Source organism: Protopterus annectens, chromosome 3.part0 (assembly GCF_019279795.1).
Source record: "Protopterus annectens isolate FY-2018-M chromosome 3.part0, PAN1.0, whole genome shotgun sequence".
NCBI lineage: Eukaryota > Metazoa > Chordata > Ceratodontiformes > Protopteridae > Protopterus > Protopterus annectens.
The window spans coordinates 1,834,675,793-1,834,747,881 of NC_056731.1; positions in this window are offsets into that span (position 1 = coordinate 1,834,675,793).

Consider the following 72,089-nt stretch of genomic DNA (forward strand, 5'->3'; position numbering starts at 1 on the left):
AATTGAATACAGATAAGACTGTTGTCATGGCAGCAAATGAAGGAAATCAGAAGAAATTAAAAACTGAGATAGAAGAGAAAATAGTGGAACAGCTTAACAGCTTCAAGTAATCGGGAGGGGTTGATGAAGAGAAAGGAAGTCTGAATGACGGGATCAAAGCTAAAATCAGAGAGGCTCCAGACAAATGGCACAGAGTGCCAGGTATAGTATATTTCAGAAGAATGCCAAAGAAGCTGAAAAGTAAGGTGCACAAAACAGTATCACCAATGCTACTATATGGTACAGAAACCTGGGCAGTGAAGGCAGAGCAGTCGAGAAAGCTTAAGGTAATGTAGATTAAGTGCGTGAGATAGGTGGTAGGATGCACACTGTGGGACAGATGAATAAATGAGTACATCAGAGCAGAAGCCAATGTAGCTTCAGTTGCAGAGAAGGTCCAAGAGAACTAATTAAGGTGGTTTACACACATGTGCAGAAAAACAGAAGACAATCTGGTGAGGATTTGGGACAGACAGGAAGAAGGCAAGAGGAAACAAGGGCATCCAGCAAGGTGGATGGATTCTGTGAAAGAAGACCTGTGACAGTGAGGCATGAGTACCAAAGAAGGCAGGAAAGAGGCATTGAATAAAGAGAGATGGCAATAGTTGATATGACATCCCAAACCCATGTAGAAAATGGAAAAAAAGATTGATGATGTAGATGATTGCTTTAAACAAACAGGTATGCGAGAAAGTGCCAGTGTCTCATTTTTCACTATACTACCCTGCATTTTTATCTTAGTTATTATTGGTACATTATCTGAAATAGTTATTGGATGTGTATCAAAGCTCTCAAAAAAATACACTTGTTTCTGTGAAATATAATTTCTGTCTAGTCTTGCCAGGTATTGTACCTTAGTAAATAATATGTAAATTATTTCTGAATTCCAACTACTGAATTCATGTCTTCCATGCCAAATATTTTCATAAATGTCTTTTCCCTTCTAGGTACTTCCATATACATCCTTATTGCTGCAAATCAAATTCCAGCCCCACCTATAAATACTATTCCCTGCTGAAAGCTGATTATTTCTCCCAAAAATTTCTTAACCTCCATAATAACAGTTTTAGTTGGAATATAAATACATGCCAGCATAATCCTCCTCCCTTGGTAGTAGCCCCTTACTACCACCACCAATCTACCATTATTATCTTTTTTTCCCTCTTCTAACACTATTGGAGCTCATCTAGCAATTAATCTCAGTACTCCTCTTTTTCTTTCTCCCCAATGTTTTGCTGAATATCCATTTCAAAATCCTTTCTTTATCAAATTTACATTTTATTTTATTTTTTATTTATTTAACATTTGTTAACCAGGAAAGTCCGACTTGGAATGAAGCCAATTTTCAGCGGAGGCCCAGGGATAAATGCTCCAGACGTATGTCTTTGTAACATGGGAGGAAACCACGGCACCCTGAGGAAACCCACACAAACGCAGGGAGGACATGTAGACTCCACACAGAAGGCACTTCAGCCAAGAATCAAACCAGAGAATCTCTTGCTGTGAGATGGCAATGTTACCACTGCACCACTGCACATTCTCACATGCTCAGTTCTTTCCAGATGTGTATTCTGTAGCATTTCTATTTGAACTTTGCATGTTTTAATTTAATTAAATATTCTGTCCTTTTTTCTCTACCTGTGAAACCATTCACATTCCAAGATAATATGGAAAGTGTCAGCATTACGATAAGAAGACATTGTTTCCACCTATTGTGAATGATACATTTTGAAATGTCTATTTCCAACTTTTGTAATACATCCACCCACTAATGTTTGGCAGGTTGATCTTTTATACATTTGTTTCTTATCATCTTCCTTTGAACCTATGTTACATTTGAAAAAACTTTTTATTTTAATGAAAACCCTCAAAAAAAAAAAACACACACACACACACCACAGAACATCATCATAACCTGTTAACAAATGCACAAAACCATGTACATATTTGTTAACTTAATACAAACACACAAAGCTTTGTACATCTTCAAATAATGAAATTTAACTCTCCTCATAGGAACAATTGCCCTAAATAGACTGTTGCAAACACAGACCTGATCTAACCTAAAGTTGAGGTTGTCCATGCTAAGATGTATGTTGTTTCCTGTGCTTCTACTTAGACTAATTGGTATCTGTTTTTGATGAAGGTCTGTGGAATAAATAATGAAAGTGCTTTAACTATTATTTGTGCCTGAGTACCTTTTTAGTTTTTTTGGTCATTTTTAGACTAATTGGTATCTGTTCTTTTTATCTTTATTCCCCTCTCACAGATGTGAAAAACAACTTCCATGCTTCCAGAAAACATTAATGTTTAGCCTTGAAGAAACTAGTGATTTGGGTTTTTTATTACCCTATAATCACCTAGTCTTCATGGAAAGGTAAGCAAAAAAGAAAAATGTAGCCCACAGCTGCATGCTTCTAAAGACATGCTGAAACATGTATTCCTTTTCATTGCATTCAGTGTTATGTTATTTAGTTGTTTCCACTTAAAACATGTTATTAGATTAAGTCAAGGGTCTTAATTCAGACATTCACCTATGCAAAAGTAAGAGAAAACATAGCTGTACATATATTATGATTTGTGTACATTTATGCCCCATCTCCCACCTCAACAACCCAAGATTACAGCATATTAACTTAAACAGACTTTTGTATAACCTTTTTTTTACTCTTTTTGCATTGTAATACTTAACATTTTGTAATATTTAAAAGAAGAAAGGAAGGAAAAAGGCATGCTTACTTTAGTATTTTTATCACATACAACAATGATAAAATGCTTTACTATAAACACACAATTTATATCATGAAAAGTTTTATAGAAATACTGTTAAAACAGAAATTGTTTTGCTTACAGTCAAATGACATGAAGCGAGACACATGCATTTCAGTTCCCACAAGTTTATCAAAGTTCATACATTCATAGGTAGGTACTAGGGTATCGGCCCAAGGGCCTAAGTAAGCCTAACCAACAAGGTTCCCTGGCTTATGCCACCCAAGAAAGTTAATTTCCTGTGCCCCTGTCGAGCAGAGCCACAGAAGTGATCCCTGGGGTGTATTTCCTATTTCCCATCCACTCATCAAGATTTTTCTTGAAGAGTGCTAATGAGGAACTTTGCTTGACATAGATGGGTAGCTTGTTCCAGTAAAGGAAGTCTCAAGGGACAGGAATCTATCCCTCCAGCATGTCCTGTTTATTGTGGTGACAAGGTTTAGGTCCTTAGAGCGTGTAGCTCAGAGGGATTGGGATTTCTTTAGGTGTAGCATGTCCAACAGCTCTGAGTTTAACATAGCTTTATATGTTAGGCAGAGATCTCCTCAGAGTAGGCGATATTTTACAGAGTGAAGCTGGAGGTTTTTGAGATGGTCAGTGTAAGGCATCTGTTTGAGGCCAGTAATCCTCTTTGTGAGGTACTTCTGTGGCCTTTCCAGCTGCTGCAGATGTCTTGTGCGGTACATTCCAAAAGGGGCATTGTACTCTATAATGGGTCTAATGAGTGCCAAGTAGAGGGGAACAATTACCTCTTTTTTCCTGGATGAGAACCCTTTCATAATGAGGTGTGCTACATAGAAGGATTTCCTGACTGCTGTGGAGATGTGATTATCAAAGGAGAGACTACTGCCCACCTGGCTCCCAAGGTCTCTTATCACACATTCAGCCTTAAGTAGACTGCCGTTTATGTGGTAGTTCATGGGTACAGAGTTTTTACCAAAGGGGATGACAGTGCACCTTTTGGCACTGAGCTTGAGGCCATGCCTCTGACACCAGGTATCTGTCTCAGTGAGGCCTTTCTGTAGAATGTCCACATCATTTGTGGACTCGACTATGGCTCCTAGTTTGCAGTCATCTGCAAACTTCATTAGCCAGAGGCCTTCTGTGTTAGCCTGTACTTCAGAGAAGTAGATACCAAACAGGAGAGGTCCCAGGACTGAATCCTGTGGTACTCCACTTGTCACTGGTTTGAAGTCAGATTTGGAGTCTGCAACTTTTGGGTTCTGTCAGTGAGCCAGTTTGCAACCCATCTTGTGATGTAGGGATTTATACCTAGTTTAGTGAGTTTAGCTATAATTCCAGAATGGAGATGGTGTCGAAAGCCTTGTCAAGGTCAAGATAGGCTGTGTGAACCACCTTACCCTCATCTATGGCTTTAGAGGCTGCCTCAAAGAAGTCGATCAGGTTCAGAAGGCATGATCTGCCTTTCACAAACCCGAACTGGGTGGGGTCCAGAGTTTGGAGGTTACCAATGTCTTTGTTTATGAGTTTCATGATGATACGTTCCATGGCCTTGCGGTCCAGGCTCGTCAAGCTAATAGGGTGATAGTTCCCGGGATCAGTGGTGGTTCCCCTTTGTGGAGTGGGATAACTGTTGCTGTGCACCATTCAGTGGGCACAAAGCCTGACGTGAGACTATGATTGAACATGGTGCTTAGGTGGGGAACCAGTTCATTCTGAAGTTCGTGTAAAATGCAGCCTGGGATGTTGTCCAGTCCCATGGATGCTGTGTTTTTGGTTTTAGAGAGTGCAGTTTTACCTGCATAGATGTGATTACAGGGACTCTGCATTCTTCCTGTATAGATATGGGCCCTGTAGGGGTGAGTTAGCACTGAACCTATCTGCCAAGATGTTGGCAATATCAGTTGGTTCTGTAATTTTTGTGCTGTTGTGCTGTAATTCAGAGCAGATCTGGGTGTTGCCATTGAGATTCATGACATAGCTATAGAAAGCTTTGTGGTTGCCCTTAGAATCAGTGGCAATTTTGTTTTCATAGCTAGCTTTGGAGGATCTTATAAGGGATCTCAGCTTCTTATTGAGGCTGACCAGGGAGCTCCTCCACTCATGGGATTTTACTCTCTTTTTCAACAGTTTCTTCCTTCTGTTGTAGAGTTTATTTATGGCAGGTGACCACCAGATTGGCTTCCTTTTTTTGGAGGATAGCGTCTTGCCTCTGTTTGGGATAGCAAAATCCATGCACTCGTGTAAGTGCTTATAGAGTGCATTTGTGTAGGATTCAGCAGTCATAACTGTTTTGTCCATCTGCATGGGTATCATGAAGTTCGCCACTTCTGTCTTAAGAAGCATGAAGTTGGCTTTGGAGAAATTTTTTACCTTGGTTTCCTTAATGGTGGGTGGGGTGGGATGCAGATATCTAGGGTGATTAGCATATGGTCGGATCTGACCAGCGAAGAGTTGATTTCAGGTGCGGAACACCGGTCACTCATGCTGGTAATGACTAGGTCTAGGATATTGTTGCCCCTGGTGGGGGTGTGGATAAGTTGATCCAGGGCATTGGAATTTATGAATTCCAGAAAGCGTTGAGTGAAGGAGTTGGTACATGAGTAGTTTTCCCAGTTAATAGTGGGGTAGTTGAAATTGCCCATTATTAGGGTATTTGGTTGAACCCTAATATTTTCCAGTATATCAAGAAAAGAGGAGTGGGAATCCTGGGGCATGGTGGGGGATCTGTAGCAAGCTACAATTTGATTGCAGTTTTGCCCAGAGTTAGTTGCACTTGGATAACCTCAGATGCAGTATGCTGCGCAACTAGCCTGGAGGTGTGGATATCCTTAATGAATATGGACACACCTCCGCCTTTGGTGTTGTGGTCCAGGCTAGATGGCTGAAAAGTGTGGTATGAGTTATAGCCTGGTAATGCAGGGGTGCTGTCTAGATCCTTGAACCAGCTTTCAGTCACTGCACAGATATAGATATCAATGTTCTCCATTTTAAGGAGTGCCTCAAGTGAGTGCATTTTGAGATTTAGACTTCTAGCATTGAGTAGCATTACCCTCAGTTTTTGCTTGCCTGTTCCTGATATGGTGGTGAATTTGTCATTTGAAGCTTGCCTAAAAAAGGCACTATAGGGGCGGCAAGAGCCTTAGCCAGTATCTGGAATCCCAGGTCGACAGGTGCAGGCCATCTCTGGCAAAGCATCATGGTCTGTCGACCACGTCGTCCCAAGCAGACAGATACTGGATCCCCTTAGAATGACACCAGAAGCTTAGTAAATTGTTGAAATCAATCATTTTGTCCTTGTACTGTGGTATCATTCTGGGTGATGGCAGGATGCTACTCAGGGCTAGGGTCATACCTGCCTGGGCTACAAGATCGGAGAGCTCTTCCATGTCTCTTTTCATGTAGTCCAGCGAGGTACATCTCAGGTTGTTCACACCAACATGGACAATGACAGAGTCATATTTGTACTTGTTGTGGAGTGACCTGAGGGCATAGGTTATGTGGTGGATCCTGGCACCCGACAGGCAGCTGACAGTAACCTTCTCCTTGTTTAGCCTGGTGAGTGGGACATCAATGTGCCTGACTATAGAGTCACCTATGACTAGTGTGGTGGGTACATTAGTTTGTCTTATGGACTGTGGTTTATTGGCACACTGAGTCTGTGGGCTATATGTCATTTGGGTTATGCTGAGGGGTGGAGGTTGCTTGCGTTTCTGCTTTGGAGGTCTCTGTTGCTTGAGCAGATTATTAATGAGAGCCTCTGTGAATGCTTTTGTGTTTCTATGTGTGGATTTTGGTCGTGTAGGTTTACCGGGACTATGAGTGTGGTGTGGTGCAAGTGTCTACCTTCTCCTCTTGACTGTCAAGTTCAGTCTTGGTTGGAGAGAGCTTTACCTCCAGTTTAGCTAGATAAGTGCATCTCTCACAGGTTGTGGTGTTGCATGGTAGGAGGAGAGGGTTGTCTGTGTACATGAGGTAATTGCTACATTGCCTCAAGATGCCCAGATTCATCAGATAGATAGGAGAGAACACTGAGAGCTGACCCTTGGACATGCCTGAATAAAAAACTACCTTCCTCTAGACAAGTGAGGAAAGTGAGTATAAGAGCTGTTTTTCTCTAAGCAAGTGAGGAAAGTAAGTACACAAACTGTTTTCCTCTAGGTAAAGAGGAAGGTTGAGTGCTGTAGTATATATATAGTTTTTAAATAATTTTGGCATATTTGAGCTATGTGCTGCAGTGCAGAAACATGCTTACCAGAAATAAAATAAACAATTCTTATATGATTTGCACAAATATACTTTAGGACCCGTGTCAGCTCCATACAACTGTCCATACGTGCTGTCACCAAGTTCACACGGCTATGTAGATGCTAGGCTGTCAGCATGGATATCTATGTAAATGAGTTGTATGTCCAGAATCGATAAAAGGAGCAATCGTGTCCACATATCCATTTCATGTAGGCTCCTACATGATGTTGTTATTGAATGAAAAAAAGAAAAACCGCCACAAAGATGAAGAAAAATACTCTTTTAATGAGCGCTTTCGTCAGTAGATACACTTGACTACATCAGATTACATAAAACATTGACATCACTTCCTTTTAAAAGCCAGGCACCACCACATGACCACAATTAATTTCCTCTACAGGATTCAAATTGTATTGCAACACTGTTTCTTAAGCTTTATTGCCTCTACAGGATTCAGGTTGTATTGCAACACTATGTTTTAAAACTAAACATTGAAATATATGTGAAACTTGATTAAGAAATAATAATAAAAAAATTGCAAGACAAAACAAACTACAATAGCGTTTGTTCTTCACAGTAACCCATATGTATAAATAAATAACAAACATCAATCCAGCATACTGTTGATACACTAAGACAGTATAAAAAGATGTATTATAAACATGCATTGATCACATTTTCCCCTACTTTCCTTATTTGCTGTGCAAGTTAAAACATTACAAAACTATCAAATATAAAATTCAGCTTTTAGTTTTAAATAACTAGAGAGGGAAATAATATCATCATAAGTTTTTAACTTGCACAGCAAATAAGGAAAATAAGGGAAAATGTGTAGCTAAGTGTGTTCCCATGGACAGTGTACCCACATCACAGAATGATGTAGGCATTTATCTAGGAAAAACGGATATCTTCAATAAATGTATAAGCTAAGCTGCACGGCACACAGCACATGGCGTGCACTAAAGAAGGGCTTTTAAATAATGTTAATTACATCTTAGGCAGGTGAATTGCATCATAATTAGCCATTCCTACATGGTGAACCTAAAGCAGAACTGTATAAAGTATGCATACACCCTACATTCTGTTTTTACCACAGTACTCTGGACCATTGGAGTAGAGACTGGGAATTTTAACTGGGATAATGCTAGGGGCTGCTGCAGGTTTGCTACATCTGTATGTGCTAAATGCTGAAGTCAGTGCTGCTGGTGCTGCTGACAATAGCCCTAGGCTGAGAGGGAGAAGCGTGTTCAGGCCCAGGGTAACCTTCCAGGAGCTACATGAGCTGGAGATTGTAAAGTGCTAAATGGTGGACAGGGACATATTACAAGAAGTCACTGAGCTCTGCTGCCCTCAACTCAAAGCCAGAGCTAACAGAGGGGAACCCATTCTAGTGGAAACTAAGGTATGTGTAACCCTTAGGATACTAGCTACAGGTACTTTTCAAAAAACAACTGGGGACATGATGGTGGTGTCACAGGCATCTGCATCCAGCATCCTCCAACAGTTCCTGGATGCCATGCTCATACATGCCAGTGAGCACATATATTTCCCCATTACTGCTGAGGTGAGGGACAGCAATATGTAACACTTCTACCAAGTAGCACACTACCCTGAAGCATTGGATGACATAGATTGCACACATGTGTACATCAAGGCACCAGCTGGTGAGCAGGGTAGAATCTATGTTAACAGCAATGGGTACCACTCCATCAACTGCCAGGTCATGTGCAATGCCCAGGGGATTATCCTGAATGTATGTGCTGGCAACCCTGGCAGTTATACCGACTCCCATATCTGGCACACATTACAGCTGTACCAGATGTTTGCTAGGGGGGACATCCCACATGACCATTTACTAGGGAATGCTGGCTATGCCCTGGAACTGTGGATGATGACAAGCATCAGAAATGCGCACCCACCCACCGAAGAATGCCATAATGAGGCACATGCACAAACTAGGAACATCACAGACTGTGTATTTGGGCTTCTGAAGTCACAGTTCCAGTGCCTCAATATATCTGGTGGAACTCTGCAGTATATTCCAGCCACATGTGCACAGATATTCACAGTATGTGCTATGCTACACAATCTGATCCTGCAGAAACAGCTGCAGCAGGATCAGTAAAGGGAAGGGATACATGGCTCCCCATCAGTGCCTAGGTCACCACAGCCACAGTCACAGGAGGACTCAGTGGAGGAACCCCTTGCTGATGTCCCTGTAGGCAGACATAGGCACGCTCAGTGTGCCCTGGCTTTCACTAAGAGACAACATATAGCACATTTCCTGACACCCTAGGGATCTAGGACTGACACCTTACTCCTACTGACATACGCAACATAAAATTAATGCCAGGCAACTCACACATCCTGTACCTATCCATGTATTGGCTGTGTACTGCTTGCATCAGACAGAGTCAGCCCTGAACTACAGTTGTGTCAACTGCTGCATTTTCAAGGCAAGTCGGTAACCTACACAGTACTCAAAAGGATTATTATGATATGTCATTGTATGTATGGGCTTAGTACATTATACAAGTAACCATAGTGGGCTAGTTGGACAGAAATGACATCCACATCACTACAGATACCCATGCCACTAACATGTTTCCATTCCTTTTCAGTGAGCCTCATGCATGGAATATTTATGAGTCCTGCTGTAACAGATTACTGGTCCATCATTGAAGGGAGATGTTAGACAGTGGGGTTAAACTATTGTGCATCCCAGCTGAACATGTGTTGTTTCCCCTCCCCCAACACAGCAGTGTTCCTTTCTAACTGCTGTAACAGTATCTCATCAATGTTATATGAGCATTTCACTCAGTCTCAGGACAGTAATGTAGAAACTGATCTTACATTGTTTGTCTTAGGTAATAAAGGAAGAGTCATGTAGATATTTATGCAGTTGATTGTGTCATGAATAACCCTTTATCTATCAAGCAGCTTTTGTGGCCCAAAGGACTAAGGCGATTTCCTTTTTTGATGGTATATGTGATTCTAATCTATAAGTATCCACTCTTTTGTATGTGAGGTATTAATAAGTTTTGTTTTAAATTCTGTCATTCTGTGTGTACTGTACCTGTTTTCACATATTAATTGCATAAGACAACTGTAGAACATCTTAGCCAGTGTGAGGTTAGTGCAGCAGTGCTGAAACAGGGTCTGATGTCATGTTGTGTAACACACACAGAATCCCGGACTGCAGTACATCTAGGTGTGGGCTGGAGTCATTTATAAGTAGCCAAAACTCCCACTGGGCATGTTCATACACTTACTTAAGCATAGTGCATATCCGTTGCTCCTCATACAATGATGTTTCAAATATATATACATACATACGTATGTGTTTAGATAGATACATTAGACATTTTAACATTTTAACTATGATGTTATTGGTGATATTTTATATATATATTTTATTCAACCCCCTTTTCATACACATGATGCATACCAGATCTACGAGTCTTATGTATTCAGACACACTGTTTTTGCTTGCTTGATACGGTCTTTACACATTGTTTATATACATGGTTCAGATGTATTTCTTGGATCAGCTAGTTCCACTACTATAGACTTACCGCCCTCAATGTATATAAGGCACATATCATAGTTTGCAATATTCTTAACAAATTGTTTTAATATTTATTCCATTCATGGTTTTGGTTCACATTAGACTAGTACCAGGTTAGACTACCTTCATGGTTACAAAGTTCTTTATTGGGTCAAACTATTATTTGTTTAAATTAGTTGTTGCATTCGAATTGTGTTTTTTGCCCCCTTTTTTTCCCCTTCCCTTTTTCACATGGTATACATGCTAGATTCATGAGTTTTTCTATAGCAAGCTATTGTTTGACAACAGGATTTTGCTTACGGTAAATACCTGTATTTTATATTATATATTTCGTATGTATTTATTGGATTTATATCTCATTACTAAGGACCCAATATTGTTAAGTATATACATGTTTTAAAAAAGATTTTTAAAAGTTTTTAAAAAAGTTCTTAATATTTTACAATTTATAAACATTTAAATGTCTCCGACTTGTTCAGTTGTTGTCAGATATGCATGATATTCAATGTTTCACAGCAAACACAGTTTCTTTAATAATTTAAACTACTTAACACTTAATTAGTATTAAGTTCAGCTGTGGTGTTTGTAATTGTGGCACCACCCCACCAGGATATATATCTGTAGTTGTTGTATGGTTCTTTGTCTGAAGAAGTCCCACAACTAAGTTGAATGAAAAGCACTTTACTTTTATCTGTGTGTTTTTTTTCATTTCTATCATCCATTAAAGTGGTTTTTATGATACAGTTTCATCATTCTTCTGGTGCAGTGGCATTTGTGGTCTACAGCCTTTTGTGTTTAGCTGTTACATTGTTAGTGTTTTGCTATTTTGACTATCTCTCTCTCTCTCTCTCTCTCTATATATATATATATATATATATATATATATATATATATGTGTGTGTGTGTATATTGTTTTATATATATATATATATATATATATATATATATATATATATATATATATATATATATATATATATTAATACATATTTGTGTCTCCCCATATATCTAGACAACACTGATATATATCACACACACACGCATGCATACTTATACACACACACACCTATTTCTATATAAATATATATATGACCCTGTTATGTACATAAATATCTATTATGTATATATGTGTGTGTATGTCTGTATTGTCCGGCATACCCAAATTATGTAGTGTGGTAGCACTATGACACATATATCATGTTGATCAAAGGACCAAAAGTAAGGGCACAGCAGTAGGTTATGCACTGACATACAGCCCCCTGTACCTGCTGAATGTCACCACACATACAGCAAGAAGTGAATAAGTTGTGTAATGTAGAATGTTGTGTACTCACGCATTGACAGGGCAAATTGCTTTTGGCCACAGGCTTGCACAGGCAAATGCAAACAGACACACATGGCCAAAACAGCTAATGTTGTCACATAGCTAGAATAAAAAAATATATCTTCCTGCAAGGCTACTACATGCAGATAACAGTAAGAACAATGTCACTCTGCAGGCCACACATGCTGTTCAACACAGACCTTGTTTACCTCCTCTACAATTAGTTTGCATGTAGTTATTTATAAAGCAGATTTAAGCTGTGACACGTGTTAAGTACTGTGATCTGTTGTGTGTATGACTTGATATGTAGGGGTTCTAATCTCACTGCAGCCCACTTGCTGTGTGTGTATGTGCATCTCCCTACACAAGCAAATGTGGCTCTCCCACTAACTTTTAAATGGTTCTGCACTTTTTTGCCCCTACAGTTGAGGAAGGCCTCCAAACTCCTGTCTTCCACCAGGCCTGATGATGTCATCTACCATAAGACTGCCAACAGTTATGTTACAGTCAGACTTCAGCTGTGGCATGTGTGTTAAATACTGTAATCTGTAGTGTGTAAGTCTAGATAGGTAGGGGTTCAAATCTCACTACAGCCCACTCGGTGTGTTTGTGTATGTTAATCTTCCTACAAAATGCATAGGACCACCACAGTGACTTTGACAGAGGCAGGGTTTTGCAGCATTTAGGGCATAGCAGTTGATGCAGGCCTCCAAAGGCCTGTCCCTATAAGGCCTCCTGATGTCACCTGGCATAAGAGTACCTGAAGACATCTTAGTCTCAGACCTAAGCTGTGGTGTGGGCACTAAGTTTTGTGATCTGTAGTGTGTATGAGTAATTAGGTAGGGGTTCTAATATCATTGTAGCCCACTTGGGCTGTGTTTGTGCAGTGCAGTGTTCTGTAAACATGAATTGGTAGTGGTACTATACTCACTGTAGCCAAGTCAGTGTGTGTGGATGTTAGTCAAAGCATTTTTTATCAGCCTATGGGATAATAGCATTACTGGATTTTACTGTGCTAATGGCCCTAGGGCCCTTACCATCCTAGCCAAGTTCTTACTGTTATTTACACAATCAGCACCTATAGCCCCTGTCCAAGAGGGACACAGGTAGAATCCCTGGGGTGAACATATAGTCACCCATCCAATTGTACATAATGCATCTGAAGAGGGCCAACAAGGTGCTCTGTTTGACATTAATTGGTATTCTGTTCCAAAGGTTACTTACACTCTGGTGTACATATCTCTCCCTCCAGCATGTGTCATTGATGTCACATACCATGTTATGGTCTTTATAGTGAGTAATCTGTGTACTATTTGACTTACAGATATGCAGCAAGGTCAGAGATTTCCTCGTATGCAAGGCAGAGATCACCTGTGTGTGGTCTGTATGACACAGACCAAAGTGACATTGTATTACACTACCCCCATAGGAAAGATGCTGCAGACTTGAATTTCCTTTATGAGGGACCTTTGTGATCTCTGCAATTGCCACTGGAGATTGTACAGGTACATAGTTAACTGGCCATTGCACACAAATATTGGTCTGATGGGCAAGAGTACATGGAGGCTATACGTATGTCATATGTGGGTGACAGTGCTCTCTGTTATGACATGAGCAACATCTAATGACCTATTTACCACTGTGGAGACATGGTGATCTAAGGTAAGGGAGCTGTATACCTGTGTAGACAGGTGTCATACCGCTGATGTTCCTAAAGTGTCACTGTTGATGTACTGTGTAGCAGGAACATTGCTGGTCCCAAAAGGAATGATACTACATTTATTTGCATGTAGTTTATGATCATGCTTGTGGCAGCAAGCCTATGTTTATGTAACACCGTCATGTAGGATGTTGACATAATTTGGAGATTCTATGAACGCTACTGGTTTGCAGGCATCAAACCACCTTGTCAGCCCCAGACATTCACTTTGTGTTCGTAGTTTGGATAAATGGATTCCAAACATCAGAGTAACCTGGACTGAGCCCTGTGGAGAACGACTGGATACAGCTCTGATATTGCAGATGGACTCCTCTATTTTCAGTATATGTGTTCTATCAGTGATCCATTTAGTGATCCCTTTAATGATATAACTGTTGATGGCTAGCTGGGTGTTTTTGTCAATGATGCCTGAATGGCTGATCATGTCACATGGCTTGGGTAGGTCCAGGTGGTTATATGCACAGATGCCCCCAATCCAGGTCATTGGTCACTGACTCATAGATGTCCAACATGTTTAACATGCATGATCTCCACTTCACACATCCAAACAGTGCAGGGTCAAGTGTTTGTAGCTGACCAATGTCTTTGTTGATAAGGTCCATGAATATTTGCCCCATGGCTTCACAGATATGGCTAGTTGCCTACTAGGTCTATATGTCCCATGGTCAGTGAATGCACCATATCTGCGCAAGGGGATAACAGTAGTTGTTGTCCAGTCAGCTGTGATGCAGCCAGTGGTTACACTGTGATTGCAATAAGTTCTCAATGGCTGTAGTAAGCCATGGTTGATCCCATATAGGGCCGGCATGGAATGTTAGCAGGTTCAATACTTGCTGTGTTTGTCACATAAAAGAGAACCCATTTACTATCTGCTCTTTAGAGATACAAGGCATGGGAAAGGATGTAGGGATGTCATGGTGTATGTGTGGCGGGGACAAGGCAGTGCAGTGGTCATAGCACCTGTGGATGCCACAACACTCTGAGGCAGTTATTGAAGTCACTCATGTACCTTTTTTAATGAGCCATCATCCTAGGTGACAGAAAAATGCATCTGAAGGCCAATGGCATACCTGCCTGAGACACAGTCTGTAAGCTCAGTCATGTCTCTGCATACAGTCCTGAGAGTTATTCCTCAAGTCGTACACACCAACAGGAAATATGATGTACTCATAACACTACCTGATGTTAACATACTTGAGTGCATTTCTCATGTGGCGTATCCTGGCACCTCACTAAAAGATGACTGTGAACTTTCCCTCATGTAGCCTGGCGAGAGGCACATCAATGTGTCTCATGATGTAATCACCTGAGTCATATGTTTGATTTTATGTTTTGCCTTGGGTGTTTGACTAGTGAGACAGTGGTGCATGTGCTGTTATGTATACTATGTTCTGCAGAGGTATGACTATGTGTAGCGGGCTTGCATCTGGGTTTCTGAGGTGCTTGGTGTTTACTTATGTGTCTGTTAAGGACCTGCGCACATGTGGGTATGTGTGATGTGGGTTTGGGTGGAGTAGGAGGTGAAGTGTGCATGTTGGCAACTTGCTGATTGTAATATATACTGACTGGTGTATGAGAGAGCATGGATTCAAGATTTGTAATATCATCACATCTATCACACTTTGTGTTTGTGTGAAGTAGGAGTTGAGGATTGGTAAAGATTTCCACATCTAATCAGCAGTCAGTGATAATGCCATTACCAATAGAATGTGGCCTGTCTATACATCACAACAGGTCATGGTTAAGCAGTGGCCTGACAGATCTACAGTGCATTACATCCAAGTGACGCCTCCAGTGAATCTGTAGTTAACTCCTACTGACGTCTCTAGGTGTCAAATATTGCTTGTTCATATTTGCATCAATAATTCCAAAACCATGCTATGTACAAGGTTTTAAAAGACTTCATTTTACACCTTATACAATGGGAAACTCAACTGCATTACTAGTTGACCGCTGTCTAGTGCAGGTAGATAGATATTAATTTTGTATTTAATATATTAATTTATATGGATATACATTTTCACATTTTTCTAAATATCTCAACAACCAAGTAACACAGACAGAACTCCTTAGCCCCACATGAAAGCCCTCAGGTAAATTAATAAAATGCTGCTGGTGGTATGTATGTAACTTGAATGGTTGCTGAGATATTGTAAGTTGTTTACAAAATATTACAAATGTAATAGTTACTGTGTTTACTGTGACTTATAACATTCAGTTTAAAATCTATAACCTAAAGAATACTACCAATATAAAAATAGTTTGTGCAGAAGAGTTTGCCATTTATACTTATTTCATAACCCCTATTGTTCCAGAAAAATGAACATTTGTTTAACATTTAAGGACATAACTTGATTCTGTCAAAAGGCTTAGGCTTCGCCCATTGGGAGTTACATTGCAAACTTCCTGAGCTCCATTGGAGTGAATGAGTTAAATTTAACATGTTATCACCTGTATGTTGTCAACCTTAAGGTAAAACAGTACCAGCAATGTGACATAACATGCTATATTGAGTACAATGCTTTGCTAGGCATATGGCACTTGCATTAATCGTAATCCTCTTATAAGGCATGGTCGCAATACCATACCCAAACATGTGGCACTGTTCAACCCCAGCAAAATTAGGCTCATGCTGCAACACCCTTTTGGTTGACAGCCTCAAACACACTGTCTGTAGGCACTCTGTGCATTGAACATGTGGATATCCATGCATGCACAAAAAAAAAAACTTGCTTATCTTTGCATTTATTAATTCTGTTTTAAAAGTGTACGACATGCTTTGGAGGGAGGTGTAAGACTACACTATGTACCTCCTGCATATCCAAGTAAAGACTAGCATGAGCATTACCTGTCCTACACACCTACACCTTGACTGTGTTATAAACAGAACATGCCGGAGAGACAGGTATGTAGCCCAGATGTTACAGTCAATATGTAATAGGCTCCCCTTGCATGTGATGCACAGTTCTGCCCTAATACAAATCATGTGCAAATGACATGACAGGATGGGGAACATAACAATGCTAACTGCTTTAGGACAAATGTCTTTAATGAACACGGGTAAAGTTTAGATGGTTCACCTTACACGTCCCAGATTGTCCTTGAGTCACCTTCCAAAACCCTGCTTACAGTTATCAAGGGTGTCAGACCTTGCCAGAGTTTAGGAATGCATGGCTAGGATTAAAGACACACCTTTTTGTGTTAACCTATTATACACTTATGAAAATATGGAGCCATGCAACTACACTGTTTTACCTTTCTGATGACATTTTTCTTCTGTGCTGTCATTCCATCCTGTGCTCTGACATTGATGGGTGTATTGTAGATGTGAACCCATAGGTTCATAGGTGTTTACTAGGTTAATGACCACAAGGGCCTTTTTAAGCTAAGCCATGCACCCCAAATCAAAGTTCTGATACCCTTGATAAGTGTAAGCATGGGCCTGGGAGATGAACCATTACAGGTTACCTGTTTGCATTAGAGACATAGTTGCCAAACCAGGGATGAATTTCCGGTTTCCCAGCCAATTGTCCAAATTGCACTTGAACTGCGTTATGGAGGAACTGTGCTTCACATGGATGGGGAGCCTGTTCCATAGACGGGGTAGTCTCTGGGATACATACCTATCTCTCCAGCAGGTCCTGTTTATATCACAGGCAAGGTTTAAGTCTTTAGAATGGGTAATTCTGCTACTGTTTTTTTGTGGATATGCAGGAGGTCCATCAGAGTGGGGGGGGGGGTCTGACAATGCCCTGTATGCCAGGCATAGATCTCTCCTCAAAAGCCTGCAGGAGACAGAATACAGGGATAGGGCCTTGAGGTGGTTTGCATAGGACATATTACTTATGCCCTGTATTCTTTTAATAAGGAAACTCTGTGGATGTTCCAGTTGTTGGATATGCCTAGTTAGGTACACACCAAAGGGTGCATTGTACTCAATGATAGGTCTGATGAATGCCGAATACAGTGGAACAATGACTTCCTTGGACTTAGATGCCATACCTTTGTTTATAAGTTGTGCAACATAGAATGATTTCCTCACCACTCTAGACATGTGATGATCAAAGGCTAGATTACTATCTATGTGTGTCCCTAAGTCCCTGACTACTAGGTCAACTCTAAGGGGTGTGTTGTCAAGTTGATAGTTATCAGGGATGGATGACTTCCCAAAGGATACTATTATGTATTTCTTGGCATTTAGTTTTAGTCCATGGCTCTGACACCAGTTATTTGTCTGTGTCAGCCCCTCCTGGAGAACATTTGTGTCTGTGTGAGATTCAATGACAGCTCCTAATTTGCAATCATCTGCAAATTTAGTCAGCCACAGACCACTGACATTTGTCTTGACTTCTGAGAAGTAAATGCCAAAAAGGAGCGGTTCAAGGACTGATCCATGAGGGACTCCACTTGTGACTGGCCTCTTTGTAGAGGTAGACTCCCCAATTCTAACTTGCTGGGTCCTGTCTGTGAGCCAGTTGGCTATCCACTGGGTGAAATATGGGTTTGTACTTTATTCAGACCCCACCAAGTTTCAAACCTAGGACCCTTTCCACTACAGCACAGTGCATTAGCCCACTAAGCCACTCAGCTGTGTCCTACATAGTCCTGAAAGTGAAACATAAACAGTGCTATGAGACACCTTTCATTGTGTGACTACACAGCCATTACAACAGCATACAACCTACTGTACACACCATAATGTGATTTACTCATTACAAATGGCAGCGTATGATATGTGTGACTGACCAGTAAAAGTAGCCTGTCAATAGCAACAATGAATGCCACAAATACAAATATTTTTAGATAGCCACCCTGTGCATCAGACACATAGCTTCATTTTCCTGCATCACTAAGATTAATGACAGGGATGTGGCACAGGTATCATCACTTGCACAGAGTGTTGTATGGGGTGCAGGAGGCCTAGGTGGACAGAAGAGGTTGCCAAGCATGTGTGTGAGTCAGAAAGGGGAGCAGGCAAGACAGACCATGAAAATATGGTGTGTGTGTGTGTGTGTGTGTGTGTGTGTGTGTGTGTGTGTGTGTGTGTGTGTGTGTGTGTGTGTGTGTGTGTGTCTGTAGGTGACCTGAATGTGACTGTGGTGTGTGAGTGTCTGCGTGGACACAACCAAGCTCAGTGCTATCCCTACATGAATGTTTGTTGGACAGCTTTGATGTGTGCATGGTGGAATTGACAGATCATCATCTCTACATCTGAACATGCGGTCTGGCTCTGCCAGGAGTTGCACTGTCACCTCCATGTCCAAGGTGAGATACAGAGCTACTACCTGAGGGTGACCACTGTCTGCTGGGCCTGTGTCCTCCACTGGACTGCCCAGGACCATGAGCCCATGGCCTGCCACATCTTGGTGTGGACAGCACACTCCTCTCTGGAGTACTGGATGTGCTGCCACTATGGGAGCGTGATTGTGCACAGCCACGTGGACTCTCAGTAGATGTAGTTGCTGACCTACATCCATGAGTCTGACAATCAACTCCAGCCAGACAGATAGTGTGCCATCTGTCTCATACCAACATCTTTCCACTGCATCAGTCAACTGATCCAGGGTATCAGCAACACGGTGGAGGCAGTCACAGATGTCAGACTGTGCTGCATTCATTACCCTGAGAATTTGTCTGGAGTTCCTTTTGGTACGTGCCTGTGCTTCTATGATGGCCCTAAACATATGTCAAATAACGCGTAATGAGACACCTGGAACAGGTGGTGGCAGGGCAGGAGGCCTCCTATGTGCACCCCTGTTAATCTGCTGGTGTGGAACCTCGCATACTGTTTAGCTATGTCCAGTGTCCACACTCACTGCAGCTATAGCAGCCCCACTTCCCTGTTCCATGTCCCCACCCTCTGACTGTCCAATATCTGTGGCCTCAGGGGACTGGGTGTGTAGGCATGCTGACTGTGTACGGTGACAATGATGGCAGATGAGGGATGTCAACCTCTATAACAGATTCAGGCCCCTGCAACCCCCAGCTGTGCCTTACTTTGGCCACCATCATCATCTGAGTCTGAAGAGACACTGACTTTAGGTTGTAATGAAGACAGCAACTAACCTCCCATGTCACCTGTAATATAAAGGGGAAAGCATCACATTAATACCTGCACTACTATGCTCTGCAGTACAATGTTTGAATATATGTTAAGCTGTATACACTGCTATCACTGTTACAGACTTGTACAACCCACAGTCTGATATAGTAGGACCTGAGGTCATTAAATTCTAACCCATATGTGTAAATATTGCAGAATAACAGCTCTTTAAACCAGACTGTCAAATTATGCACACTGTTGACATTCTGCAGAACAATTTACAGGTATGGCCATCTGAAAATTCCTGTTAATATCCTGCAATTAATCACTGTTGCCACACCTGCAAGGCCTAGGTATGAGCACAGTGTGTACAGTCAGAACATATCTCCACATCTGACAATCATGTAGACAATACATGTATCGAACCAGCATGCCTAGGATGACACTTTAGCTAATACCTTGCAGTAAATCTACATCTGTGACAAAAATGTTTTGTGCTTATCAGTGGCAGGGGTATGGCCTCTTCCTATTCCTGATGGTCCTGAAAAACATTTGAGAGAGATGTACTGTAAACAGCACTACATGTTACAGTATAACACTGGTAGTATGTTCAAATATCCCGCAGTGAAGTAAACTGTCATGATAACAGGTATGTGGGTCGTAATCTCTGCATGAGCTTACAACTGCAGGTAACCTGCTTCCCCCCACTCCATAATACACCTGACACCCACATAAAACCATATACAGCCAGACAGGCTAAATGCTACGGTATTCTGATGCTGATTCAAATAAACATACCTGGACGCTCCTCTTGGGTGGAAATGGTGGCTCCCACATACACAGTGTATGGTGTGATTGAAGCCTGGGTGCTATCATGCATTGCAAGGTTCACCAGGAATTCCTCAGTGGCTGACCGAGGTTGTTCTGCTGCAGGCCCACCACCAGTGACCTGACAATGCCTGTCCATGTCCACTGCCCTTCTGCATGGCAAGTGGATCATGTCTGTGGCATGGTGTCGCACCTGATCGTATTTTCAATTATGATGCCTCACTGTGTTTATTTTACAGACCAGTTCATCCCACAAGGCTTGTCACTCCTGCCTATTTGCCCTTCCTTTGGACAGCAGCACTTAGTAGTGTTGACATAATGATTCAATAATGAGGTCATTTTCCACCTCACTGAAAGGCGGGTGACTTCTGGTGTGCATGTTAATGCCTGAAATACAAAATTATGAGAACTCATGTCAGGATCACATACGTGGGTGCACAGTCTGTACAGACACAGCAATTAAAGAAGGCTGTCAGTATTCCATGCTTGCTTACACATCTCATATGTAGCAGTGTGGCAATCATGCAAAGGGTGTGGAGGCAACTAGGATAGTGGCAATAGTGACCTACACCTGCCTGTGCCATGACAGATAGTCACATATGATCACACACCCAACAAAGGAGTCCACTTGTAGTGTGGCCCTTAGCAGGAAAGCACCCCATATGTCTATAGTTCAATGCCAAAACATAGCTGTGTAGTATTATAACTGCCAACAAAGGCAGTATCCAGGAGACCTGTGTCCTTAGTAAACAAACAACATTAAACCCTTGCTGTACTCTACATCCTCTGCAGGTGTTAGACAGCTACAGGTTAATGGCATGTCACAGGTGCAGTTTTAAGAAAGGCTTACTGATGTAATTCCCATTTCCCTTAAGTATAATAGCACATATGCATCATGTTGAAAAAAAACACCTGATAGTGTACAATACTCCTCTTTTGAGAGATGCAGATATATACGTGTTGTTCACATGAGTTCACCATAGAAAGTAACTGTCATACACAATGGTTTCTCTGTCTAGCAGTTTGCCTTTTTAAGATGGTTCTCATTAGCAGGTAATTGCCTCTGAACCAATCTGTGGTTGAATAATGCTGATTGCAGCATACACAGGTGATTTGCAGTGTAATCAGGCACTCCCATGTAACTATTGAATGTGATATAAGGCCTCAATATCGCATCCATCCCCTTTCTGATATGATGGGGTGGAAATGCTGGGGTAGAGATACAACATCAGCACAGAGAGGATGTTTGTACTAGATAATAATTACATGCACATGTGTGCTTCAGGCTGCAGCTGTTGCTGCTTTAGCAGGTGTATTTTTTAACTGTTGCAAATAGAAGAGCACAGTTACCTGCTGTTAAAGACCTCATTTACATCCATTATTATGTGTCTGGCTTTCTAGTGATGGATTCCTATACCATTACTCTTTAAGCAAATTTGCATGACTTGGCGAGATGTGCAGGCCTGCTTAAACAGGCTTAATGATGGTAACTTGGCAATTGGTATGTTTTGCTTCAACCACGTATGTTAATTAACAGCTTGTGGCTTGGTGGGTTGATGCACTAGTCTACTGGTGCAATGGTACTAGGTTCGAAATAGGACACAGGTGTACATTTTAAACATAATTATTGTTATTATTTCACACTCATATATCAATATAATGCCATTTAGTTGAGCTTAGCGATGTTACGTGTTCAGCAGATTCATGGAAAAAAATCTTTAAAGAAATGAAAAATGGGGAATAGGGACATTGGTGAAATGGGGTGCAAGCAGGGGGAAAAACATACTGAAAGGCAGGTAGGGATGTACAGAAAGGGTGTAGGAAAGAACCATAGCTATCCATTTCTTACACAGCAACAACAGTGCACTTTAACAGATTTTCTAACTCAATTTGGACTGTCACCCCCAGGGAGAGGGGTGAGGACAACAGAAGTGTGTTATCAAGCCAGTTGGACCAAATTAAGTGTGTCCAGTAGACACATGTGTAAAACTGAGAGCTATGTATGAGATGATTTTTTTTTGGGACAGGTGCCCATTTTTCTTTTTCTTTTTTTTTTAAATAAGGTGAGAGTAGAATGTTGGGGAAGGGACATAAGTACATCTGGGGGAGGTAAGTTGGCAGACAGACAACAGAAAGGGTTGGTGTGTGACACAAGAGGGGGGTGAACACCTTGGATGGGGAGGGTGTTGTGGAATCCCAGTCCCATGGGAGTCACACACAGTAGCAGTGTGACTCAAGTCCTCACCCATGGGACTGTCAGCACTGCTCTTTCACCATTCCTGTGGAGGCAGTGGTGGATGCCGGCATCCAGGGTGAGGCTGCTCCATAAGAATGGGTAGCATGCTCTCCATCCCTTGAGTGCACTGACAGTTTGATGCAGCAAACCTTGCACCATGCCTGGCAGCTCCTCATAGGTGACATAATCACCCCTCAACTTCCACTCCCAGAGTTGGCCCCAGCCCCAGCTTGTGGGGCAGAACTATCCAATGCCACAGGTTGTGCAGGGTCAGCTGAGGGGGCACCACCATGCTGTGGCCCAGATGTGCTGGGCCCTGGTGCCATGGCCAGGGGTGCCAAAGTAGGTGGATCACCAGGAACTGGCCTACCTTGTTGCCCCATAGTAAATTAGGTATAAACATAAGGTAAAAATAAACATAACAAAACAAATATTAGTATTAACGTAATGGAAGATAATATTGATTAATCAAAAGAAATATAAAGGACTATAATGAGGAACACAGAAATAAGTAACACAAAGGAAAGTATTTTAACAGCAAAACATTATGAAATAATACATAAGGCCAACATCAATATATTGATATCAAATCATAATAATAAATAACATTAATAAATTAAAGAAGATGAGGGGTGGGGAGAGAGAGAAAAAATACAATTAGTAACTTTGCAGATAATATTGCTGCACAGACTACTAATACATACTTCTACAAATGTGCAATTTCAGTTGTGAGTACATTGACTGGAAATATTGTGTAGATAATGTTGCATGTACATAGTTCTCAACATGCATGGGACAGTATGCGCTAAAAGCACTAACAAAAGCTGTACACAGCTACAACTACAGGGACTTTTTTACATAGTGTGCACATACATTAGTACCAAGGTGTTCTGAAAATGGATTTACCAATAAATTGCATTCCAAGTAATGTCATGTATCTGCTAATCAAGGGCCAGTCGTATGTGGCTCTAGTCATTACACTCTTCAAAAGCATGGCAGTTGAGTGGTATGTTCATGTGCACTAAGTACACTAGACAGCTGATAATTTCTCAGCTGGCTGCCATGGGATTAGAACCCACAAGCAGTGACTGCAGGAATAATGTGCACTTTATTTCAATGTAATGAATTCTCAAAACACCATCTCCTTTAAAAGTTTTATTGAAACATTTTGTGTGAAATGTTACATTTACACACATGCATAACTTTGTGTGTTATCACATTGGAAACCAAATGCAGTGAACACATGAACAATGAGCCCTTTAGTTGAAAACAGTAGTTATCAAAGCATCTCCTTTTACACTGTAATGATTAATATCACATAAAACCTGGCAGTTACACGGTTTACTATTGCAAGGTCGAACCGGACCCCATCGAATGATGGGATCATTGACCCAAGTCATCGAAAGCTACAGTGTCGAATCCCAACATTGTCAAAATATGACTCAACTTTGACCTCGGAATGGGCTTTAACATGGGTCGAGATAGGGGCAAGATTTGTACTTCCACAATGTCGGCCTCCAGACTTCAACCTTATGATAGTAAACCCAGTTACACACATGTATGGCTGTGTGGGTTGCCTGTTGACCTAACCATATACCCTGTTCATTTACTGAGTGCTATGTACAGCATATTTCATGGAAATGATCTGAACTGAGGCTTGATGCTTACTCTGGGTACTGCACCACATGGATTTCTGAAATTTGATGATGCATTATGTCTTAGTTAATATGTAACGGTTGGCTGGTGTCAGATTAGAACACACATGCAGTAAATGCAGGAATAATGAATACTTATTTGAAGAAATACTTATCAAAGCACACTCCTAATTTAAACTTTATTGATAATGTTCTAAACATCTGCCACTTAGACACATGGATAGCAGTCCAGGACTTTGGTTACCTTACCCATATACTATGTTCATTGACTGGGTGGAATATACAGCATTATTTCAGACAAGATTAGAAGAACACAGGCTTGAACCTTACTCTGGGCATTGCACTACATTCATTTCAGACATTTGTAGCTACATTTTTTATTCATTTACATTTAACAGTTGACTGGTGTCAGATTAGGACACACATGGAGTAAATAGAGGAATAGTGAACACTTTATTTGACAACATAACATATCATAGCACCATCAACCTTTACAATTTTTTGATTAATGTTGCTTCACCTCTGGTATGTAGATCATGGATGGCTGTGTAGGACTTTTGATAAGTAGCCTATATACCCTGTTCATTTATGAATGCAAACTACAGCATATTTCAGACAATGAGCAGACCAGAACAGTGACTCTTAATTTGGGTAGATCCCAACACTAACTGATGTTTGGAAGCTATACTACACACTACTGCATGCTTACTTGCTTTAACTTGCTTTACCATTTTAAGTAGGGAGTGGCACATTAATAAAGACCTAAGATGTCCCAGGTATGGCGGGTATGTCATACCTGACTGTTAAGACTGCAAACTCTGTAATTAATGTCTGGTATAATTATGTTATGCATTAAGTTATTTACTTTGATGTTTTCTGACTCACCACATGATTGCCTCATCCTGGCCAGGTGCCCTGCATGGGACTGGACATTGGGAACTCTGTCTTCTGCAGCTGTGGTAAGAGAAGCAAACTATTATGCATACCAGTTTTATACAGATTCAACTTGTGCATTTCTAAATTACTGGCAAAAATACTTACATATCTGTGGGATTTGCCTAGCCGTAGTCTCTTAGACCCAGGTGTCCACGATTCCCTCTTCCTACACCTCAGGTCATTGTAGTGGTGACGACATTGCTTACCAGTGCGGGATACCAGTAACATTGGGAAGTTTCCATGGCCAACCGATCCCAGGCCTCAGACTTACACTCTGAGCCCTGGTATTCACCCTGCAGAAGATGTGGTTCATAGTTCTTAACCAGGAGTTCAACAAAAACTTTGAGCTCCAGCACACCCCGCCTCTGCACCCAAAAGCACACTCCTTCTCCAACAGCACCAGCCATATCCACAGCCAAGTGAAGACTCCAAAGAATGATGTGACATTCTCATCTATTGGCCTTTATTAAGCTGCATTCCTGCCCTTGCACGTCATGCTGTAACTTTCAAAAAAAAAGTGCTGCACCGCTTAGCATCGTGCAAACTTGCACAAACTATATTTAAGCTAAGCTTAACAATGCACAAATGGGAATAGACTGTTGAGCATGTCTAAGCACCGATTAGCATTGCACAGCTTTTCTCAATCTAACAATTTTTTAATTTAAACTTAACCTGATCTTTTAGACACCTGACATATTTTCACGGCAAATAATGTAAAAAGTATGTCTGCTCAGGCCTCGAGGACCTACTACACTGGAGGTCATAACTCTACCTATCTAGCCACTTGCATAGTGAGAGTACTAGTATATCTGCACATATACTACAAAGGTGCCTGTTAGCTGTATGCAGCTTCACTGCATGGTTTGCATGTTGCTAAGCACATGAGAACTACAACAATTGAATACATCCAGTTTCTATTTTTAGAAATATACCAGATGGCTGCTGTATATGTATAAGTGCTGTTCGGCATCACTAAGCATCGTGCCGTGCAAACAAGCAGTAAAAAAAAAAAAGTTTAAATTGATTACATCTGGTTTCTGTTTTTAGATATATACCAGATATCTGCTGTATATGTATAAGCGCTGCTCAACGTCTCTAAGCACAGTGCTGCACTGTGCAAACAAACAGTAAAAAATAAATAAATAAATTCCAATTTCATGTAGTAAAATTCGTTGTTCACCTTTTTGGTCCAGGCTAACAAGCCAAAAGGTATTGTGCTGTGCTTAACAACTGTCCAGAAATTTTCTGGGAAGTCCATAGCTACGGAACAGCCTCTACACTACTGCTTGCATGGATTCAATATCCGTGTTACTGTGATCTCCCTCAGCAGCACATCATAATTAATATGTATAGCGTGCTGCTGAGGAGGAACCATGGCCATGTACATGGATACATTATGTGTAGGCTCTAAACAGAGCCTACACAGGTTTTGTTGAATTCTGGAGTTGAACTATTTTTTGCTGAACAGCTACAAGATTCTTCACAGTCATTGTTTTCTGTTCAACTTTTCCAGCTGATTTTCTTTCAGGCTCTCTTAGTTTATTTTTTCCTGGCATCCAGGCAGTGTACTTACTAGACAATAACTGAATTTACTAAAAGTGACAGTGTTCCTAGCCCTTGTCTTTCATTTTCATTTTTCACACTGGAAGAGCTGAAGTTAAGCTGTTGATCATTGTACAGCCATCTTGGAACCCCCGATAAGTCATTTTAAGGTATAGTACTTCTTGTTGCAGCTAGCTATGAAACTTAGATAGCTGGAGCTACATTTTTTTTCTGTATGCATTCTGTCTTTGTTTACTGCACTTTAAATTTCCTTGTGTACCATTCTACATATATATTATTCTGTATTTGTTCTACTTTCTTTATTATTTAAGTAAAATCTATTTTTATCATCTTTAAGCTATTGTGATTCGTATTTATTTATTACAAATGTATTTATACACTGTTGCTTAGCTGAAAAGAGAGTAACCACTTCCAGTGAGGAACAACAAGCTGTAGGGCTATGTCTTCAAGACTACTTTGTCCAACTAGCTGTGAAAGAGCTATCAACTGGGACAATAAAATCAGATGGGTGACTGGAAGTCTCTGACTTTCTTTATAGTGCTAGCAGTGCTATTAAAACCAGGAGAAAAGCTGTGTGGAATTGGAGGATTCAGCAGCCTTCCCCAGATAGTCTATGCATGTGTGTATATGTGAAAAATAATACTTTGTGTGAAAGAAAGTTACTGTGGATGGAGAGGTGCTGGGAGGCATTGGTTCAGAGGGAGAGTAGTGTGGCTGTGTATGTGAACAGTGTGCAGTCTAACTTGAGTGTGGAGGCTGGGGACTTACACCCAGGACAAAAGCTCATATTCTGCACTCTTTGTGAGAGGTTGTATTTTGTGAATTATTCAATGAAGCAGAATGGGTAACAGCATTAACATCACATCTTGTAGCAGGGTTATCACCAATTCGTGACAATTAGTGGCAGTGGTGACCACTAGTCACTGTGTGTGTGTGTGTGTGTGTGTGTGTGTGTTTTATATATATATATATATATATATATATATATATATATATATACATATATATATATATATATATGTATATATATATATCAGTAATAGGTTTCACACACAGTTTATTCACAGTGCAAAATATAATTAAATCTCATTTCCAACTTAAATAAAACATAAACAAAAATAGCCTCTTGCTTAGCACAATTGTAGTCACTTACAGTTCACATAATTGTGGGTGTATGTGTGTGTGCGTGCATGTGTGTGGGTCTGTCTGTCTTAGTCCACCTTTAAAGTTTCTCAAAGGAATACAATAACTCTTGCAGTTTACAAACTTGGCATTGCAGTTCATATTAAGCTGCCTTTCAGTCTCCAAGTGTAGATACAAGTGGGTTTTTAGTACTCCTTGAGTAAATCCACAGGACTTCTTACAATTATTCTGGTATTTCAACAACTTCCTTTCGTCATGCTCTAACAACAATCATAACTCTTTGTCTTAAAATCCCTCTCTGTGAGAAACAAATACCTCTGACATTGTGGGTTCGCAATACACTGTACTATTATAGTTAGTTTTTCACCACTGTAATATGCAGACCATACATACTCCACTCAACTTCTTACCATAATATATAATATAGAAAACAACGGTTTGGTGTAGGCAAGACAACTGAACCAAATGAAAGAAAGAGCTATACCAATACGCTATCCGGTCTTGAGACGCCTGTAGTCCTCACAACTGGTACCAAGAAGGATGAGAAACTTAAATTTCACGAAAGTTGCTGTATAAAACTTCTTTTAATAAAATAAAAAAAGCACATGAACAGCACGATTTAAACACATGAATCGCACAAATAGGATTCAGTTAAGCGCTTTCACCCGCTATATTACGGGCTTCCTCAGAACTGAATATAATCATAAAAACGATAACAATTTAAAAACTTTTTGGCGCCAATAACTGGGCTACAATTTAAAGTAACAGACACATACCTAATAATATAAAAGTAACCAATATCCTAATATATCGCACTCTACCTAAATAAATAAATTAAAAACATAATACTCTTTGCTAAATCAACGATAAATGTTAAGCAATGGTTTAATAGAAACAAAATCGTTTAATCCCGGAAACGTTGAAGCATCAGTTAACAACTGCCACCACATTTCTTTGTATAACAAAGTTGTTTTGAAATCTTCACCCCTGGGATTAGTCTTAACACTGTCGGTTATAGCAAATTTGAATGTGTGACTAACACCAAATCTTTGAATATGCCTATACAAGGCATTTTTCTCATCCTTCTTCTTTATGCAATATAAATGGTCATAGATCCGCTTATTGAACTGCCTTTCTGCTTTTCCTATGTAAAAGGCCATACATATACAGCAATTAGCGATGTATATTATGCCTTTGGATTTGCAGTTCCCTTGCTTAAATTTTATGTCAGTCTTATTAATATTATTTAATTTTAAACCTTCACCTTCATTAATGGTGTGGCATAAATTACACATGCCACACTTCTTGGTATGTCTACTGATGACATTTGGACCTAATGGACCTCTTTCCAAGTATTTTTTGATATTTGGCCCCATTTTGTTTACAAATAAAGGGTAACATCCCACAATCTTCCTAACCTCTTCATCAGCCAAAATTATTTTCCAATTCGATGTCATAATATCTTTAATTTTAAATGAATAAGGTCCATATTGTTTGACACAAGCGCTACTAAAATTTGCTGGTCTCACTACCTGTTTATTAGAACAATCACCTCCATATTCATTATTATTTACATTTAAACCTAATAATGGGACATGTTTACTTCCCCACTCCTTTTCCACCTGCTTTTTTGCTTTAAACATCATTCGAGCATCATAACCTCTTTCAAGAAATAGTGATGTGATAAATTCTGTTTCTTCCACCATATCACTATACAAAGAAGTCATCCTTATGGCTGTGATTAGTTGCCCCCTAAATATATTCATTAACAACGTTTTGGGGTGGTTGCTAGAATATTCAAGGTAGTAGTTTGAAAATGTTCTTTTCCTGTATATTCTTGACTGAAAGTTTTTCCCATCTTTGTAAATCCAGGTGTCTAAGTAAGCCAAACCATCCTTACTGTTTTTAGAAGTAAATTTTAAATAATTACTACTAGAATTTATATATGTTAAGAATTCCTGGAGATTTTCCAAGGTACCTTCCCATAAAATATAGATGTCATCCAAAAACCTTGAATAGTACTTGATGTATTTCATATATACACTCTGGAATATTGTAGATTCCTCCCATTCCAACATTACCAGGTTTGAAAAATGGGGGCACAAGCCACCCCCATTGCTACACCCCTGGTCTGTTTAAAGTACTCCCCTTCGTAAAAAATATAATTATGTTCAAGGACTATACTCATCATATCTATGAGAAGGCATGCTTTATCCCATTCAATTTCAGCATACTTATGAATGCTGTCAGCAAATGCATTTAAACCCTCAGTTTTCGGTATACAAGAAAATAAGTCGATAACATCAATGGTGACAAATGTGATGTCTTCCTTATATAAATTGATGGGAAAGTTTTTCAAAAATTCCCATGAATCTTTCACAAGGTGTGGAATTTTGTTATATATATGTTTCAAAGACACATCTACTGCAACTCCTAAGGGGAAGGTTTTGGACCAACTGCCAGATACTGTGGGACGAAATGGCGGGTCGATTATCTGTTTATGAATTTTTGGAATACCCACCAAAGAAGCAACTACTGGATGTTTAACTTTCAAATAATTGTAAGTATCAGTAGTTATCCGGTTGTCTATCCAAAATTCTTCAATGTGTAAATCAATTTTTCTATACGCTACATTTAACTCATTTAAAGAAACTGTTTCATAGTTTCCTGATGAATGTAGTATATCAAAAATTTTGGAAGCATATATGATATTGTCATAGATCACAACACCTCCCCCTTTATCAGGTTTCATTACTCGGATGGTTCTGTCATTCCTCATATCATTCAACAATTTTATTTCTTCTCCTGATAGGTTAGACTTCAATTTTCTGTCACCGATCTTATTCTGTAATTCATATATTTGTTTAGTAACCACTTTATCGTATATGGAGATTGTCAGATTCATTGGTGGCATGAAACTGCTTTTCTTTTTTAATACTTCAGTATTTTTGTCTAAATTAAAAGATTGTCTGTCTAAGGTGGTCCTATCAAAATTTCGGAACATCACTGCCAAATTTAATTTCCTGATATATAGTTTAATTTCACTAAGGCAATCAACTATTTTGAAAGTAGTAGTTGGTACATATTTCATACCTTTGGAAAAGAGCTGAAAATGAGTTGTGTTAAGAGGGAGCTCTGTATAGTTGTATATTTTGAAATTTTTGTAACAATTGATAACACCATCCCTAATAATAGTGGGCTCATCACTCCTAAATGACTTAAACACATCCTTATCAGCCTCTTTTATTGGAGTCACCAATTGTTGAATTTCATATTCCTCTGTGTATTGCCGTTTTGATGGTATTGATATTTCTTCCAATTCCCCCCCATTTCCAATCTCTCTGATAGTTTTGTTACCCTCTGTCCCGAAAATTTGAAAACCTCTTCCCTTGTTGAGAATAGTCGTTGTTGTGAACAACCTGAGTAGTGTTATAACTTGGATCAAAATATTTTTTGTCCCAGCTATACACTACACCTTTCTTATATTGTTCCTTATCCTTTTGTAATTTTTTGTTTTTCCTACTGTGTGCTTTTTTGCTGTTAGCCTCAGCTATATTAAATTGTTTAATATATAAATGTTCCCACTGCAGGAATAATACATCCTTTACAATCAAATCATTTAACTTTTCTACTTCGTGCATCATTTTCACCAACTTTTCATCATTGTATTTAATCAACTTCTCCATAAATTGAATACCTATCTGGTCAAAAAAAACATTAAAATCAGCTTTTATGTCATCATTCAAAACCAAACCCATTGGGTGTTTGAAAAATCTCAACCCCATGGGTACTATACCAGACTTGATACATTTCGATAAATACGCATTGTCCAGTTTCACACTATTGATATTGTTAAGTTTCTTGCCCAATTTATAGATAAAATCCTTCAAAGTTCCCTTCGGTAAAGTTTCTATATTAGTGGTGTCTAAATGATTCTCGGTTTCAAATCCACAGTTATTCTCCAAAAAATTCTTTAAATAAACAGTTTTGTCCTTTTTACTATTACAATAATTGGGAACTTCTTGTGCAAAAACAGTACCTTTATCACGGTGGAACTTAGCCTCTGTATGAACATAAGTCCTCTGCGGTAATGTCCGTTTAGGTTTTGCACCTGTCCTTTTTGCTTCTTCATCCGAATCCCCTAAAGAAAAGTCAAAGGTATAATCCATTACGCCCATCCTACTACTGTTGCGTTGTGTGTCATATGGAAAGTGTGTAGGTAGATCGATCAAATCTATACCTCCACATCTAATTCCATGTCCATTGGGTATTTCTAATGACCCTGATAATGGCAGGATAATAGCTTCATTGCTGTTATTAGTACTAATGCATTCTTCCCTGAATTTATGATCTTTCCCAGTTGTCACTGATTTGTCAAAATACGTTCCCTCTAGGGGTTTAGTGGATTTGACATTACCATCACTGCTTCTCCTAAGATTGATACCTTGTTGATGTGAACCAAGATTCGTCAACAGGCAAGTCAACTTATGAATTTCATCTTAAGTTCATTTAATTCAGCTTGTAACTGGTACATAGTCAGAGGCTCATTTATCGGCATGTTGGCCAGTTCGGTGTCCCGACCAGACTCCATAGCGAGTGACAATGTAGAAAACAATGGTTTGGTGTAGCCAAGACAACTGAACCAAATGAAAGAAAGAGCTATACTAATACACTATCCGGTCTTGAGACGCCTGTAGTCCTCACAACTGATACCAAGAAGGATGAGAAACTTAAATTTCACAAAAGTTGCTGTATAAAACTTCTTTTAATAAAATAACAAAAGCACATGAACAGCACAATTTAAACACATGAATCGCACAAATAGGATTCAGTTAAGCGCTTTCACCCGCTATATTATGGGCTTCCTCAGAACTGAATATAATCATAAAAACGATAACAATTTAAAAACTTTTTGGCGCCAATAACTGGGCTACAATTTAAAGTAACAGACACATACCTAATAATATAGCAATAACCAATATCCCAATATATCACACTCTACCTAAATAAATAAATTAAAAACATAATACTCTTTGCTAAATCAACGATAAATGTTAAGCAATGGTTTAATAGAAACAAAATCGTTTAATCCTGGAAACGTTGAAGCATCAGTTAACAACTGCCACCACATTTCTTTGTATAACAAAGTTGTTTTGAAATCTCCATCCCAGGGATTAGTCTTAACACTGTCGATTATAGCAAATTTGAATGTGTGACTAACACCAAATCTTTGAATATGCCTATACAAGGCATTTTTCTCATCCTTCTTCTTTATGCAATATAAATGGTCATAGATCCGCTTATTGAACTGCCTTTCTGTCTTTCCTATGTAAAAGGCCATACATATACAGCAATTAGCAATGTATATTATGCTTTTGGATTTCCAGTTCCCTTACTTAAATTTTATGTCAGTCTTATTAATATTATTTAATTTTAAACCTTCACCTTCATTAATGGTGTGGCATAAATTACACATGCCACACTTCTTGGTATGTCTACTGATGTGATTTGGACCTAATGGACCTCTTTCCAAGTATTTTTTGATATTTGGCCCCATTTTGTTTACAAATAAAGGGTAACATCTCACAATCTTCCTAACCTCTTCATCAGCCAAAATTATTTTCCAATTAGATGTCATAATATCTTTAATTTTAAATGAATAAGGTCCATATTGTATGACACAAGCTCTACTAAGATTTGTTGGTCTCACTACCTGTTTATTAGAACAATCACCTCCATATTCATTATTATTTACATTTAAACCTAATAATGGGACATATTTACTTCCCCACTCCTTTTCCACCTGCTTTTTTACTTTAAACATCATTCCAGCATCGTAACCTCTTTCAAGAAATAGTGATGTGATAAATTCTGTTTCTTCAACCATATCACTATACAAAGAAGTTATCCTTATGGCTCTGATTAGTTGCCCCCTAAATATATTCATTAGCAATTTTTTGGGGTGGTTGCTAGAATATTCAAGATAGTTGTTTGAAAATGTTCTTTTCCTGTATATTCTCGACTGAAAGTTTTTCCCATCTTTGTAAATCCAGGTGTCTAAGTAAGCCAAGCCATCCTTACTGTTTTTAGAAGTAAATTTTAAATAATTACTACTAGAATTTATATATGTTAAGAATTCCTGGAGATTTTCCAAGGTACCTTCCCATAAAATGTAGATGTCATCCAAAAACCTTGAATAGTACTTGATGTATTTCATATATACACTCTGGAATATTGTAGATTCCTCCCATTCCAACATTACCAGGTTTGCAAAAATGGGGGCACAAGCCGCCCCCACTGCTACACCCCTGGTCTGTTTAAAGTACTCCCCTTCGTAAAAAATATAATTATATTCAAGGACTATACTCATCATATCTATGAGAAGGCATGCTTTATCCCATTCAGTTTCAGCATACTTATGAATGCTGTCAGCAAATGCATTTAAACCCTCAGTTTTCGGTATACAAGAAAATAAGTCGATAACATCAATGGTGACAAATGTGATGTCTTCCTTATATAAATTGATGGGAAAGTTTTTCAAAAATTCCCGTGAATCTTTCACAAGGTGTGGAATTTTGTTATATATATGTTTCAAAGAGACATCTACTGCAACTCCCAAGGGGAAGGTTTTGGACCGACTGCCGGATACTATGGGACGAAATGGCGGGTCAACTAAGGATGGTTTGGCTTACTTAGACACCTGGATTTACAAAGATGGGAAAAACTTTCAGTCGAGAATATACAGGAAAAGAACATTTTCAAACAACTACCTTGAATATTCTAGCAACCACCCCAAAAAATTGCTAATGAATATATTTAGGGGGCAACTAATCAGAGCCATAAGGATGACTTCTTTGTATAGTGATATGGTGGAAGAAACAGAATTTATCACATCACTATTTCTTGAAAGAGGTTATGATGCTCGAATGATGTTTAAAGTAAAAAAGCAGGTGGAAAAGGAGTGGGGAAGTAAATATGTCCCATTATTAGGTTTAAATGTAAATAATAATGAATATGGAGGTGATTGTTCTAATAAACAGGTAGTGAGACCAACAAATTTTAGTAGAGCTTGTGTCATACAATATGGACCTTATTCATTTAAAATTAAAGATATTATGACATTGAATTGTAAAATAATTTTGGCTGATGAAGAGGTTAGGAAGATTGTGGGATGTTACCCTTTATTTGTAAACAAAATGGGGCCAAATATCAAAAAATACTTGGAAAGAGGTCCATTAGGTCCAAATCTCATCAGTAGACATACCAAGAAGTGTAGCATGTGTAATTTATGCCACACCATTAATGAAGGTGAAGGTTTAAAATTAAATAATATTAATAAGACTGACATAAAATTTAAGCAAGGGAACTGCAAATCCAAAGGCATAATATACATCGCTAATTGCTGTATATGTATGGTCTTTTACATAGGAAAGACAGAAAGGCAGTTCAATAAGCGGATCTATGACCATTTATATTGCATAAAGAAGAAGGATGAGAAAAATGGCTTGTATAGGCATATTCAAAGATTTGGAGATAGTCACACATTCAAATTTGCTATAATCGACAGTGTTAAGACTAATCCCAGGGGTGGAGATTTCAAAACAACTTTGGTATACAAAGAAATGTGGTGGCAGTTGTTAACTGATGCTTCAACGTGTCCGGGATTAAATGATTTTGTTTCTATTAAACCATTGCTTAACATTTATTGTTGATTTAGCAAAGAGTATTTAGGGTTACCACCTGTCCCACTTTGCGAGGGACAGTCCCTCTTTGGGCAGTTGTGTCCTGCATAAAAAATTGAAAAAATGGCAAATGTCCTGAGATATTAGGACATATTTCCTATATTTAATATAATAGTTGCATAAAACAGTTATTCTGTTTCTGAAACACCTAAATATTATAAGAAACAGAATAAACAACTAAAATGCTGCAAGAATATGCGTTTATTTAGGCAAAAAAGTGAAGTTCTGTCCTTTGTACTGGCCGTTGGTATGTTTTGCCTTGCAAAATCTAACATTTGTACAAAAGATGTCCCACTTTGGGCATTTGAAAAGGTGGTAACCCTAAGAGTATTATGTTTTTAATTTATTTATTTAGGTAGAGTGTGATATATTAGGATATTCGTTACTGTTATATTATTAGGTATGTGTCTGTTACTTTAAATTGTAGCCCAGTTATTGGCACCAAAAAGTTTTTAAATTGTTATAATTTTTGTGATTATATTCAGTTCTGAGGAAGCCCGTAATATAGCGGGTGAAAGCGCTTAACTGAATCCTATTTGTGCGATTCATGTGTTTAAATCGTGCAGTTCATGTGCTTTTGTTATTTTATTAAAATAAGTTTTATACAGCAACTTTCGTGAAATTTAAGTTTCTCATCCTTCTTGGTACCAGTTGTGAGGACTACAGGCGTCTGAAGACCGGATAGCATATTGGTATAATATATAATATGTCTACAGCACTTTTATGGATGAAGCAGACACTATATATGTGGTTGCATGTTAATTAATCAACCCTTTTTGCAAGTTAATATCAGTAAATCAAGCAAAACCGTTGACTTGTAATCTGGTTGATTTCTCTTTAAAATGAAACCACATTGTTGAACAGATTTATAAACTTGACAGTAAAGTCTGTCAACAGTTATGGAAACAGTTATTTTGTACACAAAATAATCAGCCACTTTACAGAGTGCCCTCCATCCCCTCATTTTGGGGGGTTTCATCCCTATACCACCTGTACTAAATATAGAAATTCTGAGGCTCCACCTCCTTGGAGATAAAGGGAGTGCTTTGCTTTGATGTAAAACAAAGTACTTCCTTTATGTCCCGGGTGGTGCAACCTTAGAGACAGTATAGTTAGTTTTAGGAGTATAGGGCTAGGCCCCCCCACATTATGGGGTAAACTTCGGAATCCCCCCCCAAAAAAAAAATATTTAGCCTGTGATTCCTCATAGTGTATCCAGGTTTACAGATATGTGTGTGTGTGTGTGTGTGTGTGTGTGTGTGTGTGTGTGTGTGTGTGTGTGTGTGTGTGTGTGTGTGTGTGTGTGTGTGTGTGTGTGTGTGTGTGTGTGTGTGTGTGTGTGTTTTCCTGTTTACTTTATCACTGTTTGCAGCAAAACAGTGATAAATAGCATATAAAATGTATGTGGTAAAGAATGAAATAATTCATCAGGAAGTACTAGTCTATCTGCCCTTGCAGGCCATTTTAAGCCTAGCCAATTCCCCTTTTTCTGCTCAAAATAACCTATTCCATTTGGTTATAGATTGGCTTTACCTATCCCATAGTTGATAATTATATATCATCCCTAGTGAGAATAACTGGGATCATAACATATTAAATTTATTTATAATGTTGACAACTGCACAAAAGTTTCTACATCTGTCTTGCCTGTATAATTAAACCCAACTGATAACAAAATTTGACTCACAAATATTCCATGTGGGAGTCATGAGTTGGCAGTCACTGTGCTGATTAACCAGCATGTGTACATTGTATATATAAAATGTATTTAAATGTGTTTTGTGTACATATGTAGATCTTGTATATGTGTGTCTGTGTATGCATGTGTCTCTGTGAATAAATTTTATTTACAAATATTGAATCAGTATAGCACTTTGCAGCTATGTTCAAGTCCTTTTCAGTCAACTTCATCAAGTTTACTGTACAATCTTTGACAAGGGCAGGTAACAGGGACACTGACCACCGTTCTCAGGATGTTGTGAATTTCCAGTGTTTATATAGTTATAGAAATAACCATAGTCTGCTTGTTTTCCCTTAGGAAAGCCCAAGAAGACAAAAGCAACATGCAAAACAAATAACTGGAAGAAAAGTACAATTCAAAACTGCAGGAAAATATCTTGGTTTTGGATGGTGCAGCTGTTCTGATTAATCTACGTTATAGCCTTTTGGTACACGATCTGCCTACTTATGGATTGTTAAAGAAACAGGATCTCAGCTTTTTTGTCAGTCACCCTTCAGAGCAGGAAAATTATATTTCAGGGTTAACAGGGGAATAGACAACCCTTTATATAGCTCCATATATATATATATATATATATATATATATATATATATATATATATATATATATATATATATATATATAAGTTGAAGCATCATGATACTCCATTTTAAAGAAGTTGATTTTTCATTTAAAACATAAATAGCTATGTTTGTTTTTAGTCAAGAAGTACACGAAAGCCCACTGCAAAATGTACTATTTTATTTGTTTGGTTGAATCATTTAATCACCTGGTTAGAGGGTTGCTCTGAAGCATCTTTTCAGCCATAGTGCATTCGGTTTGCTGGAGCATGAACCCTCTGGCTTCAAGGAGAGAGGGCTCAGTGACTCAGTGTAATGAAACCTGCAGCTCCAGCCATACCATTGCTTCAGGTGGTGCACATCATGATAGCACCCAGGTACATTTTACTGCCATGTCTCTCTTTCAAAGCATGAGTAAAAAGTCTCTTCCTTAAAATGTTTGCTACATTGTAAGGAACAGATAGTATATTGCATTTAAATTGAAATGGCTTTGTTTTGCTCAAGCCTGACAGATCAGGTTATGGTAACATCACAGGTACTTTTGGTAGGAGGCTGGGATCAGCTGTTTAATTGTCATAATAGGTGGCACATATTACTGCTACTAAAGTACCACATAATTATCATGAAATAGACTGTTAATCTCTGTTTATTTTATGGACATCAGTTTCACTTCCTGCTTGCATTCTGTACCATGTGTTTTCAAAGGTTCAGTTCGCAGTCTAAACTAATTGGTCTTCTGCATGGAAGACAATCACGGCTAGTTTGGATTCTCACGTTATTGAATGCCTCTAGGTCCCCTATTGCTGTTGTTGCTGTTTGTAATACATTCTGAATTACAGTTCACATGGAGTTTTGTTTCCTATATGTGATGTACTACAATTTTTGTATCCATTTGATGCTACCATATTTCAGACCCCTTTCCACCCTATGCTGCAAATTTACTTTACTGGCAGATTTTCAAACTTTTGTGTCTTCTGTACGGAAACAAAGTTTTTCTTCCCCTGCTCTATCATATATAAAACATATTAAAGAGGAGTGGTTCATTTATTGATTCCTGTAGAATGACAGCAACACCCCTATTTCTTTTTCTGAGAGTACTCAGTTTTTTATGGTTCACTTTATTGTGTCGGCTTCCCAGCAAGCCTCTTGTGAAGATTGTCATAGTAAATCACCTCTCTAGTCAAGTTAACATGCTTCTCTTTCAGAAAAGAGCTTCATTAAAGCAATTTTCATTCATTAACAGTTTGTTAAGAAAGGAAGACTGTTAAAGTGGAAAAGTAAATAAAAGTAAAGGTCCGGTCACCAATATTATATTCATTTCTTCTGTGCACAATATAATTACACTGTAAGATGCACTAATGATTATCAAAGTTTTTATTTCCAGTGAGATCAATATTACTATCAGAAAACAGGTTGCCTTTTATAGAGGTTTATTATGTAAGAATATTGTAATGATATTGCATAACCACTTCTAAAGTCTGTAATTTAAAGCTTGGAAATAAATATGATGGCTTTAGTACGTTTAAACTGTTAATATTTGCCTTTAATTACATTCCATCTAGTCTTAATAGGATCAGTAAGGTATGTGAATTAACACACTTCCTATTGCAGATAGCAGATTTATGCACATCTACACATGCCTGTAGAATGATATGCCAAATACACATTACTAAAATATTATAATAATAAGGGAATATTTATTGTTTAATAAACAGTCTGCAATAATTTCTAGTAAATTTAAATGTCATAAGTCTCTTTTCTTTAGGTTTGATTTAAATTTCATGAATAAGCCACCTTGTTGTGGAGACCAGATGGGTAAATAGTAAAAAGGGTTTCCGTACCTCTCAACTGTACAGATTTTTGCCTCATATTTTTATTCCATTTTTCATAAAATTGTGGTTTTCTGGCAAATTTGTGGCAAACCATTACAGATTGAAGTTAGAAAATAATGACAGACATTTGAGTTTCAGACTCCATACCATTCAGAAAATTTATGCAAATGCAAAACCTGTCATTCTGTCAACTTTCTAAGTTTGTAAGAGCAATATTTAAAATTTGTGCCTATTTTTGGGCCTTTGTCCCACTTTTATTGATGGCATTGTCCATATTCTTGCTTTAACAGGTTGAGAGGTATGGGTTTCACTGATATGGTTATAAATATTAAAAAATCCTAAAGAACTGAAGGTTCTGGGAACATTCATTGTGTTTCATTACTATTGCTGTGTTTTTTTCTTTTCAAAGAAGGTTGCATAGGATACAGTGAGTTAAAATGAATTTGCAGATCCATAACTCAATTAAACATGCCTAATTTTCCTTGCTGCTTGATGACAAAGGTAATCTTCATTGAGCGACAATGCATAGTACATCTGTACTTTAGGAACATATATAATATTTTCCTCCAGTGATAATTAGACCCCCAGAAAGGTAACTGAAAATAAAAACATAAATGCAATTCTACTTGGCAGCAGGCAATAAGCTTGTTCTGAAGTGAAATTATGTGTAGTTCGAATAGTTGTTACTAACACTCTGTAAGAAAAAAATGTAATATAATGTTAAACATGATTATGTCAGTTCAATGTTCATTTGTAATATGATGATATGATACTTTTTGACTTGAAAATTTAGAACTTGCAGACTGTCTGCTTCCCCTCCCCACACACATTTAGTTTCTCAGTATGTGTTCATAATAGTGTGTCCGTGTTACCATCTGTAACAGTGCGGGATTTAGAATTGCACCCTTTTGAATTATCAGTTCTTCTGTGGCACTCAGATGGTGTTCTCGCAGTTTCTCCAGTCAACATGCCGGAGTACTTTTGAATATTCTAGCTGGTCCTCCACAGCAGGACTGCAGTGATCCTGTAGCAAAGTGATTGACAGTGCACAGTGCCACTACACCTCTTTTCTTTCCTGGTTGGACCCTCGGCTTGGTGTGCCCTAGTTTCAATCTTCCATTTTTCTGAGTGGACTGACCTGGGTTAGTATTTGTCTCATTGTGCAGTCTGAGACTTTCATCCATCTTTAATGATTAACTAGGGCTTTCATCATGGATTGGCCATTGTTAGGACATCAGTCTGTTTCTGGTCATGGTGTAGAGCATGAGTCTTTTTCTGGTCATGGTGTAGAACATCAGTCTGTTTCTGACTATGGTTAGAATATCAGTCTGTTTCTAGCCATGGTTAGAATATCACTTGTAATAAAAGAGGAAATACAGTGACTCGCACAGCAGAAATCATATAAAACACCAAATACCAATAAGTAGTAATAAGCAGACAACAGTTGAATGAAGGTAAGTGCTTTCACATTAAAAACAACAACAAAAAAACACTGTTGTTTTTAATGCAAAAGCACTTACCTTCATTAAACTGTCTACTTATTACTACCCGTTGGTATTTGGTGCTTTATACAACTTCTGCTGTGTGAGTCACTGTATTTCTTCTTTTATTACAAGTATATTCTGGTTTGTGGATTCCAGCGACATTACCTGACACTTTGCTTTGGTTTTGTATTTGTGATGGTTAGAACATCAGTCTGTTTTTGGTCATGGTGTAGAACATCAGTCTGTTTCTGGTCATTTTGTAGAAAATCAATCTGTTTCTGATTCTGTGTGGTGCAGAATACCTATCCTTCTGTGGTCATGGTTTAGAACATCAATTTGGTTTTGGTTATGGCACAAAACATCAGTCTATTTCTATGTGTGGTACAGAACATCAATCTGTTTCTGGTTATAGTACAGAACATATGTCAAACATCAGTCTTTATCTGGTTATGGTGCAAAATGTTCCAAACTTCTCTGGTTATGGTATGACTTGTTTTGGTACTCCTGAGTAAGTTGGTGGTCTTCAAATTTCATCTGCTAGGCTGAAGATTCCAGAGTATGAATTTTTGCTATTATGCTGGATATAGTTCACATACATTCTCCAGATGTCCTGCCCCTTGCTTGCTGAGTACTTCAAAGGCCCGGTTCTTGCAGTTATCACCCTTGCTGCTGATAATCTACCAGTCAAATACCTTAAGTTAGCAGCTGACACCATTGTCTATCCAATCTCAGTACTAATTAATTGCTCCATAAATGAACTCCTATGTACCCAAAATCTGGCAAACTTCTTACATAATACCACTACACAAAGGGGGAACCAGTACTAGCCTTTCTAATTATAGATGTATCACAAACCCCTATCTAAAATCTTGTGAAAATGCATTCACTCAAAACACATGAAACACCTACTCTCAAACAATTTCCTAACTAACATCCAACATGGCTTTTGACCCAACCATAGCACCACCACAGCACTATTAAGCTTTACAGACACCATTAACCATCTTCGAAACAATGGTCAGTTAGTCTCCTAAATATTCCTAGACATGTCCAAAGCCTTTAATACAGTCTCCCACCAAAAACGTCTACAAGAACTCCTGGCTCTTAAACTAAGCCACTCTAACCTTCAACTGTTCCATGACTATTTATCAGATCAACATCAAGCAGTAACATGGCACAATGAATTATCTCCTACATTGCCAGTTACATTAGGTGTACCACAGGGATCAATCTTAGGCCCACTCCTGTTTAACATTTATACTAAAAAGCTCCATTCTGCTACTAACCTGGCTAGAATCATACAATATGCTGATGACTCTACACTCATATATGCAGCTCCCTCCTTCTCTGAACGTCATGAAAAAAAAAAAAAACAATTCTGTTTCACTGCTTTAGAATCCTGGCTTGCTAGCTCACAATTAATCCTGAACCCCAATAAGACAAACCAATGATCTTCTCAAACAATAAAGCCTTGGACCAAAACTAACCTTTTCAAATCTACTCATCAAATAACACCAAGATCAAACCAGTATCACACAGTAAACTACTTGGTATCAAAACTGATAGCAATTTGAAATTTGATAAGCATCTGGCAACTATTATTAAAAAAAGTCCACATAAAACTAGGATCTGTCTGTGGAGCTAGACTATATCTTACTGATTTCACCGGATAATCTATTGCCAGGACTCATTTACTGTCTCCCCTCTTATATGCCTCTGCTGTCTTCGCTAGCCCGAAGAAAACCAATCTAACTAAACTAGAACTATGCTATAATAAAGCTGCCTGATTTGCTAACAACTCCCCACATAGAGCACACCACTGTAATGCATTACAACAACTTAACTGGCTGGAAACCTAACTGGCTGGAACTACCCAAGCTCCTTACATTTACCCAACTTACAATAGCCTAAAATTTATTCTCATACACAACGGATTGTAGATATATTTATAAAATCTTATGCAAAACAGTTTGGTTCCACAAAAGGGGTGGTAAGTTGTCCTAGTAAAATCCAGGTAACCCCAGATACTGGAATCAAATTAGAGTATACTGAAAAAGAATTGCAAAAACTGGATCCAAACAAAGCACAGGTAGGAGATGTAATTAGTAACAATGACCTGAGAACACTTCAGCAAGAACTTACAGTACCATTATATCTATTATTCACTAAGTCGTATAAATATGGGGAGATTCCTCAAGATTGGAGACATGCGCTTATTAAACCTGTTTTTAAGGGAAAGAGGAGTAGGACAAATCCAGAGTCATACAGACCCTTAAGCCTACTTAAATGTTGTGGAAAAATAATGGAGTAGGTAATGTTGAATAAGTTATTGTCAGACCTGGATAGATTGGGACTTGAAACCATATATCAGCATGCATATGTTGAAAACAGATCTATTACCACCTTTAACATGATGTTCTATAACAATATAATAACAGCTATGAATGAAAAATTGTGCTGTGATGTAATTTATATAGATTTAACTTCAGCATTTGACAATGTCATACACATAACACTGCTCAATAATTTAGTACAACTAGGTATTGATGTACTCTTTTGATAAGATGGATAGCTGCATGGCTTACAAATAGGACATGGCAAGTATCATACAGCAACTGGACAGGCAAAATCCTTGGTTACAGTTAGGGTGTCCCACAGGGCTCTGTCCTAGGCCCTTACTTGTTAAGATTGTATCTTTCAGGCCTAACTTTTTCATCTGAGGTGTTCTACAGTCTATATGCAAATTACCTGAAATTGGGTAAAATGATTACACGTGTTACAGATAAGTCATGTCTGCAAAATAACTTGACTAAATCAACCATTTCTACAAAGGAGAATGATATACAGATAAATACATCAAAAACTAAGCATATGAGATTTGGTAGGCATAAATTGAAAGGTGAATATTTAATACAGCACACAGTAATAGAAACTGTAGACTCATTTAAGGACCTGGGTATATGGGTAGATTCAGCTATGAATTTTTCTAATCATATCAACCAATTGGTTAATGATAGTTATAGAACTATAAGTTGTATAAAAAGATTTATAGAGTCTAGGAAATCAAAAATAATGAAGTAATTGTTTGTTAGTTACATTAGACCCAAACATGAGTATGGAATAACAATATGGAAACCCTATAAGAAAACAAGCATGAGTAAACTGGAAAGAGTACAACAGAAATATATCAAGGGTATCCATGGATGTGAAAATTTAAGTTATTATGAAAGATTAAAATATCTGAACTTGTACAGTGTCTCTTACAGATATCTAAGAGGAGATCATATTCAGGTATATAGGGCATTTAGTGACAACTACCTCTGGGAATGTTTGGGGTTAACCAAATGTACTAGACAATCCTCAGACAACCTGTGTAGGAGATTCTATGGGAATGAGAAGTGTACTAATTGGTTCTCTGACACAGTAGTTGATGCATGGAACAGACTACCAAATTACATTTAATCAAGTACTATTTAGATATTTTTAAGAACAGCCTGGATACTTATTATGGAGACAAGTGTTTTGGTATATTGGCAAACTAGAAGGGCATTAATGCCCATGCTTGAAATATTTGTATGTATGTATATATAGCTCAAAGGACAGTATATCAACCTGAAAAAAATGTCCAGCTCTACAAAACCTACTTAAAACTCAGTCCAATACAAGACAGCTCAGGTCTTCCGATAAGCTCCTGCTACAAGTAATTAAGAGTGATAACATCCATGGAGACTCTCTGTACTCCAACCACATCTTCAGGATATGGAACTTGAACCACAATCTATACTAATAATGCTAACCCCCCCATCATCACTTATCTAAATCATGGCTCTGCTCTTGTCTACATCCCAGCTGGATAATGTTTGTACTCAAAATTTCTTCTAAATTCTACCTGATTAAGCCCCAAAACAGATACTGAACTACTAAGCTACCTTCCACCTGTTACTCCTACTTACTCCCGTTTTTTTTCTTTTATACATTAACACAGATTTATAGCTATGCTCTCTAAATACTAACATATTTTACTCACAATTGTTTCTCCATAATAAAATACTATCTTTTTAACACAGCTTTGGTTATTTTAACCATATGAACTAACCCTGATTGTCTTAGCATATATCTATATAATTTTATATGACTGAAACCAGATGGTATTTTTGGATGAATCTACCTGTATATACTGATGCTGCATTTCCTATTGTATGGTATCTGACAAATGTAAGTAAACTCTTCAGTTTGGATGTGCTAAGCTACCACATGTAACTCCTTGTAAAGATTTAATTTTCAGCTTTCCATGGTGTACCTCACAGGTTATCATCAGTGCTGGACCCCATACCTCTCAAGTGTACCTCATTTGGGGTCTTAAAAATTTCATGTTCCTCAAAGTTCCACATTGAAAGGGTCTGTCACACGTTCAGTGTTAGGAATTTTTTAACTGATATCCATGGTATATAGAAAAAGAATCACATTAATTCATTAAAAAGATCTGTTTTATAAGTAAAACCAGCATATTTTAGCCATCCTATGACCTTCCTAGGTGAAGTTGTTAGTAAGCTGTAAGTATGTGTTCCACATTTTGCCCATTTGTTACACATTATGAGGGCTAGTGTTCCTCATTTTGGAGTTGGAAGGTTGAGAGCTATGCTGGACCCAGATAGAAGAATTCATTGGCACACAGAAAACTCCTCCTTTCATTCTGCAAAAGCTTAGAAGAGCTAATATGACTCATGTACTAGTGTTCCTCCATACAGTGCAGTTGCACAGGCACCTACAAATGTGCACACCCACCCTCAAATCCACCCACACATACACACACAGCACTAACAGGTTTCCTGCTTCCATAGGGATGAATGAGTATATGCTGTCAAAAGACAACAAACACATCTTTCACTTTGCTCCCCAAGAGAGTAGTAAAGATATTCTCAATCTCTCTACCACATTTTTACAATCAAAACAAAATGTTCTGGGGAAGCATACATGCTAAAAACATGATTGCACAGTGTGTTATGTGTTTCTGAATCCTATCGACTGTCTGTACTAGTGATGTCTTACTTTACTTACTTGTATTATTTTATTTATTAGGGATATGATACCATGCTTTTTCCCCTAATCCTTGTTGCTATTATGTAAAAACTCATAGAAAAAAACACTTTGAAATGGCCGTGGCTTTTTACTTTCTTTACTAATACATTTAAGCCAAAAAAGTCAGGCCCCATTAGCTGAAGACAATTTGTGTCTCATCCCTTTTCTGAGCCTGTCAGTACAGCATAAGTGGATTGTCAATAACAATCCAGTTATATGTTATGTTTTTTTTTTTTTTTGTAACATACTTCTTTGCTAATGATTATGATTAGTTTAGCACAGATGTTTCTCTGGAAAAAAATTCCTGTAATAATGTTTATAGAATTTCACCTTCTACTCACAAACACTATTTATTTGGTCTATTTTCATAGCTGCTGAATGCCCACCTGAATGAAAAGAATATTTGCCTTGTGCTGAAGCTCTGCCAACATCATTTAGCATTAATGTGCCAGTCGTATTTCTCATTGTTTTGAAGTCATTGATTACTGGATTGGGTTCTTTGGATTCCTTATGAATAGATTTTTTGTAGTTTTGTTCAATGTTTTTCTGCCAATAAGCAATTAAAATATTTATATTTTACTTTCCAAAGGAAATAACCTATTATTTAGATGTAAGAATATGAGCTGCCGGCAAGTTTTATCTTATAGTCCTAAGTCTGAGTCCCTCATTATTTAGTTTTATACTGTGCAGCTCTGAGCAATTCACTTAACCAGACATTGCTTGTAGGTTGCTTAGTGGACCTACTGAGTTAATTTATGAGAAGAAAAAGACACCGACAGCATGCCAGTTTTTGCCTTTGTTCAAATGGATCTTGAGGAAGTGGCTTGCCACTATACAGCACTTTTGTTATGGCCAATGCACAAGACTGTGGGGGGCACTGTGAGACCCTCTTCTACCTCACCGCTCCCACTTATGCTGCATATTTCAAAAATACACCATCTGAGGATATGTGTTCAGCTGCTGCTTCGACAAATGTACGTACATTTATTAATTATGCCCTGTCCAGAAGCATAGCAGATTTTGAGGGAGTAGTGTTAGAAAAATCACGTTCTAGTTTTCTGACGCAATTGATTAGTTTAATATTTGCTTAGAGGGCTTCCTAGATGTTATAAACATTGCTACAGCAGTCAGTCTTTGTGAATGATATTCCTGTAACAAGTAAATTACAGTAACTTAGTTGTATCTGGTAATGATGTGTTTAGACTATTACAGTTATTTTCTACCCAGCTTTTATTGCAAGAAGCAAATATTTTACATTTTAACAAACAAATTTTAAGAAAAAGAGAGAGAGAGAGAGAGAGAGAGAGAAAGAGGGGAAAAAATACAAAAAAAGCCTCTACACTATAAGTCTTTACACGCTTTTAGAACTATATACAATAAACATAGCATGCATAACAGTTTACTATTAAACTTTCCCCACTCCAAAGGTCGAGCATACACATCACCACAACCTTTCCTCGAAAGTTGGCATGACAAATACTAACATGCATAAACATAATACCAAATGTCAAAACTCCCTACCACTACAGGCCCAGGAACAAGAACTAACATGGATCCAAAAGGTGGGCAAGTTCAGACAGTCAGTAATGCCAGTACTTAATATTCTGACTATCGACATGTAGGATTCACACAGCTGGACTCGACCTTCATTGTGGCATGTTTTTCATGGTAAACCATTTATTTTCCTTTCCTCTTGATATTAATATTCATGGAATGTTCATGGCCTGCGGGGGTGGGGTGGGGGGGAAGTTAGGCTGGATACTATGAAAGGTAATCAATCTACCCATCATAGACCACTTCCCCTTAATTCCACAAATTATAATGAGAATTCAGATCCCAAAACACGGCCAAGTTTGACATTTCTTGTCATATCTATTATTTCCTGTGTTGATCTCACCCCATTTCTCTGTTCTTGCAATCTCTTGGAGTGTCTTTAACACCCTTCTAACAGCAGGGGCAATTCGTTTGCTTCCATTTATGAATAATTGCCATTTTGGCTGCTAACATAATCAATGCAAAAAGGTCCCTTTCACCTTATGACCATCTACTCCCCTTTGGACACAAAATGTTTCAAATGTGCAATCTGCTCTCTCTGGCCCCAACTTTACCATCATACCACTAAACTGTTCTTAGAATTCAGACAGAACAAGATAATCCCCGAATATATGCCCTCAGTTTGCCACTTCATCAGAATCATACTTCCAAAATGTATTTGTTACATCTGGATACATTAAACTTAACCTCCAAGGTATATATAAATCCTTATGTAAACAATTCCACCCAAAGATTCTAAATTTACTCCTATTTGTGGCTTTTCTGACCCCTCTCTATGCTCTTTTCCAATGTTCCAGAGGGACTGAAGTTCCAAAAATTCCATCCTTCCATTACAGTCTAAATTTGGCGTCCACTTCCTTACCAGTTTCCCCAAGGCAATATAATACTTACTTACTTAATTTTTTTCAGACCAGACTTCTGATTTCATGTCTCCTGTATTAGGGCACCACATTCTGGTATCTTCCGATCTCTAGGTAGGGAATACAAGACATTATCCCCAGAGTTTTAATTGCATTGAACAGTAACTGATCCCCCTCCTAAGCCATGTTTTAATTTTTGTGCATCTTGCCAATTCATCATTGGCCACCCCCACAACTATCTGCTGTCAGTAAACATACCCATGTTTAAATGGATCATTCCACATAAAGCCTCCTGAGAAGCCAGGCTTCACCAAAACTAATCATAATAGGTTACAATTCCTTTTTCTATGCTTTGAGGCCCTGCACCTTCAACAATCTCTCTTGGCTTTTTGCATGGTCCACAAGAAATGCATTTCCTCTGATCCATTGTCTGTCTCAAAGTAAACTATGGGATAACATTCTTCTGTGTTCACACATTTGAATTAATAACTGTCCTCAACTCAAATTTTCTTGTCCCCTTCCTATCTCAGGTATATCCTAATCTGAGCTGCTGCCCAGTATGATTCCAAGTGTGGAGCTCTCGAGCCTCCACAACTAGTTGGCTTGACTAGTTTGTGCAACACTGGTCTTGTCTTCTCAGATTTCCATATAAATCTAGACATCATCCCTTTAAGCTTTACAAAGAAGTTTTTGTCTGCAGTCATGGGGATAGCTTAGACAATAATCTATGTCTGATGTAATAACCTCATTTGCAATGCTCTAATCCTTTGAGAAAAATCTAAACCTAGATGAAGCCATATCTACAGGATCTCTTTGTATGAAAATTATTATAAGTGTTAGACATTGTTTCTTCTAAGAAAAGGTGTCAGTTGAATACACAAGTACCTAAAACATTTCCCTTGACTTAAAAAGGGGAATTTAGCCAACAGTCATATTAAGGCATCAAAGTTTATCAGGAAAGATTTAATCTTGGAAATATTTACCTTATATTCCAATACAGTACCAAAAGTCTCCAACATGGGAACATGGTCTTTAAATCCTCTTCTGGTTTGGCAAGGTAAACTAACAAACCATCATTATATAGGTAAACTTTATATTTTCCATTGCTACTCCAAACACCTTAATTCCTAATAATCTAATTGCTTTTATAAATGGGTCTAAATATGAAACAAAGAGGAGGTGAGAGTAGGCATCCATATCTTGTTCCACTCTTCAGAATGAAACAGTTCAGATATCTCGGCATTCATCTTCACTTTAGCTGCTGCACCCTCAAACATTGCCAAAATTCATTTGCAGAAAATTTTCAGCAAGCCAAACTTTGACAAAGCCATCAGTTAGTGATCCCACTAAATCCTGTTACAGACTTTTTCTCCATCCAACTGTCATTTAATAATGGAATTCACATTCATATTGCCTCCTCTAGCAATAGTAACATATTTATGCAGTTGATAGGCATCTGCTAGAGATAAATCTGCACTGACCCGTATGGATCAGGAATGACATATAGCCTGCAAGTCTGTTTGCCAAAATAGTCATCAGAAATTTAGACTCTTGATTTAAAAATTCAGATTGGCCTATATGAACTTGGGAGACATAGATCCCCACCTTTTTCTGGTAACACAGTGAGAAAAGCCTCATCCTGTTTTAGGAACCCACTTCTCCATTAGGATCAAATGTAATACTTGAGACTGGGTAATCTGCATCAGATCTTCACCCAAGAAATAGAGCTCACCTGGAATCCCATCTGGTCCTGAGACTTTCCCTTTTGGGTTACTTCTTATAATTCTCCTCAAGTTATTTGATTTTATCCCTGTTAATAATAATATTACTTCCTTTGCCTGGATTTTATCCAACAGCATGAGCTATAGACATTCCAAAACCTCTACTGCCACCATCAGATCCAATGCACTTATCCCCTCACAGCAGTAGAGTTTTTGATAAAAGTTCCAGAAGATCTCCAAAATATCCTCCAGTGCTCACTTCAAACCCTGTATCTCAGAAGGTGTTATTTCTGTCACTAAATGCTGTGCTTTATCTTGCTGTAACCTTAGAGCCAACTGTTTCATGGCTTTTCTAGAAGGGCTTACCTCCTTTTACTTAAAGTACGAGCCTTGAAATCTGGCTCTGCCCTCCATTTTTCTTGGAGTCCAGCCCTTTCTTCTTCCATCTCTCCAGACACAGACTCATTACCTTGTTCCTGCCTGCCCTGTAGTTGTCCTATCCATGCTTGCTAATGCTCCCATGCTGCTCACCTACCCCTGTGAACCTGGCTAGTAAAACCTATTAACCTAAACTTCCAGGATTCCTTGAATCCTTTACATATCAAAAAAGATGCATTAAACCTCAGATGCCAGAGTGTCTTCCAGCTATCCAAACTAATCATTAGTTTAAGGGGGGTGAGTATGATCAGAAAGAACTACAGGCATTACCTCAAGGCACTCAGTTCTATTTATACATTCAGTGGATACCAATATTTTATTCAACCTGGAGTATCTAATGATAACTCACTGAACAGCACGTACACTAATTTCTTTTCCTGTTCCCTGTGAATGTTGTATTGAACAAGTCCATATATTCAAAACAGGCCAACACATGTTTAACCTGCCTTGGGACATTTCTAGCCATTATCAACATACATTCTGAGAATGTTAAAATTTCTTTCAGTATTTTACTTATTCCCTGCCATGAAGCCAATGGCAGGACATCGACTGAATAATTATCAGCTTTTGTCCTCAACCACCATTTTACTGTAGTGATCCTGATTTCCTCCTCCTCCTCTTGCAGTTTTGAGTCGACTTTGAACATTGTTCCCCTTTTTTGCAAAATAGCCACCCGATTCTTCCTAGCATCCTGATATGTTACATACATGCATATATTTCAAGCATGGGCATTAAATGCCTTTCTAGCCTGCCAAAATATCAGTAACAGTTATTCCCATAATAAGAGTCCAGGCTGTTTTTAAGATATCTGAACTAGTTCTTGCTTAATGTAATTTGGTAGTCTATTCCATGCATCAGCTGCTCTCTCAGAGAACCAGTTAGTACACTTCTCATTCCTATAGAATCTTCTACTTAGGTTGTTTGATGATTTTCTTCTACTTTATGATAACCCCAAATATTCCCAGAGGTAGGTGTCTCTAAATGCCCTATATACCTAAATAAGATCTCCTCCTAAATATCTGTAAGAGACAATGTACATGTTTAGATATTTTAGTCTTTCATAATAACTTAAATCTTCACATCCATGGATGCCTTTGGTATAGTTCCTCTGTACTTTTACCAGTTTATGCATGCTTGTTTTATTATAAGGTTTCCATGTTGTTATTCCATTCTCAAGTTTGGGTCTAGTATAATTAACAAACAATGGTTTCATCATTTCTGATTTCCTCGACTTTATAAATCTTTTTTATACAACCTATGGTTCTATAACTATCATTAACCAATTGGTTGATATGATTAGAAAAACTCTAAGCTGGATTTATCTATATACCAGGTCCTTAAATGAATCTACAGGTTCGATCACTGTGTGCTGTTATTAAACATTCACCTTTCAATATATCCCAAATCTCATATGCTTAGTTTTTGATGGATTTATCAGCATATTATTCTCCTATGCCCAAATGGTCAATTTAGTCAAGCTCTTTTGCAAACATGTCCTATCTGTAGCACATGTGATCAGTTTACCCAATTTCAGGTCATCTGCATACAGACTGTAGAACACCTCAGAAGAAAAAGATAGTTCTGAAAGATACAATATGTGGGACACCATGACTGTAACCAAGAATTTCACATGTCCAATTGCTGTATGAAACATTTTATTTCCTATTTATAAGCCATGCAGCAATCCATCTTATCAAGAGTAGATCAATATATAGTTGTAATTTATTGATCATTTTTTTGTGTATGACCTTGTCAAACACTGAAGATAAATCTATATAAAATGACATCACATCACAATTTTTCATTCATAGCTGTTATTATATTGTTAGAGAACATCATGTTACAGGTGGTAATAGATCTATTTTCAACATATACATACTGGTCTATGGTTTCAAGTCCCAACCTATCCAGTTCTGACAATAACATATCCAGTATTACCTTCTCCTTTATTTTTCCACAACATGAAAGTAGACTTAAGGGTCTATATGACTCTGGGTTTGCCCTGCTCCCCTTTCCCTTAAAGACAGGTTTAATAAGTGTACATCTCCAATCTTGACAAATCTCACCATATTTATATTACCTAGTAAATAATAGATATAATGATGCTATAAGTTCTTGCTGAAGTGTTCTCAGGTCAGTATTACTTATTCCATCTCCTCCCAGTGCTTTCTTTGGATCCAGTTTGCATAGTTCTCTTTTAATACAATGTATTGTAATTCTAGTATCTGAGGTCACCTGGATATCACTAGAACAACTTATCACCCACTTTGTAGAGTCAAACTGTTTTGTAAAAGATTTTGTAAATATATCTATAAACTGTTGTGTCTGAAAATAAATTTTATAATCTACACACAGTTTATCAATTTGAATGTCATTATTATTTCCACATCTTATGCACCTATACAATGGTTTCCCATTATGCTCAATGTCTTTATATACATTTTCTTCAAAGTTTTCTTGATTTTGTCTCACACTCTGCTTAATTTGTTTGTCCAGCTTGTTTATTTCAGTTTTCAAAGTTGGAGTCCAACCTCTTTTCCATTTCTTCTATTTTTTGGCTTTCACCTTAGTCAGGTATCTTATGGAAATATATCCCCCTGATATTGTATGCCTAGATCCTGATGTTAAACATTTTTGTTTATTTTTTGCACTCAAACAGTTTATCTTTCAAAACTTTCCACATTCCTTCTGCAGTTTTTTTCACTGAATGTATCACTCCAATTAGTTTTACATACTTAATAAAACATGAACAAATGTCCACCTACAAGTGGCAAACCAAGTCCAGAAAGAGTGAAAGCGGTGGTATCCAAAATAAACGAGGAGCAAAAATGAAATTAAGCTTTTACTAACCAGCAGTTTTTCATCTACAATACCATAGACTTCTTCAGATTAAATAAATTCCTTGAAAACACATTCTTTTATAGTCAAAGGTTGAATTGATTAATTATTTTATTTTACATTTGTTGACCAGGATAGTCCAACTGGATATATGTCCATTTTCAGCGGAGGCCCGGGGAGAAAATCTCCAAACTTACATACAGAAAATTATTTCATTTATACATGATAAGCACAGTTTACAAATTCATCTCAGTAATACAGTACAATGAAAGGATAAAATACATATACTCTCTCATGTTATAGCCTAACCAGTTCATAGACTAACAGTAACATGCAGTCTAAGTGAAGTAAAAGTCTTCTAATAACATATGGTTATAGGATATGAGTTAGTCAGGGTTAGGGCAAGGACATAACCAATGTGTTTTAAAGCACTGTTTAAGGCTATTTTTGAATTGGGTTATAGAGGGAATCAAAGTAAGATCAGAAGGAAAAGAGTTCCAAGCTTTGCCAATGGAGCTGGTGAACAAAGAGTTACCTGCTGAGTTGTTGGTTTTGACTGTTTGAACTAGTAGCCTGTTGGATGAGTGTAGAATCTTGAGGTTACTGTAGGGGGTGATAAGGTTTTTAAGTATTGACGTGTTTTCAGGTTGGTAAAGAATCTTATGTGCAATTATTATTTGGTTGTATTGAAGTAGGCTAGGTAATTCAAGTCACCCTAGTTGATATAAGTTATGACAGTGGTGTGTTCTATATGCTGCTCCAGTGGCAAATCTAGAAATATTATTATCACAGCTTGATAGTTTGTTGAGATCAGTTTTACTCAGGTTTGTAAACAAAGGGGAGGCATAAAGGAGGGTGGAGAGTAGGTGTGTACGGGCAATAACAGTCCTGGCTAGTGGAGTTAGGAAGGGTTTAATCCTGTATAGTGAGCCAAGTTTTTTATTGACTGTTTTAATAGTTTTGATTAATGTGTATATCAAACTTGAGGTTATTGTCTACTATTACACCTAAAGGTTTAGTAGAGGGATCAGGTGAAATAATGGTGCCATCGTTAGACTTTATAGTAAAGGTTGGTAAGGGGGACCTGCGGGTGGGAGAGAACAGCAGCAGCTTCGATTGTTAGTATTTAATATGAGTCGATGATTAAGGAGCCAGTTTTCAACTGTATTAAAAGCATTTTGGGTTTAAAGTCAGCAGATCAGAGGGAGAGATGGCTGAGCAAATTAAAGTGGAATTGTCTGCATATTGGATGCAGGTTGCATTCAGGATGACCGCACACAGGTCATTAATAAAAATAGAAAAAAGAAGTGGTCCTAATATGGAGCCCTGGTGGACTCCAAGGGTGATAGGTAGAAGGGTGGACAATTTGTTCTGCCATAGGATAGCCTGTTTTCTACCACTCAGGTAAGATTGGAACCATTGGATAGCCGGCAATGTCTAGGGAAAAGGTTGTCAGTGTGTTTATGAGTAGTTGGTGGTTTCCAGAACAAAAGAACCTCCTGCACGGTAGCAACTGCACGGCTCAGAAAACTTGACTATCAGGAACAAAAAGATGCAGAGCCAGCAAAACGGTGACAGAAAAATTGTATTGAATAAAAATCACAGCATATTACAAACCGGTTTCGGCTGGCGTAGCACAGCCTTCTTCAGTGTACAAAAAGTGAATACAAAAGACAATAGCTGAATATATAGTGATAGCCACAATCCCATTGGTGCATTACGGGCTTTGCGGGTTTTATTGCTTGCAAGGATACTTGTTTTTGTTACATCGAGTTTATCGGGACAGTGCTTTTGGTACAATAACAGGTCTTCATATTTTATGTTCTTTCCTATGTAGCAGGGATGACCAAATTATCGTTTATTGAGCAAATTTTGTTTGTGTGCTTGTTGGTACACTATTTTCGACATTTCGGTTACCGTTTTGGTCAGGAGAGTTCTATACTGCCTTTTTGAAGCTGTGGGGGTCAATTGAAACTATTTTTTCTTTAGTCTGACAACATATCGGGCATTTGGATAACGCACCACATTACTGCATTTCATCTACAAACTTTGATCGTGCTTTTGGTACGAACTGTTTATGGCATTGCATTTGGGAATGAAACGGAACAGTTTGGAAAAACCATTGGACAATCAAGAAGGACTTTAATTGTTCTTTTTTTCACATTAGTTGTTTTCAAATCAGATGCATGGTGTACATTGTTTTGCACATCAAGCTTAGATTGCATGTAATGGACTTTGATATTTTTTCATATGAGTGCTCACTTTCCAGATTTGATTAATATATATTGGTCGGTCTATTGTTGGTTGTGGCCCATATATATTATATTTACAGATGGGTCAATGGGCAACATTGCAATTATGATCATTTCTTATACAAACTTGTTAGTTATTATTGTTTCTATTAGCCTGTCACTAAGTTGACATACAGTTTGGACATTCTAATGTGTTCAAGTACCATTTATGTTTATGGTTACTCATATTTTGGTTAACATATCATTCACACTTATATGTTTTCAACCATACACAACAATTCTATGACTTATTTATCATAGGGCATGGATGCTATATATGTGTGTTTTCTAAAAAACATCAAGATTATGTATTGGTGATTGTACAAATATAACTCTTCATTTATTATGAGGTGTTTACTTCCTTTTGGACCAGTGGTAGTACAAGGATATTCTATGTAGGTACCCTAGGATATTCATATTTTGTTATGGAATATGCACCAACTATTTTGGTAGCTGAATATGAAAGTTGTCATTTTTGATCCAGTAAGGGTTGGTTGCATGTTCATTTAATTACAGTATATTTACACTGGTACACATACATACAGCATTTTACTTGGTGCATTGTATATTTGTATGGATACTATATCATTATCTTGTTGAGGTTATTGAATCAGCTACTTAGTGCAAGGGCAATGTCTTTTGGGCCTGACATATTGAGTTATCATTATTAACTCCATATTTGGACCACAATATAACATAATATCTGATTTATGTTATATTTTGGATTTTTTCTTCTGGCTATATACACCCATCTATAATTCTCAGTCCTATACTCTTTTATGGGTCCCCATCTTTTGAACAAGTTTTTATAATATACAATTTGGTCACAATTTTGGATCAGTCCAGTGTCACTCATTATTGAGTTCCTTTGTTTTCGGTCTGTTGACTAGTTTTTGATTAGTGGCAGTATATTTGGATATATTTTTTACAAATCAACCAGGATTTCTCTTAGTGTTCCGTCTTTGAATATATTGGACGCAGGTGGTTTTTCGAATACCTTTTCCTGTTATGGTCCACTTATACTTGTATACTCATCAACGTGGTTGTTAGTGAGCCATTATTGTTGGTGAAATGGATTTTTCCAGTTTTATTCGTGGGTTGGTCTCTGATAGAGAGGACCTTGAGGTCTTTGGACTTGGGCCATCCACTGGGAACACTAGGGGGTCTGATTTGGTTGATCCTGAATCCAATTGTGGATCACTTTTTGGAAATTTGAATAAACATCTTAGATCTTTAAGATCCAACATCTGGCACAGTAAATTATTTAAGGCTTACGAAACTGCTGGAATTACCCCAAGGGGTTTACGTGTTCGTACTGTTCCTCATGTCAACAATGCAGATGAGGAACTCAATTCCAGTTGGAATAAAATACAGCAGGAAGCAACAATGGCTTTTGTTGTGGAACTACTTAAGTTCCACAACAGGGCCATTGATAAAGAATTAGAAGATATCAATATTCTAGTCAACAAATTGGTAACTTATGAGAAAGAACCTTTCTTTAAGGGTTCATTAAATAAAGTAGCTTCCGATTTACGGAAGTTTGACACTGAACTTAAATCCAGAAAAACCAAAAAATTTGCCAGGGACCAGGAAGATTATAGGAGGGGGAATCCTTTTATGTCCAATACCAAACATGTCAGGTTTTCACCCATTCCTTTTAAAGCTAGCAATAAAAGGAAACGACCAAAATCTATATTAAAAAGGCAGGAGAGTGAGACAATATCCTCTTTGGAGGATACCTCATCTGGCACAGAAAATGAAGCTACATCAGTCTCAGAGTCACCGACCCCAAAAAGGACACCAAGGTCCGCCCCTTTAGGCCCAAAACCAGGCGGGGAGGACGGAAACACCGTAGAAATAGAGAACATTCAGGGTCTTCTGAATTTTGCTCTGGCGAAATAATTAATCCATGTCACAATGTTCTCAATTTATCATGTTTCGAACTATCTGCTACCCAGTTAAGAATATTGAATAAAGGTCTTTCTTTTATTCCAGGTTTTACTGTGTCAGAGGAATCTTTTGCATTGGATGTTGTGAATTTTTGTCGTTTGTTAAACTTGAAGTTATTTTTTGGTGACAGTGATGTCAATTATGATCATGATAGGTTTATATATCATAGATCAAATTTCTGTCCACCCATGCATCAGATGGTGCTGCAATTTCAGAACAGTGTACTTAAGGATTTGCATTTTTTGAGTTCGGATATTTCATTACAACATAATAACCTTTCTTTGGATGAAAGACAAGCTATTTTCGAACTTCAAAACAATAGAGAAATTGTGATAATTTCAGCTGACAAAGGTGGGGCTGTGGTGGTACTAAACTGGATTGATTATGACAGGGAAGCATTACGACAACTAAATGATGTTAGATATTATTCACATATGGTGATTGATCCAACTCAGATGTTTAAGAAACAAATTGAGACATTTCTTAGACAGGCTAAGGATGAGGCTATTATTTCTGATGATATCATGAATCAACTTTTGGTTCATGATCCCATTAACCAATACATATATTTTCTGCCTAAAGTCCACAAGGATCTTTTACATTCACCTGGCAGACCCATTGTATCGGGTAAGGGTTATATTACGGAACCCCTCTCCTTATTCTTGACTAAATACTTAAAGCCTTTGCTCACCAATATCCGATCATGGCTACAAGATACAACAAACTTTTTGCAGATTATTTCCAACACACAACTTGATCCAGATTGGTTTCTATGTTCCCTAGACGTAAGTGCCTTGTATACCAACATTTCACACAAGGATGGGCTGTTTGCCTTGGCTTATTGGCTTGAAGTCTCTAACTTATATGGTTCTGACTTCAATAAATTTTTGGTGGAATTGGCACGTTATGTCCTCACCAGCAATGTCTTTTATTACAAAGAACAATGCTTTTGGCAAACCAAAGGGACAGCGATGGGGGCATCTTTTGCCCCAATATATGCTGATCTCTTTATGGGATTTGTTGAGAAACATCTAATTTATGATGATAAGAGGAACATATTTCTGGAAGGGATTGATATATGGAGAAGGTATCTTGATGATGTGTGGTTGGTGTGGAGAGGGGATGAAGGCTCATTATTAGACTTTGTGACATATCTCAACAATAATGAATGGGGCTTACATTTCACTATCAACTATGATAAGGAAACCATTACATTTCTGGACGTCCTCATTCAGAGGGCACCTGATCATACATTATCAACTGAGATATACAGGAAGTTTCCAGAATACAATACAATCTTACATGCTTCTAGTTATCATCCACCCCACATTGCACGTAATATACCTAAGTCACAATTCATACGTGCGAAACGCATCTGTTCTGAGGACAGCACCTACCTGAAACACAAATCAGACATTACCAACAGATTTAGATCACGTGGTTACACAAGTGGTAATATTGCTATGGCCAGTAACAAGGTTAGCTCTTTGAACAGAAGTGATCTATTAACATATAAGACACGTACCAACTCCACTGGTCAACCCCTCAGATTTATTACCACGTTTGCACGTAACTCCAATCGTCTTATCCATAGTGTAAGGCGACATTGGAATATTTTACAATGTGACATGGAGCTAAATACTATCATTCCCGAAAGTTGTCTCTTTTCTTATAGAAAAGGGAAGAATTTAAATTCCTTTTTCAATCACTATAAACACAAAGACAACAAATCATCTGAATTGACACAAACAACATTGACAGGGGAGCCCTTAGAGGGGTGTTTTCCTTGTGGACATTGCAACAATTGCAAATACATACAAAAGTCCAAACAATTTTCCACTCGCAATTGTCCAAAAGTTTTTGATTTAGAATTCTTTTCCAACTGTTCCAGTGATTGGATAATCTATTTAGCTTCGTGCAGTTGTGGTGCTTTTTATGTTGGACAAACATCCCGACCCCTCAGGATTAGAATCTCTGAACATCAAAGCAATATTAAACAAAAAAAGATATACAATGCTTTGTATAAACATACCACAGCACATCCAACAAGTAAATTTAATTTTATTATTATTGATATGATTTTTGGTAACAGGGCCAATAAATCTCAGTGGCACTCCATTCTTAATGCAAAGGAAAGGAAATGGATAATCAGATTAGGTGCATTGTTCCCACCAGGACTTAATGAACATTTGTGAATATCAACCAATGGGATTGTGGCTATCACTATATATTCAGCTATTGTCTTTTGTATTCACTTTTTGTACACTGAAGAAGGCTGTGCTACGCCAGCCGAAACCGGTTTGTAATATGCTGTGATTTTTATTCAATACAATTTTTCTGTCACCGTTTTGCTGGCTCTGCATCTTTTTGTTCCTGATAGTTGGTGGTTTACCATGTCAAATGCTTTAGAGAGATCAATAAAGAGGGCAGAGGAAAGTATGTTATTGTTACAGTTTTGGTTTATGACATTAGGGAAGGAGAGGAGGGCCAAGGTGGTGCTGTGAAATGGTCTAAAGCCATGCTGAGAGTTGGCGAGTAGATTGTTGTGGATAAGATAGCTCAACAATTGTTTATGAATACATTTCTCCATAATTTTAGCCAGGGGTGATTGAATTGCTATGGGTCTGTAATTTGATAACTCAGTAGAGTTGCCACCTTTATGGAGTGGCATAATATGGGATATCTTCCAGATAGAGGGGATGGAAGCTTCTGATATAGTTCTATTAATCAGGATGATATGATATGGCATCTGCAGCTTTTTGTAGATACTCTGCAGGTAGGAAATCAGCTGAGAGGGTGGTTGGTTTTAATTTCTTGATTAGGGAACGGATTAGTGATGTGGAGACTGGTTGAAGGTGAAAGGAGAGTTGGGAGCTGGGTATAGTAACAAATGGATTTGGGCCACCAGGAGATAGCTGGCTGGCTAGGGATTGAATGGTCTCAGTAAAGAAGCTATTAAAGGCAGGGGTGTAGCTAGGATTTTCAAATTTGTACTGACAGCTCTCAAACTGCTACCCCCCTCCCCAGCCAAGCTACGGCCATTCTCGTAATTCACGGTTCGCTCTTTTAGTGTCGATGAAGAGGCATTCGCTGTAATGCCTCTTCAGTAATATAATATAAATTCACTCAAACTCGGTTCCTTGAATTGAAAATTAACCTGAAATGTCAGTTCTTTGAAAAATGCAGCATGGTAGTTGGGGTAGAGACTTTATGTTTTTGTTTTCTGTAACTAAAGTACAAGTTTTGAGCTTGAGTAAATTACTAACCACCTGCTACCACTAACTAGGATGTTTCATTCACACACACACCCCTACCTACCTCTTAGTGCAAGAAATATGGACAAAGCCTAAAATAAACAGGGACAGATATTAAATAATGTTCTCGTGAACTTAGAAAGTTGCTAGAATAACAGGATTTGTGCTAGTATGAATTTTTCCAAAGGACATGAAGTCTGAAGCTCAAATGTCTGTCATTATTTAGCAACTTCAGCATTCAATGATTTTCTAGAAAATCACAAAATTTATGAGGAACAGACAAAAAATATGGGGCAAAAATCTGGACATTCTGCAAAATGTGGACAGTTGAGAGGTATAATACCTACCACACACACACACAACCTCTCAACCTCTTACAGCAACAAACTCAAATAAAACTGAGGCAAAGGCCCAAAAATAAGGACATTTTTTTAAATATTGCTCTTATAAACTTAGAAAGATAATAGAATAGTAGTAGGTCTTGCATCAGTACGAATTTTCTGAAAGGTATGAAATCTGAAACTGAAATGTCTGCATTATTTTCTAACTTCAGTCTTTAACAATTTGCCACTAATTTGCCAGAAAACTGCAATTTTATGAAAAATGGACCAAAAATGTGATGCAAAAATATAAAATTGCCAGACAATACAGCTGGGAACCTGTCAAAGGAGGGACACCATTTTAATATGAGCACAGTTAACTTAGAGCAGCTGACAAAATTAGAGAATCTACATGCATTTCTGAAATAAAAGTAATGTATAACTCTGATCATTGCAGTTATTTATAAAAGTAAAGTAAACCCTCTATGTTTTCTTCCAAAATTGCTATTTTGTGGAGGGATCATTAGGGGAAGAGTAACATTTTGAGCCAAAATCAGGGACAGTTGAGGTTTGGCTATGCCTAATTCTATAAAGCAATTTATTTGCATGTACCTCTCAACCTGTTAATGCAATAAATCTGGACAAGGCCAAATATATTGAGGGAACATATAAACAGTACTAAAATTGCGATTGTATAAACTGGGACAGTTGATAGAACAGGTCTTATTTTAGCATGCATTTTTCTGAAGGTTATAAAGTCTGAAACTAGTGTCATTTAGTGACTTAATTCCTAAATCATTTGCCAGAAAACCACAAACTGAGGAACAAACCAAAACTAAGAAGCAAAAAATCTATTCATTCTTTGAAAATCTGGACAGTTGGGAGGTATAGTTCAGCTGGGGCTGTCTAAGTTTGCCGCCCTTCCCTCACAAAACCATGGTCGAATGGAGCCTCCCCCTGCAGCCATTCCAATGATCCATTACTTTGCTATTTCACTCCATTTACCATAAACACTAATGTGCATACTGATTTACTTCTATGATGATTTGAACTTCATTTGAAAGTTTTATTTTGCATTTTACAGCACAAACACTAAGACATCTGCTAAACAAACTTGGCATTAAAACTTCTCTGCCCTTGAAACTCATTCATTGAAACATTAAAACCCACATTCAAAGAAAAATACATTTTACCCGTGGCAGATAAAAATTAATTCTGGGCTGCTTTTAAATCATAGGCCCCTTGCATATGAAACATACATGTGCTCTTTGATACACCTTCCTATTGCTTTGAACATTTTTCCAGTAAACAATGAAACAAAACTGCCCAATTCAGAACATTTCCATCATAAAAGTCTAGTCAAACTTCTACAGTCCACCATTATCAGTAAATAATATGCACAATCTCTGAAGTAGTAAAAAAGTCATCTAAATAATTCCACGTTAAATAAATCTAACGAATGAAGAGGTTGTTGCTAGCAATCACCTTTATATTTCATGACTTCACCGAAAAATAAAGTGTCTGATGCCCCTGAGGAATAAATTGCCTAAATTACATTAATAATAAGCTAGTAATATTGCAATAGGAAATGGATGGCAAACTGATAACAGGCTTGTAGTTAGTGTCTTAACTTTCAGTACAGCAGCATTCACCCCTTATGGGAGTAGAACCAACAACCTTCTGCATTAAAAGCAAGTACACAACATTTTGTGCTACTAGCAATGTGAGCCGACTTAGCATAATCAGCACTAAACTTCTCTTCCCCTGCAGCTCTCAGCTCCTTGTAAAATCTACACAATACTCAACTACATCTCAACTTCGCAGCACAAGAAGTCTGGAAAAAGCCAAATTTATTGGGGTGGGTCAAAAGGGCAAAAAATAGGAACACATTAAACATTGCTTGTATAATCTTGGAAAGCTGCTAGAATAAAATGCTGTGTTACCATCATACATTTTACTGCCAAGGTCACTGTGCAAAATAGTCAGAACAACATACCACTATGCCAAATCACCTGCTTTGTGAAAGAGAGGAAGACTGAAACTTAAATGGCTATCATTTAATGAATTCAGTTCTCACCATAGCTGTCAACCTCTTAGCACAAAACACCTGGACAAACCCAGTAATGAGGGAATACAGCCCTCAAACATATTCAGTGAATTCCGTTCTTGCCATAGCTGTCAACCTTAGCACAAACTACCTGGACAAAGCCAATAACAGAGTATTACAGTCCCAAAAATATGGACAAATTTCAAATAGTCATAAACTTAAAAATTGCTATAAAAAGGTTGTGTTACTATACATTTATTGCTAGAATAAAAGTTGTTTTACTATGTCACAAACACAGGGATAAGATGCAGACTCAACACAGAAGGCACCCCAGCCAAGAATCAAACCAGAAAACCTATAGCTGTGAGGCAACAATACTGCCACTGCACCATCAAATATGTAAGGAAGTAAACATTCAGAAACCTGAAGTCTGAAATTTAAATGCCTGTCAATTTGTTAATCAGGACAGTCTGACTTGGAACAAAAAAAAAAACAATTCTCAGCAGAGGCCAAGGAAAAAATAATGCAGACATGTCTTTGTAACATGGGAGGACACAAAAGCAAACCCACACAAGCACAGGGAGAAGATACAGACCCCCCCCACACAAAGAAGGCACCCCAGCCAAGAACCAAACCCAAGAACCTACAGCTGTGAGGCATCAATGCTACGTTGCTACCACTGCACCATCAAATTTCAAGCATTGCAATATTTAAACACCACAGATATGAGGAATAGAATAGATCAGATCAAATATGAGGCAAAAATCTGCAATTTTTTACAAATGGTGGTGGGTAGGGAATTCAGGTCTTTAACACCCACTTACAAGGTACAGGGTTCAAGCCTGAGGTATTCCCTACCACACCACCATGAGTAATTACCAGTACATCCCATCCCACCTGGGGCATACACACACCATTTAAGTTATTATAAAAGGCGAAAACACTTAAACTTTTGCAATGTCTTATATAGATATTTAAGAGGATACCTTATTCTGGTATTTAGGGCATTTAGCGAAAATTACCTCTGGGAATGATTGGGGATATCAAAAAGTATTAGAGGGTCATCAGACAACCTGTGTAGAAAATAATATAGAAATGAGAGGTGTACAAAATGGTTCACTGAGAGAGAGAGAGAGATTATCTGATTCATGGTGGAATAGACTACCAAATCACATTAAAGCAATCACTAATTTAGATATGTTTAAGAACTATCTGGGCACTTATTATGGGAATAACTGTTTTGCTACATTGGCAGTCTTGAAGGACGTTATTGTCTGAGCCTGAAATATGTATGTATGTATATCGATTTTCCTCTGTCATTACAGAAAATTTTCTTCTACCATATTTAAACTTTGAGAACTGTAATTTTATTTATGAGACAGTATCATACTAGCTCTTGAAATCCTTCTCAAAATTTCAATATTCTGTGTAAAATACCTCATTCAAGAGTACAAACAAAGTCTGAAAGGTAATAAATGTGCATAATGTAAAGAATATGGCCAGTGTACTGATAAAGCAAAAGCTATTGATTACATACACAAAAAATGTTTGAATCCCTTTGAACCACCTCAGAAGATAGCTTTACACACACACACACACACACACACACACACACACACACACACACACACACACACACACACAAACTATTACTCACCAGAACGTCCTTGAAGTGAGACCAACATCCTCCCGCTCGACCAACATAATGTGTACATCCTCACCAACCCGACCCAGAACGTCCTTGAAGTCCAACATAACGTGTACATCCTCCCGCTTGAAATGCATTTGAACTGGCGGCCGGAAATACATGTGCGGTGCGTGGTGAGCTCCATTCCGACTGGCTGCCCTGATGCGCTGACGTCATCGTGCAGTAAAGTGCGAAAAAACAAAAAAGTGAACATTTCAAAAGCTACCCCCCTTCTAAATAAGTTGTACTGAATTCAGTACAGTACGTATGCCTCCCGACGTCCCTGATTAAAGGTATTGGCAACTTCTAAATGTTTTTGGTTGGTATCTGAGGAGGTAGAAGTGGTGGATTGTCCTGGGTGAAGAAGTTTTGTTAATACCAGCCCAAAACATTTGAGGCTGATTTTGGTGTGTCTGTTGCAGATGGTAGTAAAAGTTTTTTTTTGTCTAACATAATGGATATTTTTGTGTCATTCCTTAGTTCTCTATATTTAAGTTGATCTATGGGGATTTGTGTGGCACACCAATTGGCCCAAGCTTTGTTTCTAAGTAAGATTTTTTGTCTGATTTCTTTTGAAATCCATGGGGCAGCTTTTGTTTTAGTTCTAATAGAGCATGATGGTACGTGGCAGTTAAGGATGGCTAGGATATTGGTGTTAAAGTATTTTACTGCTTCCTCCAGTGGCAGGTGTTGTAGGACTGGCCAGTCACATAATTTGAGTTCATTTTGGAAATTAGTGGGGTTAAAGTTTTTATTATTCCTTATTGTTTTATAAGTGGGTTGGTTGAGAATGTCAGCCTTATGCCTAATTATAAAGGTAAAAATGTGATCACTTATATCATCAGGCAGGGTCCACACCTTGTACATATGGAGGTGACTATTAATCAGTATCCAGTCTAAGGTACTTTCTTTGTTGTTGAGTTTACTGATCCTAGTGGGGGAGGATATGATCTGAGTAAACCCATATAGGTTTACATGGATAGTAGGGTGCTCTGAGGAACAGGTGTTCCAGTCGATGTTGAAGTCGCCAATGACAATGGTTTCTTGGGGGTAGTTAGTTGACAACCAATATAGGATATTCTCTAGGGTGTTTATATTATTTCCTGGGGGAATATAAACACAGATGATATTTATATATTTGCATTTATTGATATGTAGTTTAGTGACAATAATTTCAGCATTTCCAACTTGGGGTGGTTGTGAAGAGTCAGTGGTCACCTGCAGCATAGATTTATATAAAACAGCTACCCCCTTCCTAGCTTTGCAGTCAAGTCTTAGTATATTAAAACCTAGAGGTATTATCTCATTGTCTGTAGTTGATGGTTTTATCCAGGATTTGGTAAGACATAATATGTCTGGAGAATGAACATCTAAGAGAGCATGAATGTAGTGGACTTTATAATTTATGCTTCTAATGTTCAGGTGACTGACTAACAGTGAGTTGGGTTGTCTGTTTAAAGCCTGTAAGTTAGTAGGAATAGTAATGTTGTAGCTAGGGTCAACAGTTGTGGTTGGGCCAGGGTTTGGGTGGATGTCTCCATCAATTATGAGGTTATATTGTAATCTAATTATGAGCTTTAGGAATTTGATTATTAGACTGTGGTATCTTTTGGTTTTGATGTATGTAGATCTCATGGGTTGGTGGTATTTAGTATATAAGCCATTAGGTAAGAAGGATTTGTCTAAGTGATCTGGTATATCTGGCACTATTGGAGTAGAGGTCTGGCCTCTTGGGTAGTGGAACCCTAGGTAGTTCAGATGTTCATAGGCGGTGAGAAGATATGGGATAAGCATGAGAGGTAAGAGGGAATAGAATAGTATTAATTTAAGAGGAGCTGAATCAAGTAGCAGTGGCATTATGAAGATCTTGATAAATGCTTAAGTTATAGTAAGGTAAGTAAGGTATGGTAAATAAGAGAAAGCCCCTATAAAGATTTGTTTTTAGAATTATACCAGTCATATATGGTTTCATTAGTAATTCAATTAATTAAAGTATGTTTTCCAAATTTTTCCATGGACTTGACATGAAAGATTTATTGTCAAATTTGCTCATGCTGGGAGATGGTTCTAGCTTTCAGGAGTTCATTGATGTAGGCATCACTGTATCACAATGTGTTCTTCAGAATGTCTACTGTATGCTGTCCAATAAGAGGTAGTAACTTCAGACTTGACAGTGTAAACTGGCTGTATCGTACTGCTGGACCTTTCAGTGACAGAAAGATAGTAGCTATTTCACATGGAGAGTTACTGTCTTTGTAAAGTCGTTATTTTCTTGTATACTGAGTTTTGCCTTCCAATATCCTAACTTTAGGACATCAATTTAGGATTTTGTCACTGCACCTGGGACTGCTATTTTTTTCTGCACATGGGTGATCCTTTTCCAGAACAAGTCCATTATGTAAGACCTCAAGATGACCCTCAAACTGTTTTTAAACTGCCTTATCTTCCCTAAGGATTCTGGAAGCTTAACACAATTAAATACAATTATCTAATAATTAAGTGGATTTCATTTATTAAAACACAGCTATATAAAAACCTGTATATTAAAAACTTATATAATATGGTCTTAGATTATACACAACAAGATACTATTTTTTATATATTAAAAAAAAACATCAAAAGAAATTAAAACAATTCAAATTTGTTACAAAATCAGTAGTGGCTGCCCTTGCCTAGTTTATTTAATAAATATATAATGTGCAGTGTAGTAAAACAAATGTTATTCGATTAAAATATAAAATGTGCATATAACATAATTGAAATTCTGTAAAACTGATTAAAGTTTTTGAGTTTTGTTCTTTAAAACAGGGGACTAAAGAAATAAAGCCATTAATGCCCGGTCTCTGGGTGGCATCTAATTTGAGTTGCCAGACCAGCTCACAATACTCTATAAGGTCCTTCCATGGTCCCCATCTAAGATTTTTTTCAATTTTTTCCAATATCATAAATAAAAACTGTTTAAAATTGTTGGAAACTTGTTTAGTAAGTTCATAGTTATGTTCATAAACACACCTCAGATCTCTTTCAATTTTTCCTAATATGGAAGATGTCACAAGCTGCACATTTTGCTAAATATATTAATCCTCTAGTAAAAGAATACCTGTCCCGGGCATAAACTGTAGAATGCATATAATTATTCAAATGAATTTCTGTGTGGTTAGAAACGTATTTACATTGATTAGAATTACCACAACATTTAGTCCCCCTCCCTTTATCCTTTGGCTTAATTCAACTGCTACTTTCCATATAGTTTTTTTAAATTACTTGCCTTTTTATAGATAAAGGTAGGTTTAACGCCGATTATGTCTTTGATTTTATCATCACTTGTTAGGAGCCCCCAGTATTTTGTAACAATTTCTTTGATGACCTGGGCTCCAGGGTTATATTCTATAGTCAAAGCTCTAGAAATTTTTTGGTCTTCAGCATATTATCTATATTAGAACATCAAAGTTTCAAAAATGTGACTGTTTTAATATCGAACCCTATTCAGCGAAAGCTGAAAATATCGAAGCAACAGAAAACCAAATTTTTTCCTAGGGAAAGAACTTGGTTGTCCGTTTCTGTTGCTTCAGTATTTTCAGCGCTGTGGTGGAAAGTTACCGGTCGGGTTCAGGTAAGTGTGCGATTGAGTGCTGGTTAGGTTAGTTAGGGTTAGGGTGCGGGTTAGGTATGTGTGTGATTGTGTGGACGTGAGGGTTAGGGCAGGTTAGGTGAGTTAGGGTGCAGGTTAGGTATGTGTGCGATTGTGTGGACATGAGGGTTAGGGCGGGTTACATGAGTTAGGGTTAGGGCTTGGGTAAGGTAAGTGTGCGATTGTGTGGACGTGAGGGTTAGGGCGGGGGTAGGTGAGTTAGGGTTAGGGCGCAGGTTAGGTGAGTGTGCGATAGTGACGGACCTTAGGGTTAGGGTTTGGGTTAAGGTAAGTGGATAGTTAGTGGTGTGTGTATAGTTTAGTGTAGGGTTAGGTGTAAGATTTTAGGTGTATGTGTGTGGATTGCTGTTTGTTTGGTGTGCTTGTGTTGTGTGTATGTTTTTTGGAACAGCAAATTTTTTCCCTAGGAAAAAAATTGCTGTTCTGTATGTTCGATGTTTTCAGCTTTCGCTGAATAGGGTTCGATATTAGAACATTCGAAGTTTTGAAACTACGATATTCTAATATAGACCCCAATATTATTGTCTACAGTAAACTCTAAGTTAACTGGAACTCAAGCAACCAGCACTCTCAAGCAACCAGCAAAAAAAGTTCAAAGAAATACAGTACAATTTTCATGTGTTGCACTTTCTGCCTCCCCAAAAGAAACATACCTTACATTTTTAGAGTTTTAGAGTTTTAAAAAGGAAGATAGGAATTAATTCCCTCTCTCTCCAACCTGAGAAGAAGTCAAACCAAACAAATAGTACATGGTACAGTATTAGTCAGGCCTATTTCTAATAGTAACTCCCAAGCAACCAGAAACTATAGTTATCCAGCATTTATCAATCCCCATGGGTGCTGGTTTACTGAGAGTTTACTGTATATTTTGATCTTGCCTGCCACTATATATTTCTTCTGAAGATTGTGACATCTTTATATTAAATCCTGACAATCCCACTCCAAGGAGGGGGTAATATTTTGTTCCCCACCCCTGCCATATCTCTTCACTAATTGCTTTTACTTTTATTGTCTTTACATTTCCTCCAGGACTCTTCTTTCCTGATCGAATATAACTCTATCAGATATCATGCGAGCCAGCCTAATAAATTGCCCCCTAACCAAACTTCTCTTCTGAGAATATGGGCGTGCACTCCTGAAATATAAGTAACTATTGCAAAATGTGGGTTTCCAAGAGATGTTAGATGAAAACCCAGAAGATGTGCTTTTGCTGTTGGTATCATGATAATTTATGCAGTCTTTTGCCTGTTTGGTGGGTGAATTTCAAAAGGGTGGTGGTGTGGTTTATATAATTGATGGACTCTGAAATATTACTAGTTTCACTTGCCCACAAAATAAATATATCATCCAAAAATGGGGATATAACTTAATGTGTTCTTTAAACTTAGATGGGAGCACATAGTTACGTTACATTACATGATTTGCAAAAATGGGGGCATAAGTGGCCCCCATAGCCACACCCTTTACCTGTTTGTAAATTTCCCCACCAAACCAAATAAAATTATTATCTAACACTATCTCCATACAATCCATAAACAATCTTATTTGGTTGTCATCCAAAAAGTCAATTTGAATAAGTGCATCCAAAAATAATTGTAATCCTTCTTTTTTGGGAATACATGAAAACAAGTTGATGTCATCAATTGTGAGGAAAGTAATGTCTCTATCCCAATATTTGGGTTTTAATGTCCCAAAAAAGTCCCAAGAATCTCGGACCATATGAGTGCCGAGGTCCTGTAATGGTTTCAAGATGCTGTCTATAAGGACAGCAAAGGGATGTGTTTTTGATCCAGCCATTGAAATAGTAGGCCTAAATGGAGGATCAATCAACCTTTTATGGATTTTGGGGATCCCGAACATAACTGAGATTTTATTGTTGGGGTTCTTCAAAAATTTGTAAGTGTCCAAATCCATGGCTTGTTACATCAAACTGTCTTCTAAAAAGTAATCAATTTCGGCATAGGAAATGCTCACCTCATTTATAAATGCCATAACATATAATCCAGAATTGTTCATAATCGTAGAAATTTCCCCCAAATAATTGTGGTTGTCAAATATAAACACACCACCCCCTTTGCCAGGTTTCATAAATCTAATTGCACTGGTTTCTTTTAATATCTTATAGCACCTGATATTTGTTTTTACTTGGGCTGTATTACTTTGGAACCATATTCTGTTTAACAAATTCCTGGTAAATTTCCCATTCAACTGCACTAGAAAAAACCTGGATGGTTGGGTTAGGTTGTGGCATGGCAACACTCTTCCATTTAAGTTTGAATTTAGAATCATCATATGAGCTAGCAGAATTATCAAACTGTAAAGCAAAATTAAATTTACATGTAAATAATTTCAATTCAATAAGACAATCTGCTAGATTATACTTGGGGGTGGTAATAAAGTTGAACCTTTTTTCAAATAATGTAGCATCTTTCTTCATAACTCCAAAACTACTATAATTGTAGACATGAAGTTATTATGTTTAACAATAACTGGGTGAATAGCCATACCTAGGTCTAAATCTGGTTCAACCACTACCAATGATGCATTCCTCTCCCCCTCTTCCCCCCATCAATGAGGGGCTCCCCTCACCCCCGATGTACATCCACCTCTCTGGTGTTGAAATTGTATATTGTTCTGCAGTGGGGAAGTTGAGACCCATTTGTTAATCTTTCTGAGCATCTTGGGGGGTATTTTAAAGGGACATGGATGTTAAAATTAGAGTGGTCGCCCTCCATGTTACAGTCATCAATACCTTCACTACTTGCATTTCCAGCTTGAGGTTTGTTAACAATATTAACCCCCACATTAGGTGAAGTATTAGGAATAATTGTCCTTTTGTGGTTGTCATGCAAATTCATCTTTAAAGGAAACACATCTCTATTGTCATACTGTAGTTTATCTGTAGCAAGCTTTTCATTTTTCCTACTTTTAACCTTGTTGACACAAGAATCCACTAACAAAAACACATTTTCGTATTCAGTTACATAGATGGTAAATAACAAATCA